The sequence below is a fragment of the Polyergus mexicanus genome, unplaced genomic scaffold, assembly GCF_030449975.1.
Source record: "Polyergus mexicanus isolate NDT 795.1 unplaced genomic scaffold, iyPolMexi1.0 SCAF_13, whole genome shotgun sequence".
Taxonomy (NCBI): Eukaryota; Metazoa; Arthropoda; class Insecta; order Hymenoptera; family Formicidae; genus Polyergus; species Polyergus mexicanus.
The window spans coordinates 4,226,501-4,295,975 of record NW_027223333.1 but is presented as its reverse complement, the minus strand read 5'-3'; the positions used below and the strand labels follow the sequence as shown (position 1 = coordinate 4,295,975).

General features: G+C 44.3%; 6 protein-coding genes across 6 annotated transcripts; 2 read left to right on the top strand and 4 right to left on the bottom strand.

The window, feature by feature from the left end:
- Window positions 1–11,858: 11,858 nt before the first annotated feature.
- Window positions 11,859–12,396, bottom strand: LOC138938978 (uncharacterized). Its single transcript, XM_070306404.1, has 2 exons — window positions 12,257–12,396; window positions 11,859–12,132 (listed from the first exon to the last, which is right to left on the bottom strand). Exons 1-2 carry the CDS (start codon window positions 12,394–12,396, stop codon window positions 11,859–11,861), a joined length of 414 nt encoding a protein of 137 aa, XP_070162505.1.
- A 6,843-nt stretch (window positions 12,397–19,239) lies between these two features.
- Window positions 19,240–21,007, bottom strand: LOC138938977 (uncharacterized). Its single transcript, XM_070306403.1, has 2 exons — window positions 20,032–21,007; window positions 19,240–19,982 (listed from the first exon to the last, which is right to left on the bottom strand). Exons 1-2 carry the CDS (start codon window positions 21,005–21,007, stop codon window positions 19,240–19,242), a joined length of 1,719 nt encoding a protein of 572 aa, XP_070162504.1.
- Window positions 21,008–32,730: 11,723 nt separating this feature from the next.
- LOC138938976 (uncharacterized) lies at window positions 32,731–33,837 on the top strand. Its single transcript, XM_070306401.1, has one exon. The coding sequence runs from the start codon at window positions 32,731–32,733 to the stop codon at window positions 33,835–33,837; it is 1,107 nt and encodes a 368-aa protein (XP_070162502.1).
- Window positions 33,838–35,293: 1,456 nt separating this feature from the next.
- LOC138938975 (uncharacterized) lies at window positions 35,294–36,481 on the top strand. Its single transcript, XM_070306400.1, has one exon. The coding sequence runs from the start codon at window positions 35,294–35,296 to the stop codon at window positions 36,479–36,481; it is 1,188 nt and encodes a 395-aa protein (XP_070162501.1).
- A 1,573-nt stretch (window positions 36,482–38,054) lies between these two features.
- On the bottom strand, window positions 38,055–40,799 carry LOC138938973 (uncharacterized). Its single transcript, XM_070306399.1, has 4 exons — window positions 40,155–40,799; window positions 38,790–39,677; window positions 38,185–38,547; window positions 38,055–38,069 (listed from the first exon to the last, which is right to left on the bottom strand). Exons 1-4 carry the CDS (start codon window positions 40,797–40,799, stop codon window positions 38,055–38,057), a joined length of 1,911 nt encoding a protein of 636 aa, XP_070162500.1.
- Window positions 40,800–65,808: 25,009 nt separating this feature from the next.
- On the bottom strand, window positions 65,809–67,170 carry LOC138938972 (uncharacterized). The gene is made up of 4 exons (XM_070306398.1): window positions 66,974–67,170; window positions 66,608–66,889; window positions 66,301–66,517; window positions 65,809–66,150 (listed from the first exon to the last, which is right to left on the bottom strand). Exons 1-4 carry the CDS (start codon window positions 67,168–67,170, stop codon window positions 65,809–65,811), a joined length of 1,038 nt encoding a protein of 345 aa, XP_070162499.1.
- Between the last annotated feature and the right edge of the window lie 2,305 nt (window positions 67,171–69,475).

The window sequence follows — 69,475 nt, the reverse complement described above, 5'->3', positions numbered from 1 at the left end:
GCACGCGTCGAGATCGCTGGCACACGATCCCCCAAAATGTTCGTCCTACCAATTTCCGATCGAACACCGATTAATTAAACGATGCGTGCCTCTATAGTTACTTTGTCGAGAGAGTAGAATCTCTATCTATAATATTTTTAAGCTAATTCTTTCTTATTCGTGGAATGCGCGTGTTGAGAAAGAGAGAAAAACAATATAACGACAACCCTACATCCGTTTTCTTCACCGGTATATTTTACATCCGTTATATGCCTTGCAATTATGTGAATTGTTTTGACTCTATATAACCGATAGTGAAATATTTTAAATAATTATGACAAAACGAAAGATGTCCATTGAAATAAATGTAATGTTGAATGCAGAACATATTTCGACCATTGACCGCAACAAATATCTTGGTTCTTCGTCGCATATCCTGACCGATAGTCGCTTCTTTTTTTTATTTTTTGTGTATGTTATAATGGTGTATGTTATAATTGTGTATGTCAGTGATGAAATTTAGTTGCAACTTTCGGCCGGATTTCTTGACTCACGCCTACGGTTCCCTCTCTTACTACTCGCTCCTTAGCAACGCAGCGCCAAAACTGCTCATTAAAATTTTCTATTTAATTACTTTATTTCGTATTAATAATTGCGCGTCGCGGCGAATTCCGCGGCGAAATCCGAGATGAAGATACGAGAATTCGGAAATTCAACGTCGCGATTGAAGAGAGACGCGGACGAGCTATCGGGAAGAGTGAGGAAACTGGCGAAGATTAGCGGGAGCGGCGAGCCGCTCGAGAGAGAGATCCCACCCAGCGTTATTCTCGAGAGAAAGAGGAGAGAATTATGAGCGTCGAAAAACGAAGACTAGTCGAGGAATTGCACGCGCCCGCGAGAAGAAACTTCCCGCGTCGCCGCGTCGCGATGCGCGGGTACGACAACCTATGGCAGGCGGATGTGGTCGAGATGCGTCCTTACGCGAGACTCAACAAAGTCCGCTTTTGCATTAAAGTCGCCGCAGATAATTGTTTTGTCCATTCTAATTAATAATGGACGCGATAGTTCGTTCAAAAGATCGTTAAACTGTCTTAAGCCCAAGTTAGGCGAAAAGTAGATTGATATCAGTAGGAAAGAGCCACAAAGTACAGCTACAAAGCCAGGGCCAGCGCAGGCTAGTTGGCATCTATATTTCATCAAATTAGTGTTAATAAAGATGGCAGCAGCATCATCTAGGCTCCTGAACCAATTAGCCGATCTGGGAATGTAACTAGATTCGGAAATTAACAGTACACTAGCCAAAAATTCCCTAGCCTGATGTAAAAGCAAGTCCATAGCACCATAGACTCCTATTTACATTCGCCTGAATGAATTTAATGGACATCCCTGTTTATTGTTTTACCTCCTTGTGTAGGATGGGAGCCAAAACCTTTTGTATTATTAAAATTGGTCCTAAGCCTGCTAATTATGCTGTCCGCTTTACAGAAGTTGGAACCGAGTCTGTGGTTCGGATCCTTACCTTCTTCGACGCAAAGTTTGCATACTGGAGGGGAATTGCAGTCCCGAGCTAAATGGTCAGGTTCTCCGCATCTGAAGCACAGCCTGCCGAAATCCATCTTAGATGTACAGGCCAGTCTTACATGCCCAAATTTCCAGCACCTGAAGCATTGCACGGGCCTAGACTCTAAGAGGTTCGCTCTAGCCAGGGTTCAGCCAATCTTGATCCTCTTCTTGTTGGATATCTCAATTGCCACCGAAAGAGGGCATTGTGCCCAGACTGTAAACAGCCCATTTCTCATGGGCCTGATAGGGCCAGTCTTGATGTCTTCCGTTCTACATCCCCCGTTTTTAGCTATAACATCCAGCACTTCGTCTATAGTAACTGAATCATCCAATCCTATTAGTCGGATCTCCCCCTTAATAGTCGGTCTTGCTATCTTAGTTTGATCTTGGAAAATATCTCTTAATTTCTCCGCCAGAACGTCTGCATTGGCGGATCTCTCAGGTTCAAGGATCGATAATCATGCCACCATTGGCTGCTTTCCTAATTTTAGTCGAGTCGATTTTCAGATCTTCTAATGATACTCCCACTCTTGCTTTGTTTAAGACCCCTGCGTAGGTAAGACCTTCTTTTTTGGTGGTTACGAGAATTGCAACCGTTTTAGATTCCAGAGATTTCCCTTTTCCAAAGCTTCTATTTAGCTCTTGCTGATGCATTATAATTCCCATAGGAGGAGAGGAGCAATCAACAAAAGTCGTTATTTCCAGCGGATCTTCAGATATCTCGACGGTAGCATATTTATCATCCACTCCCGTCGGCAGTTGTGGAGAGAGCCTTTCACTTGATGAAGACGAACGAGCCTCAGGGACCGTCCGGGTACGTAGGGCTCGTCCGCCTGTCGCTGAAGGTCCGACTCTCCTGCGGCGGTAACTTTTCTATTCCGTTTGACTCCATATCCATATTGATTAATTCTTGGTTTGCTATTCGGGGTGACCTTCCCCTAGGACGACTAGCTTCACTGCGCCTGCGAGCTCGTCCTGCCCGTTCCAATGTCAAAAAGCCGTCCGTAAGAAAATCATCCGAATTATCCAATAGCACAGCCAAGGTCGTCGTAATGTTTAGTTTAGAGGAGGGTGATGGCAACACAGACCATCTACCGGAGTCCTCAAACCTCTCATCTTTTAAGACAGTGCTCGGATTTAGTGGCACATTTCGGCCCGATTCCGTGGCTCACGCCTATTGCCCCCCACTCACCGCTCGTACGTTAGCGACGAGTCGCCAGACATGCGTAACTAAGGACCGCGACGCTTTGTCTCAGGAGCGTCCGTATATAAGAATGCCCAAATATAATAATAAAACAATACTTCTCTATAATTAAAAGTTTTTCTTCAATATTTTATATCAATGAAATATAAAATATTAAAGAAAACTTTTAGAATTTTGATAATTTTCGCGGTGCATTTAAAAAGATATTGTCTTATTTATTATATTTGGGCATTCTTACATATGAACGCTCTTGAGACAAAGCTTCGCGCTTTTTAGTTACGCGTATCTGGCGTCTCGTCGCTAACGCACGAACGGTGAGTGGGGGGCAATAGGCGTGAGCCACGGAATCGGGCCGAAATGTGCAACTAAATCCGAGCACTGTTTTAAGACATCCTTCATCCATGTAAAGTCTCTTCGGTTAAAGTGTTCTAAGGAAGCGAGCAGCTCCCTAGATTCTTTGAGATCCGTAGCGGGTTCCTTTCTTGATATTACAGATTTTAGGTTATCAATCTCCTCTTGTAATTTTTTGATTTGCTCATCTTGTCTGTTCACTTTAGACATAATATACTTCCGAGCTAGATTTAGTTTATCTATAGTTGCAGATAAATCGTTAACGTAAGTGAGAACTGTATCGATCACCAAGTGAATCCTCCTCCTGTTAGAAAAGGTGTTATCACTACCCAAATCTAGTAATATTTCTAGTATTTTAGTAATTTTTCCGGTATGTTCTTATTGGTTGAGAAGAACTCTTGATTCTCTCGATGATAAGGGTTATTTCTCAATATCCTTGTGTCCGCAGAAATTTCTAAAGTTTCCACCTTAAATAGATCAATATTCTCCTCCTCTTCCTTGGTTAGCCCTACGCATGATAACGACGGGAGAGGGCCAGGGTCAAGAACCCTCCTCTCGCCGAGACCTGGGGGTTCCGAATTCCCCTGGTTTAGTAAGTTTAATTTATTTAGCTTGCTGTTCATTTTGTTTTTAATCCATGACTGCTTATTCTAAACGACCGTAATCTACCCAGGGAATATCCCCAGAAAAACTCCAGACATAGAACACAGTCACTCGCCTAAACTCTACATAATCATAAGGTATTAATTCAACTAATCAACCTAATGCTCAATCATAGAGCCATGCTATCGTCATTCCGATGCGGTTAGTCTGTGTCAGATTATAAGATCGAAATACATAAATCATTTTATTTGTAACCTATTCAATTTCTTATAAGTACGCATTAGACGGCAGGGTAACTCAACTCTAGGCGAGAGTGGTTTCGTCAAGCGTCATTATTTACCTCTAAGCCATCTCAGCAACCGTACATCAACGTGTAACCACCATTTTAGGTCGAACGGATCCCAACCAATCAGCGTACCGCATCTAACTACCAGATTGAATCTAACCAATCAGACGTTTCCAATTATGCTCCGTATTGCAAACATTGACGCCAACCAGAATTTACCACAGTCTCACCCGAGATATCACACCCCAGGCGTGGGATACAACTATCATCCTGACCAGATAGGTCCGACCAATCAGCTTGCTGTATTAAGCTTAAAACTAGGCTTAAAACTAACCTATTATGCACATTTTGTCCGGCAGGTCAGATTCACCCTATATAACTCTCTTTCATAATTTTATATAGGATAGGACAATTATTTCATCATTCAAAGTTCTATTTCTTAGTCCCGGATTCATAAGTGATGCAATTGTTCGACCGTCATTACTCAAACACATCGGTCAAAAGCAAACAAGATACATAGAAGTGAAGTATGATAATCATTTCATTATTTACTTGATTCTATTAAATTTTAGAAGCTCGTGATCAATATGACTTTACCATTATACAAGAGGCAAACAAGGGTCAGTCTCAATCTGTTCATAGTCACGGTCATTATAGTTCAATAATTCTTATTTAGTGTTACTATCACCATATCCTAGATATGCACATATTACTTTGTATATATATATAGAAAAATATACCTTAACTTTGTGTACGTACCGTGCAGACCTTGATGTCACTGTCGAAGCGCTCCATCCGATCAATTTTAATGGGGAAATAAATTCAACTCCATCATATGTATTCTTTATTTACAGTTTTATCAGTAGAGATCAGCATTATGGCGTAATTATGCAAAAGTTGAACAACACAAGGGGTACATAGTTATTACCTCCCATCACTGTCATACTTGATTACATATCCACATACAACAACAATTCAAACTCTAATTCAAGGTGTGAAGACAGAATTCCACCCAGCTTGTACCTAAATTGTTCAATCAGTATAGAGCAACAAAATATTCCACCTAGAATCTTATTGTTCCTTAGTTAGCATTGACAGGCTTTCTAATGTAATTTCATTTATTTATTTTAAGTACTTTTTGTATTAAAAGTAGTTAAATATTATTTCATATCGAATAACAGCGCCTAAATAATTTATCAAATCAAATTAAATTATTTATTCTATCTTATATCCTTCCTTATCCTGATTTCATTAAATGATACTTAGTTTAAAGCTGGGGTTAATTTCAGAACATCTATTACCTATTAAATCTCATAAATGTTATAAATATTAAGCAATTAATACTTCAACAGTCCATCCCTCAGCTCAAGCGGCTTAAATTAAATTAGACTCACTAATTTTACAATTTTACATCCAATTGCTTAATTGGATTAATTTAATCCAATCCAGTAAATAGCTTATAATTCTTTAAATTAATTAATTCCTTTAAACTGCCAACGCCATAAATGTTGTACCTAAATATTATATTCAATGCAGTACAACTCGGGTTGACTCAAAATTGACTCGGGTTGACTCGAAATCTGCATGCGCGAGTAGTGCGCCCGAGGGCACGTCACACTCCAGAAGTGCAACATCCCGCATGCAGCCCTGGAACCTCCTTACACTCCACCTTCTCGTTTATATTATCGCAGTTGCTTATATTTTAATCGCGCTTTCTAAATCCCTACTCTGTAAATTATATACCATGTCACAACATTATTATCTCTACTTAGATTCCTTTAGTTTTATTTACTTTATCCCCCTTTTAATAATAAATTTTCACTAATAGCAAAACCTAATAATCTTATTTAATAATAGTCTATATATTGTATCAGTGATATTTAACTCATTTGTATCAACATCATTAATTATTATTAATTATCAATTCCATGTTATCTAATATCAGTAATTTCTTACAACATCAAAAATAATTTGGGGACGTATATCCCACTCAGTAGATTTTCATATCTCAACATCCTTGGAGTATTAGTTAATTTAGTTAAATATCAGATTATTAGTCAAACTCCACTTAGTATTATTTCTAATTCTATCAATAATTAATTTAGGATACTTATTCCTTTTAAATCTCAGAGGTGTTAAATAATTAATTAACACTTCAGCAATCTATCTGCTCAACTTAAGTAGCCTTCCAGCTAAATCAATTAATAACTCATTATATCCATGTTGGACTCTAATCTACAATATATTATATTCACATTTTAACTAATAGAATCTATAGTTCTTTAGTCATCTAGTATATAGACTCAAGAGTTTAATATAATCAACTGAGTGAGTGAGAACTATCCGTCTACATATCATCAGTAATTAATTTTAGGATACCTATTTCTTTTAATTCTCAAGGTGTTAAATAATTAATTAACATTTCAGCAATCCATACTCAACTCAATTAGCCTTCCAGTTAAATCAATTAATAAGTTATTATATCCATATTTGGACTCCAATCTATATTATAATCGCATTTAACCATCAAAGGTCAAAGTCTATGATTCTTAGTCATCTAATGTATACATTTAAGAATTTAATATAATCAACTGAGTGAATGAAACTATTCATTTACATGTATATGTTTTCTTTAGCTTACTTTATCACCCTTTTAAATTCTCTTTAACAATTAACATCATTCAAAGATGTCTAATACACAATTCATCCATCTACACAAAACATGGACGCAACGCAGTTTTTTAAGTGACACTGTACATTGAGTTCCAGTGTCCGAATCACATTCACATTTCTCCAAACACAGCCAAGATTCCTGAACCGTCAGATGTGCAGACCTAGAAGTTCAATACAATCACCTGAGTGGGTAAAGATTATCCATCTATGTATAATAATAACAAATTTCATTTTTTATTAGCGTCGACATCACTAATCTCATGATATCAAGTAAACTAGAAATGTAATGTCCCACTCAGAAGACTTCACATCTCAACATCCGTGTCGCACAGTCTGCGTTCCCAGTAAACACGCACGCTCACTACAAAATCTTCCACTTCCCCCAGTAGGACGATGATCCTAAGATGGATTCATATCCCTTGTGTCCATCTCGTCACGTTACATATATCATCTCAGCACCACACAGATGTTATCACAATTCTTTTAAGAGGGACACGATGTATGTCCTTGCATCTTCGCAATGCTTAACATGTATATAGACCCGATCAAGGGTTCCTCCACCTCTTTTAAGGAGATGATTCTCGGATATGTTTTTATGGCCTGTTGTGCCTCCGGAGAGGCACGGTAGTTGGGATCGTTTGCCGGAAGGAATTTAGGAATTCGGGCTCCGCCTGAGAACTTCACTGTCTTTATTTGATTAGAAATGACACCTTTGCATTTAAATAAATATATTAATATCGATTTCTAGAATAATATATTTAATAATTTGTGTATAGCCTATTTGGGCTATAACAGGCCTTTCTTGCTTGCCATGTTGTAAATTTCAATTTACAGCATAATGCCTAAAACATAAATACATCCATTACACAAGTACACAATACATACTCAGCCCAAAAGTATATAATACGTAGGACATCTAGGAGTGTCAGCAGAATGCAAACAGCATTCGCCCACACCCTACCCTGCGTCCTGAGACCAACCGTCAAAGTTATAATCATAATCATCTAATGCAGGGTAATTACTACATCAACATACATTAAGAGACATTGTTGTAAACCGTATAATCCGTGTAATCCTCAAATCTTAATGGATAATCAATCAATCAATGCGACCTTATGCACTCCCTTTGTATGCACTTCCGGCCATCCAGCAACTGCCAGCTTCACTCTTTTGCTAGCAATAAGGCTCGAGCCCTCGTCGAGATCGACTAACCTCTCCGCTCAACACACGTCACATGCCGACAGAATCCAACATGGCGGCGTCAAGTAAAAGGAATAACTCCCCAAACTAAACGCTCGCAGAGTGTATCAGCCAATCCCGTGCGCCCATCAGTCTCCGTTTTATTATATGAGCAGTATAAAGTATTTAACATATTTTGCTTCGTGAAATAGCCTCATGGGCAATATGACCAGCGGATTTATATGTATATGATTTATAATAACTATTGTTTTCATTAGCTTTACTTTATTTAAGTCTATGAATGTCCAAAATAGGACTGATCATTAAGTCAAATTAGTAGAACGTATCTCATATCTCAATGCTGTCTGAATTAAGCAAAATCATTACCTCAGAATAATAATTATATTCTATGCCATCATAGTAAATCAGTAATAATATCACGTCGTATAAAAACTTCAGGAGACAAAAGTCTCCTGCTAAACGTTGCAATAAATAATTAACCATTATGCAATCAAAATGACCACAGGTTATTCCAACTGATATCCGTAAAACGGTACGACGTGGCTCCAAAGGTCTTCCGACATATTGAATTTTATACACACCTACAAGATCAATATAATAATTAATTATAATCATGAACACAACACACGAGACAAAAGCACTATTAAATATCAACTATTATATACATAATCACGAACTTGGGAGTGCTCCGGGGCTCAGAATACGACCGCCATTACGCGCACACCTCGTGGCACAATTAATATATAGCTTTATAATGACAAGTTAAAAATCGGAGCAAAAATTATTATTATATCAATCGACGCGCAATCCTTTGAAACGCATTTCGGCACACTTTTTTCCTTGATTGGAGCCCTTTATATCCACTTTCCTAAATATCGGAGCACTGAGCTGTCAGTGGACTTAGTCTCAGATCCATTCCGGAGCGATTCCAACCCCCATGCAACCTTTTTTTTTTGCGAGGAGGGAGAAAATGCCTTCGCACATCCGGCCACCCGTATGACCGGATAGTGTGGGGCTTGCACCCATTAAAAACTCCCCCCTTTCCGCGATCTCCTCGGACCTTCCTCTGTCAGATCCCGAGGGCCTACTTCCGCATGACTTCTACAGGATCCGACAGCCCTCGCATGACTCCTCCGTAATCCACCTCCTCTTTCCAGCCCCCCCGCACCCCCCGTGGCTCCTGCTCTACCCCCCACCCTCCAGTAACCCCAAATGTTATGTGTACATGTTGTTAAGTATATTGTGTGTGTGTGTAAAAATGTTTCGTGTAACCCGTCCCAGGTATGTATCTATCTCCCGATAGGCCACCCTACGACAACGAACTGTGTTAAATGTCCCCGGTGTCTCTCACCCCAGTTACGCCCCCCCCCCGCCCCGCCCTTTACCCACCCCCCTCATCCCCCCATGCTGAAGATCCCCTCTTCATCGCGTAACGATGAAAAACGGAACCCCACAGGCCGAAAAGAGAACTTGTTGCCTCGGGCGACAGCCAGCCAACGACTAAACGATCTAATGTGACCCGACTAACACCTCCCCATTTAGTTACGTTCACACTGACCCTTCACCTCCCGACTACACAGAACTTACGTGCATGGAGACAATGAGTGAATGAATAGATGAGTGAGTGAATTGATGAGTGAGTGAAATAATGAGTGAGTGATGGGTGATGCATAAGTGAGTGAATAAATGCGGAAAAATGAAAGTGGTAGTATGCGGTATGTAGTGTGTATCACGAGTCGAAGAGGAAAACCTACTACTTATCCTAGTCCAACTCGTCATCCCTGAGTGGTGGAAGCTGAGCGCGCCCTAATCGTTCTCGACGTCTCTCCTCCTCCTCCTTCTCTCTCATTACTTTTTCGGCGAATGCCGAGAAAGTTCTTTTGACCCCACGATGGCTTCGACAATGTCGCCAAGCGTGAAGTCCCTATTTAAATTAAGCTTTCGTTTGAGCCTAATTCTGTCCGTATCCCAGTTCGGGCAATCCCTAATTGCGCAATAGACATCGTCTTCTTCACCACAGAAGTCGCAACTCGAATCGTTCCTCCTACCGATTCTATAGAGATACTTCGAGAAGCAACCGTGTCCAGTAAATATTTGTGTCACGTGGAAGGTCATTCCGTCAGCCTCGCGAGATATCCACGCTTCCATCCTAGGGACTATGGCCATTTTCGTTAACTCCCCGGGTGTATTCGGCCTTTCCAGCTGGGTTCGCCATTCGTTCAACATACTTAGATGCTCCTCCTCTTTAATCTCATTCCTGGTTTCCCTAGAGAAATCCCCATTATCCCTAGATTCCCTAGTGCATTCGTAAATCGTTTCCGCATTGACTCTAAAAAACGTAAAGGCGGCAAGCGAGCCAACAACAAAGCTGCGTTGCTCGAAACCGTCCGGTATGCAAAAATGACACGCTGCGCTACTGTGCGCTCTAAACCAACCAGCATGGGTGATAGTTTGCTGGAGATCAGTGTATCTCCCCACACCAGAGTCCTGTACGACATAACCGACATAACTACATTGGCGAATAATCTGCGACGCTTTTCATCGGGACCTCTGAGATTCGGCATTAGTTGATTGAGAGCTTGAGTTACTCGATTTGTTTTTTCAGCGATGTACCTAAAGTGGTCGTTAAACGACCAATTCACATCTATAAAAACTCCTAGATATTTAATGCTAGGTGAGAAATTGATCAAAGCTTCTCCTATCATGATAGATTCCGGTAATTCTTCTATACCTTTTTTATGGAATAGAATGATCTCTGTTTTTTCTCTAGCCACCGTTAGCCCTAAACTATTAATACGATTGATCACTCTAGTGGCGAATACACTGGCTCTCAAACACACATCTCCAACGTGCGTACCGGAGACAATGATAAGCGTGTCATCCGCGTAACAAAGGATCTCGCAATTCTCCTCCCCATCTGCGAGCCCAATCACATTATCGAACGTGATGTTCCAAAGGATTGGGCCCAACACAGAGCCCTGGGGCACTCCAGCTTCCATGTCTCTCACGTGGAGTTTCCTTCAATCCCGATATAATGGATAGTTCTTTCCGATAGATAAGAATCCATGATTCTCTGTATGTACGTCAGATAGTATTTGTGCCTCAAGGCCCTGCGAATGACCCTCCAGGATATGCTATTGAAGACGTTACGAATGTCTAGAGAGACCACGATCGCGAAGCCTCCCTCCCTAACACAGGAGGAAGTTATATCCTTCACCATAAGAAGGGCATCACAGGTGGACCGTCTCTTTCGGAAACCAAATTGGTTGTCCGAAAGCCCGGACCCCTCGCGCTCCGCCTGCCACCCCCATGCAACCTTTTTTTTGCGATAGGAAAAGAAAATGCCTTCCGCACACCTGACCACCCGGTGTGGTCAGGTAGTGTGGGACTTGCACCCACTAAAAACTCCCCCTTGTCGTGATCACAATTGGACCGCACCCTTGTCGAGGAATTTGAGATCTACTTGCGTATGAACAATCAGACGCCTCGACAGTCCTTGAACACCATCAACGTAATCAGCGATACCTTCCTCCTAGATTCCTCCCCCTTTTCCCCTTTTTTTTGTAACGGAGGGGAAATGCCTTTACGCATACCCCGCCTCGATGGGGTTCGAGGCGGGGTTATGTGGGACGGGAGTGGTGCACTTGGACACGGTGCAAATGGACACGTTACAAATGGACACGAGATTTTGCACACGGTTCAATTGGACACAGTGCATTTGGACACAGTAATTTTGGATACAGTAGCTTTTGGACACGTAAGAAAATACGCATCGTTTACTTGGACACCGCTCACTTGAACACTGTTCATTTGGACATCGTTCGTTTGGACACAGACAGATGCGCACCGTTCATTTGGACACCGTTCGTTTGGACACCGTTATTTGCCCACCGTTCGTTTGGACACCGTTCATTTGCCCATCGTTCGTTTGGACACCGTTCATTTCAGATTGCGGCCCCCCGGGTGTTCTCCGGGAAGCCGCTCTCGCTCCCTTTCGGCCTACTCCTTCTGGAGCATAACTGCTTCACAGAAGGTGACCGCCCTCCAGGACTCCTCGCTCTCGAGCATAGCCGCTACGATGCTCGAGAGCGAGAAGTCAATATCCCCTATTACGTTGACGAGAACATGGCGCTCTTCTGCCCACGCTGGGCACACCTCCAGCGTGTGCTGCGCCGTGTCCTCGTCCCCCCCTCGTACAATGGTGGCAGCGTGCGCTGTCCTCTTTACCGATGCGACACAGGTACGAGCCGAAACACCCGTGGCCCGTAAATATCTGTGTCGCACGGTACGACATCTCGCCACCCGCCCGTGTGACCCACTTGATCAAATGAGGGCGGATGGCCTCGACGACGCGCCTCCCCGATGTATCTTAGGGGTTGGAGAGGTGTTCGTCCCACCTCTCCAGAGCGCGTCGCCTAGCCTGGAGTCTCACGGCGGCCTTGACCTTAGGGGTCAAAACCACGCCGAGCCCGCCGAGCTCTCGCGTACGCGCGTAAACGTGCGCGTACATGTCTGCGTAGAGCTCGACGGGCGGCATCCCCGCCAATAATGAGGCCGCCGTGTGCGACACCGTCCTATAATCTCAGACTACCCTGATGGCCACCCTCCTAAATACTCTGCGCAGCAGCATGCTGCCGCGCCGATTGGCCACCAGGGCGTCCGCCCACACCGGTGACCCGTAAAGGGCCACCGCCCGGACGGTGTTCGCGTGTAGGCGCCGCACCCGGCCATCCGGACCCCCGAGATTGGGCAAGAGTCGGCCGAGGCTAAGTGCCACCGACTCCGCCCTGGAGGCCAGAAGCTCAAAGTGCGCGCCAAAACTTCAGTCCGCGTCCAGGTAGAGACAAAGGTATTTTAACCTGTCTCCCACCCGGACGGAGACGTCACCCACCACGACATGGCCCTCGGCGGGGGGAGCCCCATGCTCCCCCCTATGCATGAATAGCGCCTCGGTCTTATGAGGAGCTACCTGCAGGCCCATGCCACGGATCGCGCGGACAGCGCACGCTACCCCGACGTTGGCGATATGAACCGCAGCCCCCCAGCTCTCTCCCCCGGCCAACAGCAAAATGTCGTCGGCGTAACAGACGACACTGCAGCCGGGGGGAAGGGCAATACCCAGCACCCTATTATAGGCGAGGTTCCACAGGATGGGGCCCAACACGGACCCCTGTGGAACCCCGCAATATACGCCCCTTCTGCTTAGGAGTACCCGGTTGTTGGGGTACTCCAGCCACCTGTCCCGGAAATAGCTTCAGAACCTCCACCATGTAGGGGATAAGGCCGAAGGTGTTTACGGCCTTCCCCACCATAGACCAAGTGAGCCTACATTTGTAGCACCCATTATTCTTAAGTCCTGGGGGGCAAAATTCTTTTCAGCCTCATCTTCGTCAGATGAAATAACTATTTTAACATTGGACTTACTTTTTCTTTTCTTAGACGTTTTACTTTCATTGATTTGCGACCCAGATTCTGATCCATCATCTATATCAGCCGATTTCTCCAACAGGGACTCATCAGACGACGCAAGTTGCACTCGTTTTCTCCTTGATTTACGCTTTCCTTTAGGAGTTGCAACAACCTTACACTCCTTGAAACTTCCACTCCTCTCGTCATTGCTCGGTGTAATGACAACGGGGGACACCTTGGTTTTCCTTTTAGAGCTTCTAGGAGCGGTGGTGTCTTTATCCAGAGACGACTGGCAGTCCACAAATGTATGAGGGGGAGAAGTCAGGTCCAAAGGATCCTTATCATTCTCACTATAATTCTCGATGGTAGCCATTTCATACTCCTTGCCCGTCGGCGACAAAGGGGTAGGCCCTACGCTGGATGAAGACAGATTAGCCTCAGGGACCATAGGGCTCAAATGCCTGTCGCTGGGGGAAATGTGACCCCCCTGCGACGGTAACTTTTTACTTTTAATGTATTGCATAGTCATAGTAGTGTTTGCGGGTTGGTTTCTTATTCGGGGTGTCCTTCCCCTAGGACGGCTGGCTTCGCTACGCCTGCGAGTCCGTCCTGCCGTACCGTATCATTGAACTCAATATTCCATAAATCATTGTCGTTGTCCGGAGGTTTTGCAGTAGTCATCATAAATTTAATTTGACGCCCTGGTCCTATGGGCGACAGTAACGACGCTGCGTTTTTAAGCAACACCAATTCAGCGGAGCCAAAGGCCCCAAAAGAAGTATCTCTCAAACTTTTCTGTTCACAATAATCTTCCTCTGGATAGTGAGAGGCTCGCGTAATTGTGGAAAAGCTTGCGAAATCGGAAGAACCCCGTGCACCGAGATTTCCAATCTCCATATCGTTTGAGTGATCCAACCATTCCTTTTCCAGAAATAACTCACGAAGGACATCTAGTTCTTGTTGCAGATCTCGGATCCTAGCTTCCTGTACGTTGGCTTTACTTAGGATATATTTTTTGTCATTCTCCAGTTTGGCCACAGAGCGGCAAAGCTCACCAGAAAAGTTAAGGATCACATCCACAACCGATTGCAATTTGACCCTAAATGAAGGAGGGATTTCCCTTAAGAGTTCCATGAGCACCTCGATCAGTTCTTCATACTCCGTCACTTCACTACTGTTGAATGTTAGCGTCAAACTTTTATTGTTCGATTCAAAGGTCTTGGTACTTTCCTCCAGAGGCCCTTTTCTTGTTGACGACGAGGGGAGTCCAGGGATCATAGGCCCCCACCCGCCGAGCCCTGAGAGATCCGAGCATCCCTGCGCTGGTACTTTTTTATTATCCTTTACGTATTTTAGATCCATATTTATTATAAGTTTAATTTCGCCCTTCTACTAACACCCAGATTATATTATAGGGTAATGTAAGTTTACATGTAAATACATCCGGCCCATACCGGGCTACATGGGATCCATACATGTATATAATAGTTACACCGTATGTATTATTTAATAAATTATAAGCTCTATTTAATAAATTATAAGCTCTAGATCTATTATTGTCACATTATTGTACATTAATATTAACGTTAAATTAATCAATTAGGATTATCTACATCAATGCGCAGACCAGAATGCGCAGTCATGACTGTCCGGATGCCGCCATTTTTGGACGGTTGGTGACACCAACCGTCCACAGAAAATCAATCACAAGGCTTCAGATTCTACCTGCCCGCAGTAGCTCTGGATCTCTCATTATCACACTACTGTGCATCAATATTCACATTAAATTGGTCAGTTAGGATTATCCACATCAATACGCAGACCAGAATACGTTGTCATGACTGTCCGAATGCCGCCATTTTTGGTCGGTTGGTGACCCTGACCAACCGTTCGCAGACAGCCAATCATAAAGCTTCAGATTCTACATGCCCACAGCAACTCTAAGTCTCTTATCACACTACTGATCATCAGTTTTAACATTAAATTGGTCGGTTAGGTTTATCCACATCAATGCGCAGATCAGAATTCTTTGTCGCCGCCATCTTAGTTGTCCGCACTACATCGGCCAATCATAGCGATCAGCCAGGCATCGCCGCCATCCTGGTCGACCACATTCGATCAGCCAATCAGAAGAGATTATTCATAAACGACTTTCATACCGTATCCATCTATACATAGTTTTTTTCATGGCGGTATAAATGTCACCATCACATTAGGTCGTTTTCGTTGAAAAACCTAATCATAAGTCGCCTTTAGTACGAAAAACAATTAAACTATTAAGCTACTAGAACTGTTGCGCATGCGCTCAAAAGCTCGATTTGTAGATATTATATATCGAGCCATCGATCAGTATAATTTTAAATACTTATTTATATTCGTAGATTATTTCCAACAGTTTACATAGTTCAGAGAAATTCCAAGATCTAGAAGTTATCTCAGCCAATTACAGGTAAGTATTCGCAAAATTCATTATATTCATTATATGCCGGCCGTCTACTACCAAGCATGTACGTGGTTCATGCCTCAAGGCCTCAGACAGCGTGGCGACTCGCAGATCAACGCAGAGAACGATCAACAACATACATCGCGCTCCCAATATATCAAGATAATAATAATTTTAGCAATTAATATTGTACGCACTCTGTTACGCTCTCCTCGATGTCCATCGGTATGAATTCCGGCAATCTTGTCGAACTATGTCATCATCAAGCAGGAATGTAAGATAGTGCAATGTAAGTTTACAGTTTGATACATAGCATTGCCATGGTATACTATCATCTCTCTTACATATTAATAATCTTAAAATCTTAAGCATTTTCGTCCCGAATATTAATTAGTAACAGTTTATACACACGCGCATGAGGTTCGAATTTTAATCTTTTAAGCTCCAGTTCATATTATTTCACATGTTTCACGGCATATACAACTATACATGCACGCACACATCCTCCTGTTCCTTTCCTGCGCTGCTACAGGACTCTCATGGGTAAACTCCGCAGCGACATATACACTCAAGAAGTTACAGCACAGCTACGATTGTATGACCACGAGACCTCCCATAAACTAGGAGTTACTACCTAATATAACCACAAGGTAATGTCATATTTCAGTCCGTTTCTACTGGTTACTATGTTATTATCCGTATATGTTTAAGTTAATCTCGGACAGGCAGTGTGTGCGTGCATATATGTTCCTATTTTATTTTGCCACAGTACTCTATTGTCTTCGCCATTTCATGTAGAGAGCCCGTCACCGAGGTATGTGCAACCATCTCTAATCCGCAATGTCCCCCATTCAACCTAACCTAACCTTTTTTTTGTGATGGAAGGAGAAAATGCGTTATGCACCATACCCCGGACCGGTCCGGGACGTGTGCGGGACTCGCACCCGCTAAAAACTCCCCCCCTTCGCAGCCACACTGACCGCTTACAAGGTCGGACACCGTGTACCTGATTCCACATTACATCCCGGTGCCCAACTGGTCCTTCTGAAAACTACCTCCGTAATCAGTGATCCCGTCCTGATATCCCCCCCTTCCCCCCTGCGGCTCCTGCCCTTCTCAACCTCTCTCCTTAATCCTCTTCCCCAAACGTATTTAAATATATAAGCTTGTGTGGGCGCGTGAGTATGTGTGTGTGTGTGTGTGTGTGTGTGTGTGTGTGTATGTGTGTATGTACGTATGTTCTTAGTTGTGTGAGGTTAAATAATTCCCTATTGTTATTGTAATTTGAATATTGACTCCAAGTACGGACTTAACCTAATCAAGCCCATCCTGAGTTCCCGAAAAACGTAAATAAGTAGGTAAGTATGCCCTGTGCTTGTGTATCCTGTACTGTGTACCCTGTGCTGTGCGTCTATATATATGTATAGCCCCCATTTTCCCTTCCCACCCCCAACCCCGAAGTTAACGGACAAGAACTCCTTAGTGTTACACTGATATAACACCAGAGTTCCGCCAGGGAGGACACAGGCAAGGATCTTCATCGATCACACCCTGCTAGGTGATCGTCTAAAATGGACGTGCGTGACCACCACCACACTCGTTACCCTGACGAATAAAGATTGGTGGGAAATTGACCATGAACGTCACTACTCGGAAACACCCACGCAAGCAGACGTGCATAGGTCAACTGACCATACGCGCATGCGCACATAGGTATGACCAACGGGAGTGGTGCACTTGGACACAGTATAATTGGACACGGTGCAAATGGACACGTTACAAATGGACACGAGATTTTGCACACGGTTCAATTGGACACAGTGCATTTGGACACAGTAATTTTGGATACAGTAGCTTTTGGACACATAAAATACGCATCGTTTACTTGGACACCGCTCACTTGGACACCGTTCGTTTGGACACAGAAAGATGCGTACCGTTCATTTGGACACCGTTCGTTTGGACACCGTTCATTTGCCCACTGTTCGTTTGGACACCGTTCATTTGCCCACCGTTCGTTTGGACACCGTTCATTTGCCCACCGTTCGTTTGGACACCGTTTGTTTGGACACCAAAATTTGATTTAAGTTATACGACGTAATCCACACCAAATTTTTGTTTTAAATAAGAAATAGGTTTGGGTTAGGTTATATCTTCCGGAAGTGGAGCCCCCCCGCAGGGGGGGGGCGGAACCCACTGTATCCATGCATGACATCCAAATATGCGAAAGGCTAAACAAAGTGCTAAAAGCAATGTAAAATTAATGACATCAGTATCAGAGATATATAAGTATGAATATATTTTATTTTGACAGATATTATAACCTTCAAATGTATCTCCTTTTCACGATTTCATATTTTACATAGATTTACCAGTATAAAGTGTTATAAGAATACTGATTATATTTTCCCAAAATGATTTTTATTTCTCTCCATCTGTTACATATTCAAACAAACAGTGCGCATGTTTCTGTGTACAAATGAACGGTGTCCAAACGAACGGTGGGCAAGTGAACGGTGTCCAAACGAACGGTGGGCAAATGAACGGTGTCCAAACGAACAGTGGGCAAATGAACGGTGTCCAAACGAACGGTGGGCAAATGAACGGTGTCCAAACGAACGGTGGGCAAATAACGATGTCCAAACGAACGGTGTCCAAATGAACAGTGCGCGTCTTTCTGTGTCCAAACGAACGGTGTCCAAATGAACAGTGTCCAAGTGAGCGGTGTCCAAGTAAACGATGCGTATTTTCTTACGTGTCCAGAAGCTACTGTATCCAAAATTACTGTGCCCAAATGCACTGTGTCCAATTGAACCGTGTGCACAATCTCGTGTCCATTTGTAACGTGTCCATTTGCACCGTGTCCAATTGTACTGTGTTCAAGTGAAGGCCACTCATGACCAACCACCCGTCATCGCAAATTTACGGCCGATGACTGATGGAAGCCAACCATGGACATCGACACTCGAAAGACTCCCACACACACACGTGCCCATGCGAGACGGTTACAGAGAATGTGATAAAATGAATAAATGAATATGTGATTGAATGAATGAGTGAAATGAATGAATGAAGGGTAGAGTGAGTGGGTGAGTAAGTGAGTAAATGAATGTATGGATGAATAACCGGATATGAGTGAATGAATAATGATTAATCGTCGCGCATGTGCGGGATAAGCCCAGCTCTGATCACTTTCACCAATCCAAGTTAGTTCCTCGGAGGCAAGTGAACGCCGCGTTATATCGACACCGATTTCCCTAGCATAGCGCTGTCTCCATTCTGTGAGACTGCCTAAAATTGTTCCTAGTTTTTACAACCTTACTTTCCGCTGTGCATAAGTATGATCCTATTCTATGATTGAAGTTCTTTCCTTCCGAAGCACAAATCTTACAAAAGGGAGGTTGATCGCATTCTCGGGCTAGATGTCCCGTCCCTCCGCATTTGAAGCATAACCCATTGTGGTCTTCAGTTGATATACAGGCGAGCCTAACATGTCCGAATCTCCAGCACTTAAAGCACTGGACAGGTCTATTCTCTAATAGGTCTATTCTCTAATACTCTTGCCAGTATCCAACCTATCCTGACTTTTTTCCTATTAGCCATCTTGATGGCCGCGCTCAGAGGGCATTGTACCCAAACTGTGAACAGACCATTATTCATTTTCCTAATGGGTCCAGCCTTAGTTTCCTCTTCTTTACACTCTCCATTCTGTGCGACCACATGTTTTACTTCTTCCACGGAAACTGAGTCGTCAAAACCAACCAACCGGATTTCACCCCTGACCATGGGCCTAACTACTTTCACCTGGTTTTGAAAAATTGTTTTAAGTTTTTCTGCCAATGCGTCAGCTCTATCACGGCTATCCGATCCCAATACCTCGATTATCATACCGCCATTGGCTGCCCTTCTAATTAATGTGGACTGAATCCTTAACTCGTCTAGGGAGATTTTTTCCCTAGCCATTTTTATAACCTCTGCATAGGTGAGCTCTTCCTTATAGCTAGTGATCATAACAGCTGCATTCTTTAGAGGTTTCCGTTTTAGTCCAATTGTCTTACCAGTCCTAACATTATTGTTTTCAGGTTCCCTATTTGCTGTGTAACCAGGGTTTTGGCGTGCAGGTAGGTCACCTCTCACTTGTTCCCTTCTCCTTTCCGATCCCTTCCATCTCCTATTTACATTCACCCAGACCTCTTTACTCTCGGATCTATTACCAGAGTTATCCCTAATTTGGGTGTTATTATCTCTGATATCTTCTGTCCTACATTCAACTGAGGTCGGGGGAATCAGTCTAATGTTTGAGATAACCCTGGGTCTCACTTTGGGTACACGTTGTGGAAGGGGGGGGGGAATAGGCCCCATCTTCAGTTTTCCCAGGCTCCCCTCCTGTTTCATTGTCCTCCACCTTGCCTTTCTTTCTCAATTCTCCTAACTTATATCCCTTATTTCTCCACTTCCAGTCTGTGATCCTGAGGGACTCTCTCGCTTTCCTCCTGTCTTCTTCAGCCTCGTCTCTCCTATCTTCAGTCTTTTCCAGCCTACGTTTGAGCTCGGCAATTTCATTGCGGAGTTCATCAAATTGACCTTTTATCTCGTCCATTTCCCTCTTCCTAAAGACTTCATCGAGTTTCATCCTATCCATTTCAACCGACAGCTCTTTATTTTTTATCTTGAGGAAGTTAGGGTCCCCCGTAGATTCCGCCTTATAGATAAGGGTGTTGATGACTTCCCTAGCTCGTTTCAGGTCCCCTCTCATTTTCCCGCTGATTCCTCCTTGCAGGTTCTTACTCCTAGAGCGCATGCGATCCACGTTGGCCAAGCAGTCCAGGCCAAGTGAACCCACGTTAATGGCCTCCATAATTCGTAGGTCTTGCGGTGCAAAATCCTTCCCAGTTTCTTCATCCTCCGATGAGATTATAATACTATCTTCTTTTTTACGGCCTTTAGATCTAGTGAATTTCCCAGACTCCCCGGGTTTGGGTTTGGAAATTTCCCCAGATGTTTTCTTCTGTTTCATGGAGTTTGTTCCCGAGCTCCTCTCCGTATCTGATGACCTAACAGAGAACGGATCCACAGACTCCCTAGTGACAGCAGCCTGCGTCCTTTTCTTCTTGGGCCTTGTTTTCCTTAACGCCACAGGCGTGTTCCTAGGAAAAGCAGATTCCTTGCCTATATCCTCGTCACTGGGGGTAATAACGTCCGGCGAGGCCATGGCTTTCCTCTTAATTTTCCCAGCAAGTTCCCGCTTTTCATCCTGTTTAGGGGTTATCCTCAAGTCCCCACTATCCGTTTTCATCCTTTACGTTTCAGTTCCTCCGGGTGATGAAGAAGAACAGTCCACAAAAGTAAGATCCAGAGGGTCCCTATTATCCTCGATTCTATGACCTTCTTCGGCGGTATCTATTTCATTCTCCACGCCCGTCGCCGACGTGGAAGAAAGCTCTGCGTATGATGAAGACGAGCAGGCTCCAGGGACCATAGAGCTCGCCCGCCTGTCACTGGGGCTCTGAAACCCCTGTGGCGGTAACTTTTTAACCTTGTCCGTGTCCGTATTCATATTTGTAGCCGTTTCATGGTTTGTTGTTCGGGGTGACCGTCCCCTAGGACGGCTGGTTTCTCCACACCTACGAGCCCGTCCCGCCCGATCGTTCTCCCAGTCACCGCCAAGGTCTTCCGACGGTACAAGACTGGAGAGAGCTGCTTCGGCGGCAATGTCCAGCTCCAGAAGATTTACAGCTTTCTCCATGATTTTCCCCTGCGTAAGATCATTCGACTCCTGTATCCGATTTATTTCAGCCGTCAAAGTTCGGCTGTAGCTCCGGCATCCTCTTAAAGTGTCTTGATCCACTTCATGTTCCCCTTTAGATTGAGTAACAGGCGATGGACCGATCATACAGGACAGGTCAGGATCCAGTTCCCCATCAACCATGTCCTCTCCACGAATCGCATCGGGAGATCCGGTGACATGGACTCTACATTTTTCCTGCTGTTCGCCGTCATAGGATTTTTGATTAATCAAAAAAGGTCTGAGCGTGTCTAGTTCCAAAAGCCGGTTCACCAATTCCGATTGCAGGACGTGTATTTGACCCCTCTGACTATTCATCTTGGCCCAGAGATGTCTACAGACACGTTCTAATTTGGCCCTTTTTAGAAGGAGCTCCCTGGTATAGTCAGTGATACCTCCCACCACGAGTCGAACTCTCTTCCTACAATTTAAAGGTAGTTCGTGTTCTAGAGCCGTTATCTCCTTCAAAGCTTTAACAATTCCCTCCTCAGGGTTCCAGTCTTCCGCAGGTAAATTCTTCAATGCTGATCCGTTGTTATTCTTCGTTAGTTCCTGATCATCAACCAAGGAACCACCTAACGCTGTTTTATACGGCCCTGCGCATGATGACGACGGGAGAGGGTCAAGGACCAAAATCCTTCTCCCGCCGAAACCTGGGGATTCCGATTTCCCCTGGTTTGGTACGTCATTATCGTCCAACTTACTATTCATAATTTATTTTAAGTACTTAATCTAGATAGTTAGCTAATTAAATCTTTCAGTTTAGTTTAGTTTATAATTCTGGGACCTACAAATTTCCCCAGGTTTTAGATGAAAATCCCCAGTTCTAGGAGATGACTCCATTCGTTTCCCCGAGTCCGCATGTAACCTTGCATGAGTTTACGATCTATATATTACAAGTTCAAGGCCCTCTCAATTGCTAGTGACTGTGACTTCCCCTAGTGTGGCCCGCCGCCATAGTCATTTTCCCATCTACTAAAATTTTACCCGTGGCGCACGAGGATCAGCCGTAAACTTCGAGGTGCCCGATCTATTATAAGCGTTAAAAGTCAAGTGGAATTAATTGAAAGTTTGTGAAATTAGAGTTTGACCTCTCAGCACGGACACCAATACGGCCACAGCACTAATCCGGGAATTCTTGGTGGAATGCCATCTTACTCGAGTGCTATCATAACCCTGTTTAACTACAAGATTCAGTTTAACCTATAACTTGTATCTAACAGTAATCTTCTTTTCCAGGTATCGCCTTTTAGGCTTATCAGGATCGCATTTAAAACTAGTTTTGAGCATTAAAGCACAATCAGATCTTTTACGTACTGTTAGCTGTCGGCGGCACCCCAGCATCCCTCGATGTGTCCTCAGCAATGATTTAGGATTCAGGGTTCAGGGTTCGTGTTTGTACTTTATTTACATTAAACACCTCATTTCAACCTTTGATACTCCTGCATGATGCTCGGATAAACCGTATTCTTTGGTAACACAGTATTAGCTATATATATATATATATATATATATATATATATATGCCTCCATATCATAATATTACGCCACAGTGGTATCAACGCAGAGTACTGAATGCACCCCGCATCAAGTGTGAATGTACGCATAGCCTCCACATGTCGAAGACAGCCCACAATACACAATGTAGTCATGGAGAGACAATGCGTTAAGTACATAGTCGCGCATTCGTACAATTATCATTCAAACACGCACTCATAGGTCCAATTTACAGGATCATCGCGTCTCTGCACCGATTCTCAGCAGCATCACCACTACAGACCGCATTCCATCGTCTAGCTATTGGGTTGAGTAAAAAGTCATTGTGTATTTTTGCAACAGATGGCATTAGTTCAATTTTGGCAGTACTAGAGTCATTCACAGATATTTTTATCATATATCGTTTAACAGCTGACGATTTAGGGAGTGGTGCACTTGGACACAGTATAATTGGACACGGTGCAAATGGACACGTTACAAATGGACACGAGATTTTGCACACGGTTCAATTGGACACAGGGCATTTGGACACAGTAATTTTGGATACAGTAGCTTTTGGACACATAAGAAAATACGCATCGTTTACTTGGACACCGCTCAATTGGACACTGTTCATTTGGACACCGTTTGTTTGGACACAGAAAGATGCGCACCGTTCATTTGGACACCATTCGTTTGGACATCGTTATTTGCCCACCGTTCGTTTGGACACCGTTCATTTGCCCACCGTTCGTTTGGACACCGTTCATTTGCCCACTGTTCGTTTGGACACCGTTCATTTGCCCACCGTTCATTTGCCCACCGTTCGTTTGGACACCGTTCGTTTGGACACCAAAATTTGATTTAAATTATACGACGTAATCCACACCAAATTTTTGTTTTAAATAAGAAATAGGTTTGGGTTAGGTTATATCTTCCGGAAGTGGAGCCCCCCCGCAGGGGGGGCGGAACCCACTGTATCCATGCATGACATCCAAATATGCGAAAGGCTAAACAAAGTGCTAAAAGCAATGTAAAATTAATGACATCAGTATCAGAGATATATAAGTATGAATATATTTTATTTTGACAGATATTATAACCTTCAAATGTATCTCCTTTTCACGATTTCATATTTTACATAGATTTACCAGTATAAAGTGTTATAAGAATACTGATTATATTTTCCCAAAATGATTTTTATTTCTCTCCATCTGTTACATATTCAAACAAACAGTGCGCATGTTTCTGTGTACAAATGAACGGTGTCCAAACGAACGGTGGGCAAATGAACGGTGTCCAAACGAACGGTGGGCAAATGAACGGTGTCCAAACGAACAGTGGGCAAATGAACGGTATCCAAACGAACGGTGGGCAAATGAACGGTGTCCAAACGAACGGTGGGCAAATAACGGTGTCCAAACGAACGGTGTCCAAATGAACGGTGCGCATCTTTCTGTGTCCAAACGAACGGTGTCCAAATAAACAGTGTCCAATTGAGCGGTGTCCAAGTAAACGATGCGTATTTTCTTATGTGTCCAAAAGCTACAGTATCCAAAATTACTGTGTCCAAATGCACTGTGTCCAATTGAACCGTGTGCACAATCTCGTGTCCATTTGTAACGTGTCCATTTGCACCGTGTCCAATTGTACTGTGTCCAAGTGAAGGCCACTCGACGATTTAAGCTTCATTCTAAAAAAAATTGAGCGATTTGGTTGAATTTTGAAGATTTTACAAGTTGAAGATGGAAGACCAAACTGCATTTTCGCCATATTTTACTGTCTTACTTCCGTAAAGGGAAGAACGCGCATCAAGCTTGTGAAAAATTGCGTAAAGTTTATGGTGACGATGCTCTACAAGAACGTCAGTGCCAAAACTGGTTCAAGAAATTCCACGCTGGTGATTTTGATCTCAAAAATGCTCCTTGGTCAGGAAGGCCCACCGAGGTTGATGACGACAAAATAAAGGCATTGATCAAGTCAAACTCACGTTACACGACACAAGAGATTGCAGAAACATTGAAGATCAGTCAAAAAAGTATTCACGTCCACCTAAAGAAGCTGGGATACGTAAGCAAGTTTGATATTTGGATTCTTCGTGAACTCAAAGAAGTTCATTTGACGGCGCATATAAACATTTGCGATATGCTCATGAAACGTGAAGAAAACGATCCTTTTTTGAAACGAATGATAACTGGTGATGAGAAGTGGATTGTTTACAACAATGTGGAACGCAAACGGTCTTGGTTCCGACGTGATGATTCGCCTCAAACGACTTTAAAAGCAGAACTTCATCAGAGGAAGGTTATGCTCTCAGTGTGGTGGGATTGGAAGGGTGTGGTGTTTTTTGAGCTCCTATCAAGGAACCGAACAATCAATTCGGATGTGTACTGTCGACAATTGAACAGTTTGAACGAATCTGTTATCCAGAAACGTCCGGAGCTCGTCAATCGTAAAGGAATTGTGTTCCATCACGACAACGCGAGACCACACACATCTTTGACGACCCGTCAAAAATTATTGGAGCTTGGATGGGATGTGTTGCCCCACCCAGCATACTCGCCTGACCTTGCGCCGTCAGACTTCCACTTGTTTCGCTCTCTTCAAAACTCTTTGCGTGGAATAACGTTAAATTCAAATGAGACGGTAAATCAACACCTTGTTCAGTTTTTCGCCAATAAAGACAAGTCCTTCTACGAACGGGGAATTATGAAGCTCACCGAAAGATGGCAAAAGGTCATCGAACAAAACGGAAAATATATCATTGATTGATCTTTGTTCTTTATATAAATAAATGACTTTGAAAAACATACAAAAAATACGCAATGACTCAACCTAATATATATTTCCGAGGTTATCTAGCACCATGCATCCTTATCTCAGTGAGTATGCAATTCATATGCATCAGTGCGCATCTATTAGTAAACCAACAATTGTTTTGTTTTTCTTTTATACATTAATAGGTTAGATCTTTTGACGCAGCTAAATTGATTAGATGTTTAACTCTTGCTCAATCTCGTGTCATCGCAGGTTTGAATTCATATTTGTAAGTCTGTCCAGTGATTAATCACAGTACAATATCAAATCTCGATACATAACTCCAGGAGTTCAACTTTAGTTTACCGATAATGCCTCATCATAAATGATAGATTATTTATTTCCTATTACTAATACTTAACAATTACTTTAACTTTAAAAGTTTCAGCTAATATCTTCCATCTCCATTTACAATTCCAGTCAGAAATAAACACAGACCAATCAAGCCATAGTAGCAAAGACACACCTTTCAATTGCGAAGCATCGAGAAGCTGTCAGTATCCGCCTTCGTACTTTAGGGAGACAAGCAACCTTCCGCAACCCAGACTATGGACAATGCACATCCCAAATTAAATCAGATTTGAAATTGAGTTTAACTTTAAAATGCCGGTTCCATGTCCTCACGTATTCAAGGATATTTCTCTTAGCACGTATATACCTTATACAAATTATCCTATCAAATTCAATGTAAATGTAAATAGAACGCAAACGAAATAAGCATGATTTAGTTTCTTAGCGTATCTCCGTGCACATATACAGGGTGATTCAAAACAACCTTCTGTCCTTACAATGTCATATACTTGATACTATTCTAAGACGATTTTTTCTTTGCCAAAATTTTTTCCGAGGCTTAGTTTTTAAATTATAAGCCAAAATAGTTAACGAATTACGGGCCGCGTACACAAGGCAGGCAGGAGCGGAGCAACTCACCGTCCCATACGGGTGATTACGTGAGGCGCTCGCTGCGATTAACTGTTTGCTACATGGGGTGTATGTGTGAGAGAGAACGTATACGCCTATACACACAAATACACATTCTCTCTTTCTCACTCACTGACTCTTACCTTGTATGTAGAGATTCGTTGCCCTTATACGACTCAATAAATAATATTTCCGTGTGATACAACGAGTAACTAGCAAACTTTTTTTCACTCACAAATTGTACCACTTATCGAACTTTTACGTATTAATCCACGCACTTTATCGATAAACTGAATTTATTAAAAAAAACGATGTTATTATACGTCATTATATTTTCATATTTTATAGTTTTATGTTTTCGAAACTATCGAATTTACAATGTCGAAGGCTTTAGCCGATCACGGGACACATGATAGCGTCCGCGTCGATAATAAATCGTAATATTCTCCATCAGTTCTGCAATATTCGTTCCACTTTATACAAATATCCAAGATCAAACATGTTTATTTATTCCATTAATTTAGACAATTTGAACAATTTAAATATTGTAAGCTCCATGAAATTTTAGGCATTATAATGTCATCACAAATGATAAACCCTGCATTACATATTAGATCTTAGAGTCTGTTGCAGGTGTTTCTCTACTCCTCTGCAAGCACTTGCCACCATCGATCCAACTAACACACAAACTTATCACATATATTGTTCGCCATGTGTCGCCAGTTCCAGAAATCATTTAGGATTAAAATCACAGGGATCCAGTGACACGAGGAAATGTTCCGTTGACACATATAATAACATCTAGTCAGTGAGCCTCCATCACATTTCCCCCTTCCAACAAAGCCATAGGCGTTCCAGGTGATAATCCAATTATATAATATTCCTCCTGTTTATACATTCACATATCTCGTATCACATCAAGTCTTACATGGAGTCTTAGAATTCTCATCCTTAATTACTTGCAGAATAAAATCTCATTAAAATCCAGTACGCAATACAACATAATAATAGACTATTAACAGCTTGTGGTATAACTAATGTATCCGTTACAATTACAACACTCTCAAGTTTATTGTAAGACTTACAAGACAAACAATGTAAATCTCAATAACACACATTTAGTGTCGGAATTCTCAGATCAATATTCAATCGCTATAATATCTGGTTAAAAGATACTTTATCAGATCATTAACATAGAATTAAAACACGTAGATTTAGACGTTTGAACTGAATCATATTTAATGCATCATTTGATCACTCAATTTAACTAAGAGAGGGAGATCTCATTTCCATTTCTCAAGCTTTATACACAATCAAATACAGCAGACCACATAAATTATGCATATGGTTCACCCAATGACTAAGTCCTTCCAAGCGGCACAATAAGCACGGTATCTAGACTCTTGCCATATAATTCATCAATCATAGACTTCAGATTGATGACAGAATCCAAAGCTTAATCAAATAAATTTATTCAAATAACCCTCCAAAGACATCCTTAATCCGTGCCGTCTTCACTACACTTTAGCAATTTATTCAGCATAGAGAGAAATTAATATCAATTTCAAAACTTACCTTTCACGGTAGATTGTTTAAATTCCAGATATCTTTGCTTACGTCAATTATTGTATCTCCACTTCCTTCAAGTATCAGCAGTAATAATATTGCTTAAGGAAGGCAGCATGAATGTTGGCATAGATCCATGCATTATTGCGATCACTTAAAGATATCCGTCCAGTCTCATTTGCACTATTCTCGCACTCATCATTATTAAGCATCCAAATCCAGTCAACCTCAGTTTAGAATTTATTAATTTAGCAAATTATGGTTATGAGTCGACCACTCGCGCCAAGGTCCGCCGGCCATTTTATGCTGACGTGATCATCCGGCATGAACGTGGCTCCGTGATTTCCCAACATCTTATATTTTATGCACGCCACATGAATTAACAAATTGACTTTACCTATAGATTACAGCAATACAGAAAAATACTACCATAAAATTACAGTTATTACAAACAATCACGAACTCCGGGGGTCGCTCCAGGGCCACAGTATATTAATCACTGCTTTTGCTACGTCACCGACATGCTGGAAAGGCTCCCTATGTCTGCCATTAGCACAGCTCCATACCCGATACTTTTCAGCCTTATAATTAATAATCAAAAATCGGAGCAAAAAATTTTAATGTCTTATTCGACGCGCAATCACTCGAAACACATTTCGGCACACTTTGTTTCCGCTTTAAAGTACTGTAAACGGGAGTTACTCCAACATTTCGGAGCACTCAAACGTCAGTGGATTTAGTCTTAGCTCAGCCCCGGCGAACCTCCCAATCTTTTTTTCTTTTGTTTTGCGATGGGAGGAGAAAATGCGTTATGCACCATACCCCGAACCGGTCCGGGGTGTGTGCGGGACTCGCACCTGCTAAAAACTCCCCCCCGTACGCGGCCACCAAATTGACTGCTTTCGAAAGTCGAGACACCGGGTTACTGTTTTCACCTAGCGCCCGATATCCCGATCGACCAATATATACAACTACCTCCGTAATCAACCATTACCTTCCCCTCCATTTCACCCCCCCCCCCACTCCCAACCCCACTCCCCCCCGGGCTCCAGCCCCACCCTCCACCCTCCATTTACCCCCGCTGTAAAGTGTATGTGTAGTTATGTTTGGTATGTTTTATGTAACGTGTATATCTGTATGTGTGTGTATGTGTGCTCTCGTGTCTGACTAACTTAACCCCCTTGATCCCCAGAAAATAAAATTTAACTTAATCAAATTCATTCTGAAGATTACCCTGTAAGTGTGTTCCCCCCCGTGTGTACCGGTCCACTCTCCCTCATCCCCACCCCACCCATCCATCCCCAGACTTCCTGTCTCAGAGAAAGCACGATGATATCGCAACCAGCGATATCAGGGCTCCCATAATAATGAAAGGGGAAGAACTACGACCATGTCGAGTCCATGGTTCTACCTAGCCGTAGTGTTCATGTGCAGACCAAACACCATGTGCCAAAACCGCCAATGCTGTCCATACATATATCGCTCACAGACACCGTGTCCGAGTCACGGTCTTTCGTATCAGAGCGTTCCTGCTTAAGCGTCTACTGCACGTGACCCGTCAGTAGTTTCCGCGCATGTCTACTCACCCACAGTCGCTCACTCGCTCACACGCGTAAACAACTCGCCACCGTACAAGGTGCCTTAACGCTACAAATATACATTTATTTAACAGTTACCATCAATAGAGTACTACCAGTACTAACAGACAAACAAACAAACAAACAAAGGAAAAAAAGGGTAGGTAATAAATAGAGAAAGAAAGGGAAAGAAAGGGAAAGTGAAGTGGAGTGAAGAAAAGGAGAGGAAAGGGAAAGAAAAGGAAGAAAAAGGAACGGGAGACCAGTAATATCGGATGGATTAAACCCTATTCACCAATCTGAATCTCCGTCTCCCCGAGGGCACCCGGTGTGGACCGCCCTCTCACGGCGTCTCTCTTCAACCTCCTTCTCCCTCATCACTTTTTCCACAAAAGCGGAGAAAGCAACCCATTTCTCCTGAGATTCCAATATGGCGTCCACAATATCCCCCAAGGAAAAATCTCTAGCTAGCCCTAAAGCCCGTTTCAGACGAATTCTCTCAGGATCCCATGCTGGGCAGTCTTTTAGCGTGTGTCGAGCGTCATCCGGTTCTTCACCACACAAGTCACAACTTGCGTCCCCCTTCCTACCAATCCGGTGAAGGAATTTCGCGAAATAGCCATGACCTGTAAGGATTTGAGTCATATGGAATGTCATACTACCAAAATTTCGAGACAACCACGCGTCCAGTCTAGACATAACAGCCAGTTTGGTCCATTCTCCCGGGAATTCGGTTTTTCCAGCTGTGCCCTCTATTCCTCATTCATTCTAGTCATTTCACTCTCTCTAATTGTGTCTCTAATTTCCCTAGAATAGCTCCCATCTTCCCTATGCGTCCGAGTGCGTTCATAAATACGAACCCGCATCAACGCCACCAAACATATTGGAGGTATACGCGCTAACAGAGAAGCAGCGCAGCAGGAGACCGTCCGGTAGGCCGAAATAACCCTCTAAGCGACCGATCGTTCAAGACTGGTAAAAACGCTTAGCAGTTTGCTAGTAACGAGCGCATTGCCCCACACTGGTGCGCCGTACAGCACAACTGAAGAAACTACATTGGCATAGAGCCTGCGCCGTCTCTCATCGGGACTCCTAAGGTTCGGCATCAACCTATTAAGAGCACAGATAACTTTATTGGCTTTCTGTTTTATGTACCTAAAGTGATCGCTGAAAGTCCACTTGCTGTCTACGATAATACCCAGATATTTCATGCTAGATTTAAAATTGATCGCGGTATCCCCAACTGTTATTGTTCTCGGGAGATCGCTAAGGTCTTTTGGGTGAAACATTACTGCCTCTGTTTTGTCTGCGGCAACCTCAAGGCCTAGACTATTTATGAAATTCATTACCTTAGTAACAAATACACCCGCCCTTAAATTAACATGTACAGCATTTAAGCTAGTGACGATAATAAGTGTGTCGTCCGCGTAGCATATAATATGACAGTCTTCCTCCTCATTTGCCAGATCCAGTACACTATCAAAAGCCACATTCCAAAGCACAGGACCCAGCACCGAGCCTTGTGGGACGCCAGCTTCCATAGCTCTTGAATATCTTGAATATCTATAACCGTCCTTTTCAACATATTGAATCTCTCAGTAGGATAGTAAGGCCGGTTCTGGATCAGTTTTGTGTGAGTGTGAGAAAGAGGGTATCGTTGGGGAGTAAGAGAGAGATAGTTTCGGAGCAGTTTGTGGGCGCCCGAGGGATGGAGAGCGGGCTGGGCGGATGCATGGGGGGGTAAGTAGGGTGAGAGGGGAAGCGCGGTCGGGGGGAAGCGGTGGGTACGAGTCGCCGAGAGCGCTCGAGAGATGGCGTTCGGGAGTGGCGGTTCCTCCCGATTCGCGACCTTGACGCGACTCGCGCTTCTAGCGCGCGGTCCGCCGTCGCGATTCTTTAGGGGGGCGCGCCGCTTCTAGCGCGCGATCCGTCGTCGCGATTCTTTAGGGGGGCGCTTCTAGCGCGCGATCCGCGAGCGGGCGCCCGGCGTCGAGGGGCGGGGGATCGTCCGTGGGCGGTCGAGCGGACGGAGGGGCGTCCCTCGTCGCTCTCCTCCTCTCGAGGCGCGCGTTAGCGCGAGCGCGCTCGTCGCGTTTCGGGGACGAGTTTTTTTCCATTTTTCGGCGACGTCGCGCGTCCGGCGACGAGAGCGAGTATCCGGTTCGGTTAATCGGGGGCGCGTCCTCGATATTTTCCCCGTTATAAAAGGACGCCGCGATGGTCTCGAGGTATTAGTACGTTCGAGAATATTTCGCGGCGCGATGAAGCGCGCGCCGAGCGCTTTAACGAGATTAGCCGAAAGAGCGGTGAACGTTCGAATCGGAAGTATCGAGGATATATGGAATTTGGAGATACCGAATTGTTTGAAGAAAGAACTACGCGAACGTTATATAGAGGATCGTTTGTACTGTATAGAAGAGATCGACTTCGCGGAAGAGTTCGTGCGAGGGGCGAGCGAGACGCGATTCGACGAACCTTTCGCGAACGTCGGAGCCGATGGCTATTTGCTCTATCGCAATTGGAAACAGCGATACGGAATTCCGAAATTTTCGTGGGAGATGAATCACGTCGTGCATTGTTTCTTTAAGTTCGGTTGCCGATTCGAGAACGGAGAGTATTTCGAGGAGAACGAGAGATATTGCGCGTATTGCGCGCGTAGCTCGAGTTTCGCGAAAAGCGTATCGACGCACGTGAAGAAAACGGTGTATAGCGAGATGGTGCCCGCTTGCGATCTCGTCGATGAGGTTTTCGACGTGTCGAATAATTGGTGCGCCGGCTGCGAAACGAGAGCTTTGTTCTACATCGAGAATTACGACGAGGAGGAGACGTGGTTTATTTGTAAAAAATCTTGGCGTTCGTTAGACGACGAGTAACGAGATGGAGGCGCGCGATCTTCTCGATAGCGCGCGGGACGTCGCGACGGGGGACGCGTATCGCGCGTGGGCGCGACGGTGCGACGAGTGTCTCGAGTCTCTGCGGGAGAGATGTCGAGGAGAGCGCCGAGGGAGATCGACCGGAGCGATCAATTCTCTTATCGCTAGAATCGTTCGATTAACGGGCGCGAGAGACGATCTGCGTCGACGTTTCGAACGCGTGGGAGGCGGTGTAGAGGAACGCGAGGGATTCTCGTGGTCCGAGATCGAGACGGCTTTCTCTAGACGCGTTTTAACCGGCGCGGTTATTAATTTCGATTATATCGAACCTCGACGATTTCTCGAGGATGCTAGAGATACCGTGCTCGATCGAATACGCGATGTTATGAATAAATATAACGGTATTAAGGTCAATACCGTGTTTATTGGCGAGTTCGTTTCGGGCGACAAGATCGATGTTAAGACTATTGTCACGAAGAATTATTCGCTTCTACCTCTTTCCGACTTGCGAGAGTGGTACGAGAAGCGAGTGGTCGACGCTACTCTAGCCTCGTTGGAAGAATTTCAGGAGCGCGATAGCGGATGGGCGTTATCGCGAATATTCAATTTAACTGTGAACGTGAACAGATACAATCCTATGCACGCGGGATGTCACGTCAAATTGCCGCGAGAGATCGTGTTAAAGAGAGCGGTGATAAACGTGCAATCTAATGACAATGCGTGTTTCGCATGGGCGGTGGTCGCCGCTCTGTATCCAGCTGAAAAAAACGCGGGTCGGGAATCTTCGTATCCGCATTACACGACGGTGCTGAATCTGAAGGGCGTTAAATTTCCTATGAGTTTGAACAAAATTACTAGATTCGAACGTATTAACGACATATCTATTAATGTGTATACCGTTCGAAGTAAAAAGGAGGGAAAAGGCGGTTGTCGCGTTGTTCCTTTGCGTCTCACTGACGATAAAAAGGACAGACACGTTAATCTGCTGTATTTTAACGATACGACGCGACGAGATGACGCGACGCATTTCGCGTGGATCAAGAATCTGTCGCGACTCGTCGGCTCGCAACTGAGCGGTAGACGACATAAATCGCATATATGCGATCGGTGAGTATTAATTAAAAAAATCGTCACGCGATGTTGATAATGCGCGAGATTTAAAATGTGCGTTATGTCGCAGATGCATGCACTATTTTCGAACGAGCCATAAGTTATCGGCTCACAGCGTGGACTGCGGAAGGATGAACGAGTGCGCTATAGTCCTTCCTACCAAAGACGACAAATGGTTAGAGTTTCGCAACTATAGTAGAAAGGAGCGACTTCCATTCGTGGTGTACGCTGATCTCGAATGCGTACTGAAGAAGAAAAAGGAGAGGAGAACGTCGAATACATCTATCGTTCAGCATCACGAAGTCTATAGCGCCGGATATTACGCGCGATGCGCGCTGGATGGCGTTAGCTCTACTTACAGAGCTTATCGCGGTGAAAATTGCGTATTGTGGTTCGTTAAAGAACTGCACGATCTAGCGCTTCGCGCGAAGACTATTCTCGATATCGATGCTCCTATGACGAATCTTACATCGGATGAATGGGAGAGATTCGTAAACGCGACGCGCTGCAGCATATGCGAGAAACCGTTCGAATTGGGAGACGCTCGCGTGCGCGATCACTGTCATCTGACTGGACGGTACAGAGGTCCGGCGCATTCGAATTGTAATTTAAATTATAAGGATACTTACGTAATTCCCGTATTTTTTCACAATTTATCGGGTTACGACGCGCATTTTATCATTAAAGATGTAGCTAACGCTTTTCCCGGCAGCGTGGAAATATTGCCGATAACGAAAGAAACGTATATCTCTTTCACGAAGAACGTCGAAGATGCGTGGGACGAGGGAAGGTTCGGAAAACGCTTGAAATTGCGTTTCGTGGATTCTTTCAAATTTCTAAGCGCGAGTCTCGAGAAATTGGCGTCGTATCTAGACAAAAGCGAATTGAGGATCGCGCGTTCGGAATTTTCCGATCTTAGCGACGCCGATTTCGAGCTTCTCGCGCGAAAGGGTGTATTTCCGTACGAGTATGTCGACGATGTAGATAAATTGTTAGAGACTCGTCTACCGCCGCGCGAGGCTTTTTACAGTTCGCTAACCGGTGATGCGATATCTGAGAGTGATTACGCGCGCGCGATAAGAGTCTGGGAGCGATTTCGCGTCGAAACGTTAGGCGATTATAGCGATTTGTATTTAAAGACCGACGTTCTTCTATTGGCCGATGTTTTCGAAAATTTTCGTGACGCGTGTATGAGAAGTTATAATTTAGATACCGCGTATTATTACACGTTACCGGGATACACGTGGGACGCTATGTTAAAGTATACGAGTGTGCGATTCGAATTATTAACCGACATTGATATGGTGATGTTCGTGGAACGCGGAATACGCGGCGGGCTAAGTCAATGTTCCAACAGATACGCGCGCGCTAATAACAAATATTTACAGTCATACGATCCTTCGGAACCATCGTCGCATCTCATGTATTTCGATGTAAATAATTTGTATGGATGGGCGATGTGTCAATCGTTGCCTTACGAAAATTTTCGATGGGTCGATAACGTTACGAGCGTTGACTTAATGTCCGTGACATCGGACTCGCCTATCGGTTATATTCTAGAGGTCGACCTTGCATATCCGTCCAACCTTCACGATTCTCACGCTGACTTGCCATTCTGCCCGACGCGCGATAAGCCGCCCGGAAAACGAGACGAGAAGCTTCTCGCCACACTGTACGATAAGAACCGTTACGTAATATATTATCGCAATTTGCAGCAATGCGTTAGACACGGATTACGCATTACGAAAATACACAGAATATTGCGATTCGCGCAATCTTCATGGTTGCGCGAATACATCGAACTGAATACACGATTACGAATTAACGCGAAAAACGAGTTTGAGAAAAATCTATACAAATTAATGAATAATGCCGTGTTTGGCAAAACTATGGAGAACGTACGCAATCATTCGAATGTTCGACTCGTGACTCGATGGGACGGGCGATACGGCGCGGAAGCGATGATCGCGAAGCCGAATTTTCACAGTAGAAGCGTTTTCGCGGAGGATCTCGTAGCTGTAGAATTGCGTAAACTCGAGGTTAAGTTTAATAAACCGATTTATGTAGGTATGTGTATTCTCGATATATCTAAGATTCGTTTATACGAATTTCACTACGAGTATATGTTACCATTGTATCGAGATAAGTGTAAAATAATGTACACCGATACGGATAGTCTCATTTATCGCGTCGAATGCGAGGACATATACGAGAATATGAAACGCGATATCGACAAATTCGATACGAGCGATTACGCAATGGGTAATGCGTATGGAATGCCTCTCGCTAATAAAAAAATACCCGGTGCGATGAAGGATGAGAACGCTGGCGCGATTATGACCGAATTTATTGGACTCAGAGCGAAAATGTACGCGTTGCGAGTCGCCGGTAAAAGCGATACGAAAAGAATCAAGGGTGTTAAGAGCGGCGTTGTCGCGAGAACGATAACGTTTGACGATTACGCGCGCTGTCTTCGACAGGGGATCGAGATGAAGCGCGAGCAGTTTTGTATAAGATCCGAGTTACATGAGATGTATACAGTATCGGAATTGAAGATCGCGCTCAGTCCGCACGATGACAAACGATACACGATATCGGGAACTACGGATACGTTACCGTGGGGACATTATAAAATACCGTTGTAGGGAGCGAAAAAATACTATACGTTTCTTAAAACATTTAAACTTTAGTTAGTAGTTTATTGTTAGTATAAACATATTTTATAAATAATATATTACCATTGTATTTTCGATATAATTCACGGTTGCGTCGAAAAAACATCGGTAGACATTCTACGAATCGTTTCGAAGAACAAATTTGCGCGAATAATATAATTTGAATATAATTTGAATATAATTTATTGTAATAGATTTTAATAAAATAATAAAAATAAATCGGTTTTATTTATAATAGATTTTAATAAAAAATCGTGAAAATGTTCGATCAGTCTTATATATAATAGATATTGTAATAGATATTGTATAAAATCTATTATAAATAAGACTGATCGTACATTTTCACGATCTTTCTATTATGCTCTCGGAAGTGTTTTATATAGAATAATGTGAAAAAGATGTTAATGCGAGTTTTAGTATTATCATAGTGACGTAATAAAGAATGTATACAAAGCGCGAGAAAGAGTGCGTATAAAGTGTGAAAGAGAGAACGCAGGATACGGCGGCCGCGTAGCGGTGCGAGAGAGAACTCGTATAGAACGCGAAAAAATTCGTATATAACGCCAAAAAACGAATTTTTTGTGTTTTTGCGATGTAAAAGTCGTGGAAACCACCATTCTGTCCAAGTCTTGGCAAATCTCGACTCGATTTGGCAAATTCGCGTTCTATTTCATTGGCATCGAACATATATTATGCTACATGCAAACGAGACAGAATGCGAGAATTTGCCATAAATCGAGTCGAGATTTGCCGCGAATTGGGCAGATCGATGATTTCCATGACTCTTTATTATATTCTTGAAAGCGTTATATATAGAGCAACGCGAGAATAAAGCCACCGCGAGAATAAAATTACCGCGAGATACGACGTTCGCTTAAGAATGCGATGAAGAATATATATAAAATATAAAAAAGAGTTCGCATAAAGCGCAAAAGAGAGAACGCAGGATGTGGCGGCCGCGTAGCGGCGCGAGAAAGAATTTATATGGAGCGCAAGAGAGAACTCGTACAAAATTACGATTGTTTTATAATTATACGATTTAAAGATTAATAATGGTAATCACTCTAATCGATTATTTAAACGGTTAATCGATTTTCGCAAGTCTTAATTTTAATTGTATTGTGTTATTATTTTTTTCTTTGTTTTATAATTATACGATTATTTTAGTTTTAACGTCTACAATTTTTTCTAAGATTTTCTTTGTTATAATTATACGATTATTTTAGTTTTAACATGTCTACAATTTTGCATAATATGTATAATATGTATAATATGTATAATATGTATAATATGTAGTTTTATTTAATAAAAATACATTTTTATCATAATACAGCTGTTTTATTTATCCAAGAATTGTGCGATTCGTCCATTCCTAACCATTTCACGTAAATCTTGTCACCCTTTCGACGCAGCACCTTTTCTACGAGATACACGTCGGGATCGCCAACGCGCAACAATTCGTGCTCGTAGAATCCTCCAGCGATCGGCTCGCCGCGCGAATCCTTTAATAGATACGTTACGGGATTAGTCCGTTGTATCTTAGTTATTCGAAAAATCTCTGTAGTCCAGTTGGGTGTGAAGCCTTTCTCGAAAATCGTCTTAAATTTACTGATGCGTACCGGATCGGCTACTTTGAATTTCGCCGGAGCCGCGATTTTTATATTGCTGTATACAGTATTTAAAAGTTTATCGGCAATTTTTGGAGTTACGTCGACAGGTCTCATATTTATAGTGCGATGTTTTCGCGTGTTATATTCCTCGACGAGTCGTGGTAATTCGTCGATCCACTTGTACGTTCCATTTAGCGTGAAGTACTTCCACATAGAATTTTTGAGCGTACGATTGAATCGTTCGACTATCGACGCTTTCATCACCGAATATGTCGAATAATGATTTACTTCGTGCTTCTTCGCGAAATTTCGCATATCGGCATTGTAAAATTCTTTTCCTTTATCGGTTTGTAGATTTTTCGGACATCTCTTAGAGTCTCGTATTATTTTAGATAACGTTCGAGTAACCTCGTTCGCGCTTTTACTCTTAAGCGGTACAGCCCATGCGTATTTGCTTAATACGTCGATAACGGTGAGTATATAGTTGTGGCCTTTATTGAGTCTCGCGTAAGGACGCATCTCGACCACATCCGCTTGCCATAGGTCGTCGTACCCGCGCACCGCAACGCGACGACGCGAGAAGTTTCTTCTCGCGGGCGCGTGCAATTCCTCGACTAGTCTTCGTTTTTTAACGCTCATAATTCTTTTTTCTTTCTCTCGAGAATAACGTTGAATTGAATCTCTTTTTCAAGCGGTTCGCCGCTCCCGCTAATCTTTCTTTCGAGCGGATCGTCGTTCCCGCTAATCTCTCTTTCGAGCGGTTCGCCGCTCCCGCTAATCTTTCTTTCGAGCGGTTCGCCGCTCCCGCTAATTCTTGCTAGTTCTCTCACTTTTCTTGATAGCTCGTCCGCGTCTCTCTTCAATCGTGACGTTGAATTTTCCAATTCTCGTATCTTCGTCTCGGATTTCACTGCAGAATTCGCCGCGATACGCGATTTTTGACTTAGTTCCCGTATTGCTTTACCTTGATTTAACATTACTTTATAATCACTCGCGTTTCTCGTCGAGGACTCCGCCGCGTTGAGTGATATATTTTTTTTCGCAATCTCGATTTGATCGTTTAAACCTTTGATTTGTTTATCTAAAACATCGATTCGTTTATCTAGAGCGTTAGCGCTCGTTTCTATTCTCGAAATGGAATTTTCTACAGCGTCTATTCGTTTACTTAGAACGTCATCGCGCGTTTTTATCTCGGAAACGAAACTCTCCGCGACGTCTATTCGTTTACCTAAAGCGCTATCGAGCTGAGCGAGTCTCGTAAACAGTAGAATGACGCCTTGTCCCGCCTCGTTCGCGTCTTTTCTCAATTGCGATGTGATTCCCTCGATGTAGCTTTTGCTTGTCGCATCGGCGTCCTCCTCAGGTTGAGCCAAGCGTTTTATCTTACGCTCTCTCGCGTCGTATTCAATGGAAGAGCTTAGACACAGCGCGTTATCGCGTACGTAATTTCGCAGAGACTCGATAGCCGGACGTAGTCTTCCGGTTCTCGCGTCGTAGCCTCGATTTTTTAAAGGCGAGCCAAATTTGCTCACGGACATCGCGAATTCCGCGTACGACTGTGACGGTCATTCACGCGACAGTTCAATTTATACGATCGCTCCTGTTTCGCGAAGCTCCTTTATCGATAGAATCTCGTTTTCGTGAGCGTTGTTGCCGGCTCGACGCGAAGCGTCTAACAATCGCAGACGATCCACTAATTCGTTTGGATCGTCCCAATGGACGTAATCGATTTTATTGTTCGTGACACGCATAGTCGACGATACGCGACCCGCGCCTGTTTTTTTCGCGCCGCTGTTGTGAATAAGCGGAGCGATAATAAATTTGTATTTATATCCTTTATTTCCTAAGACAGATTTTTTAGCGTCATGATCACGTCTATGAGCGTTCGTTGTTAACAATATACTTCTGTATGTTAATTTATCTTTTTCTGTATATATGAGACTATTAGGAATTTTCATAAAAATTAATTCATACAAACCGGGAGTACCGACATATTTAATCTCATCTATAAATATGGAATCATTCGCGTCTACGTCAAATCGCTTATCGCCGAGCATCGCACTTTTCTCGCCGATGTAAACTCCGTAAACGTGATCAATCTCGTTCGGCGCTTCTCCGCCGAGAAGAGTTCCCATATATTTTCGCCCTAACGGTCCTAGTCGACCGTGCGATATTTCGCGATCTTGAGAAATTCGCGAAATTTGTTTAACGGGTATTTCGAGCATCGAGGGCGATTCGAGACTCTCGGATTCGAACGTTTCATATTCTTCGGTTTCGTTTCGCGCGAATGGATCTCTTTCGACGGAAGATTCGTTTAATGGAGTAGAAACGGCGTTCAATCGTCGTCGAGCGCGTATTTGTTTCGCTTTAGGTTTTTTCCAAACGGGGGTTAATGCTTCGTCCTTCCATTTTTCCTCGATACTCGTCGAAGGTGAAACGTCGATCGCGTCTTGTTTTATCGTTTCGCGCTTAATTTCGTTTCGCTCTATCTCGTCTCGCTCGGCGCGATTAGCGATGCGCCGCAGCGGTTCGACGATTGGTTTGAAACGACTCTCTATCGCGATCTCGCTTTCCATTTTTCCGGTCTTCAATGCTCTGTGTTTTTTACGAATCGATGCGCGCGTTTTAGCTATCTCTTTTGCTGTCTTTTCGCGTTCACCAATATTTGTCGAGGCCATTGCAACTTCTTCTAACTCGCGAGAGAGCGATCGATGCGTTCGACGTATTCGCGACAACTGATCGCTCTACGGTACAATGAAGTCGTTAAATCCTCGTCTGTATCTACCAGCGCGGAGCGCGCTATCTTTGTCGGTCACTAAGAAACCATATTTATATCGCCAACACGCGCAACATAGCGCGTGAAAATTTTCGTACGACATATCCGTGTTCACGTGATCGTTGTATGCGTGACGTAAATTAGTACCATCATGTTTAAAGAGAATTAACAGATTAGCGTTATCTCGAATCAAATGTTTCGGTATTTTAGCATACGTTTGGCACAGATAGAAGCAATCGACGTTCGAATGTCGACCCATAGCGAAATATTCCCTGATAGTATTTTGTTTGTCACATGCTACATCGTCGAACACGAATATCGAATTTGGGAGAGCTTCGCTGGGTGAAATAACGTCAAAGTTATTAGAAAATGTGAAATAACCTATATCTTCCATTGGTGTTAATAAATTTTCTAAATATTGATATTTAGGCTGTTGCAACGACTTTGAGTAAACATAAACGTTCTCGAAGCGTACACCATGCGGACTCTCCAACAAACTTATTAATGCGTTTGTTTTGCCGCAACTAGAAGGCCCGCAAATGACGCAGCGAATAGCGCTCGGTAATAGACGACCGTGTCTACGCGTTTTTTTCGATGGTCGCGTTTTATTATCGAGGTTCGTCACCTTTATCGCGATCGGTTGCCGCACGAAGCGCATTCCTCTTGCTGCGCGCGTGCGCGGTACACTCGCGTAAGGCAGGGCGAGACCTTTTTATTTATATACGAATAGATCGCCATCAATCGCGCAGTAGCGAATTGCGCGCGGTGAATCGAGATGTTTATTTTACTAATAGATGGCGACGATATTCTCGATTTCACCACCGATCAATTGCGTTATATTCCGAAAATAATTTTACTAAAGCATTTCGGTCGTTACGTAGAACGATTGTGGGAGAAATTGCCTGAATATATAAAAGTGGATCCGGAGGTGCGGCGCAACCGTCGATGTCTAGAGCATTATAATCGCCCTTGGCAACGAACACACATCGACGGTCCAGCACCGCTTGTTAAAGATTGCAGCGAATGCAATTCGCGAAACAGCAGTACGGTGTGAGTCATGGCGCTGGCTTATTGAATAGAGCGATAAACGCGCTCCCTTTCGAACTACATATACCTGGATATCAATTTTGCGGGCCGGCTACTCGTCTTGCGAAACGACTTGCGCGAGGCGATCGAGGTGTCAATCCTCTGGATGCAGCTTGCCGCGAGCACGATATCGCGTACTCGCAGAGCGGCGAACTCGCTGATCGACACGTCGCTGACCACGCGCTCGCCAAAAAAGCGCGCGAACGCGTCGCGGCTAAAGATTCGACTCTCGGCGAGAAAGCTGCCGCAGCGGCTGTATGGATGGCTATGAAATCGAAGACCAAACTTGGAATGGGTACAACGAAAATCAAAAGAAAAAAGAACAAAAGGAAAATAATCGCTACGAGAAAAAGAACGCTTCCGATAGCGAAACGCGGCGGCTTTTTACCCCTACTACCGTTATTGGGAGCTCTCGGTTCTTTGGCCGGGGGAGCGGCGGGAATCGCGAAAGCGGTGAACGATCGCAAAGCAGCGCGACGACAACTGGAAGAGTTGCAGCGCCATGATCGCGCAATGGAAGGTCGCGGTTTATATCTCGCACCATACAAACGTGGGAGTGGCGTGTCTTCAACAAGAAGAAGAGCTAAAAAAAAACTTCGCGTAAACAGACGCTAGAAATTCTCCCATCCATCGGAGCAACGACGAACGAACAATTAAATCGCGCGGCAATACTCTCGCGCGTACCTCATTTTAGAGGTGTGTTTATGCGCAACGCACTTCCGTCGCAAGCGCGCCGCGATGAGAGCGGCATTGTGCATTTAGACGACGCATCCGGACCGGGTACTCATTGGGTGGCGTACGCGAAAAAGGGGGACGACGCAATTTACTACGACGGTTTCGGCGATCTTCGTCCTCCGCGCGAACTCGCGCATTATCTCGGACGCGACGCGAACATTCGATACAATCGTCGCTCTGAGCAGACGCGCGATCAAAATATTTGCGGACAATTGAGTCTTCGATTTCTCCGAGAAGTCGATTGGAGGAAGCGTCGACTATAATATCAACCGTTATTCGTCAATTGAACGCAGTTTGATCGCTCTCGCCAATCATGTCGCTGACTCTCACTCTTTCCGGACGAAGCAGTATTCTCGCGGCGAGTTATTTTCCGCCTCTCGATTTAAACGACGACGATTACGAATTAGGTTTAACCAATTTTGAAACTTATAATACAATACCGAATATAAATTCCACGAATAATAAATTTTACTTCGATAATAATGACGAGATTATCGCGATTCCAATAGGATCTTACGAATTAAGCGCTATAAACGCGTATCTAAGAGCGGCGATTCGTCATAAACGACGAGCGAGAGAGGAGGAACGAGAACGCGAAAATGAAAAACCGGAAACGAACGATGACGATTACATATACGATGTTGATGACGATTATTTCGAAGACAATGAGAATGGCGATAAAAGTGAAAATTCTATAACGCTTCGCGGTAACGATAACACTATGAGAAGCGAAATTAAATGCGCATATCGAGTAAATTTCACAAAACCCGATAATATCGGTTCGCTCCTAGGTTTCTCGTCTCGTGTATTACAACCGAATAAATGGTATGCATCCGATAAACCAATAAATATTATGGCCATTAACCTTATTCGAATAGAGTGCAACGTTACAACAGGAGCGTATCATAACGACAAATCCGCGCATACTATACACGAATTCGCGCCTAACGTTCCACCTGGATATAAAGTGTCGGAGATTCCAACGCAGATCATTTACCTTCCGATCATCGCACGGACCATTACCGATATAAATGTGCGTGTTGTGGATCAAAACGGAAAATTGATCGATTTTCGCGGCGAAGAAATTACGATTCGTCTACACGTGCGACGAAAACGGTAGAGAAGCGCGCGATGCTCGTAGTGAACAGATCAAACGCGAGAAACGCACCTATTATCACTGTCGCGTCACCTCTAAACGCGGAAAAGAGAAGAAAAAAGAGAGGAAGACTAACCGTCGCCAACGAGACTTTTCTGCGCTCTTTGGGTTTTGTCGTGCCGAGAACCGCTTCTTCGTAAAAAGCGGAATGTGCGACATTCTAAGTATCAGCGGGGAGCCGATCTTCGACGATCGCATCGTTAAGATCGAAACTCACACGTACAACCCTTACGCCAATACTACGTTCGGAAATAGCGATGAGATACGAATTCCTATACAACAGCAAGATTTGTATACGTTACCTTGCGACAGTTTTATCTACATTGAGGGCAGACTCGAGTCGAAGGAAGCATCGAGCGCGCAAGAGGAAATTGCATCGGTAACGAGATTAGTAAACAATTGCGCGGCGTTTATGTTCGAGGAAATTCGCTACGAGCTCGATGGTGTAGAGATCGATCGAAACAGAAACGTTGGAATAACGAGTACGATTAAAAATTACGCGTCGCTGACAGTCGAAAGAAGTAAAATATTAAAAAACGCTGGATGGGACTTATTAGCAACAACTCATTCGTCAATTGGTGATTTTAATTTTTGCGTACCTCTTAACGTGCTATTAGGTTTTTGCGAAGATTACAAGCGCGTTGTGATCAACGCGCGACACGAGCTTATTTTAATACGAGCGCGCAACGATAACAATTGCGTTATATCGCGCGAAACACAAGAACCTAAAATCGTTTTGTTAAAAATACAATGGCGAATGCCTCATATAGTATTGAATAATGTTAATAAATTAAGATTATTGCGCACGTTAGATAGTGGACGATATTTGAGCGTCGCTTTTCGCTCATGGGATCTTTACGAGTTTCCGCTTTTACAGAGCACGACCAAACACTCGTGGGCCGTCAAAGCGGCAACACAACTCGAGAAACCGCGATACATTATCTTCGCGCTACAATCTGTAAAGAAGAACGTTCTGTCTGAGGAGCCTTCTTTATTCGACAATTGTAAACTAACTAATGTCAAACTATATCTTAATTCCGATTTTTATCCTTACGATGACATGAATTTAGATTTCGATAAACATAAAATCGCCGTATTATACGATATGTATTCGAAATTTCGAAAAACGTACTACGGATACGAAAACGACGAAACGCTCTTAAATCTAGATAAATTTTTAATTCACGGCCCACTCGTAGTCATCGACTGTTCTCGACAGAACGAGTCGATTAAGAGCGCCACTGTGGACGTTCGCATAGAGTTCGACTGCAAGGAAAACATCCCCTCTAATACCACAGCTTACTGTCTTATTATTCACGATCGAGTGGTAGAATACAATCCGCTCACTAACGTCGTGCGCAGAATCGTGTAAGCGCAATGATACTCGAAAAAATATAAAGACAGAATAAAACGCTTAGAAAAATCTAGAAAGAAACACTTCGAGTATCGCTAACAACGACGATGGACACACCGATTTTTGTCGATCTTCAAGGTTTCGTAGTTAACGAAAAATTCGTCGTGAAAGAAGTAGCCGTATTAAAAAATGGTGTAGAATTGACGCATCACATCTTTCGCTCGCCGATGTCGTGGGATTTGCTCACGAGAGCGGAAAAATCGCGAGCGTGTTGGTTGATATCGAATCATCATCAGCTAAAGTGGAACGATGGACACACAAATTATGGGTCGATGAAAAAACTCATTCGAGATGCCATATGTCGAGGATCCAGCCCTGATTCGACGGTGCAGATCTATGTCAAAGGTCACGAGAAGAAGAAATGGTTAGTCGAGATCTTAGGAAACGTCGCTGACGATCGCGACATAGCCGTTTCTGTTGAGACTATCGACGCCGATTACGAAGACATCGAACGTCTGGAGACTCTGAACGCTTCGCGGGCCTTTCATTGCGGATATCACGCGAAAAATTGCGCGTTAGAAAACGCGTGTAAATTACACGATTGGTGGTTTGAACGACGCGATCGTTTGCGCAATATGAGCGATTGATTTTATATTATATAAATTTAAGTTATATAAATTTAAGTTATATATAATATATCAAATTAATTATATAAATTTAAGTTATATAAATTTAAGTTATATAAATTTAAATTATATAAATTTAAGTTATATATAATGTATCAAATTAATTATATATTTTAAATTTTAAATATAATTATAATGTATTAAGTCAATTATATAATCTTTTTTCTTTATCGCGGTCGCATCCTTTTGTTATATATAATGTATCAAATTAATTATATATTTTAAATTTTAAATATAATTATAATGTATTGAGTCAATTATATAATCTAAGTTTAATCATGAATATGTTATATTATTGCAAAATATACGTTACACGAACAAACCGCGTTTTTTCTTTATCGCGGTCGCATCCTTTATCGCGGTCGCGTAACAAACTTAATTATAAATTTATAACTGTCCATAGATATTATTTTATCGCGATCGCATAATAAACTTAATTATAGAGATTTTAAATCTATTTAAATATACTTAATGCGGACACAGATGAAGAGGATACGGAAGAAGAAAAGAAAAGCGTAAAGAATCAACGTTTCGCTTAATGTATAACATTTATTCATAAAAATTATATCTTACAAATGCGTTTTATTAACGCGGAAAATTACTCCGTGTCGAACGGTTGCGATTCGGGCATATAGTTCGCTAATTGTACATTCGCCCGCGATTTACCCTCGTTGACCGTCGCCGGTTCGGTCTCGTCCTCCATTGATCGTAATTCGAGTTCGCCGATCGGTCGCGATTCGGGCTCTTCATTGATCTGTGATGCGACGACTCGCCTAACTTCGGGAACGGCGAAGGGCTCCTCATCGATCTGTGATGCGACGACTCGCCTAACTTCGGGAACGGCGAAGGTCTCCTCATCGATCTGTGATGCGACGACTCGCCTAACTTCAGGAACGGCGAAATCGCGCTCGCCGCGTCGACGAGCGTCGCGCAATGCGCTATGAACGCTTTGCGCTTGTGCGAGCATAGTTTTCGTTCTATTTATTAAATCATAGAGCGATTCTCGCGCTGTTTTTACACAGCTCTCTATTTCTTGTCTAAAATACAAAAGTAAAAATTAATAAAAGTAAAAATTAATAAAAGTAAAAATTAATAAAAGTAAAAATTAATAAAAGTAAAAATTAATAAAATTTATTATAATTTATAAAATTTATTATAATTTGTTATAATTTATTATAATTTATTATAATTTATTATAATTTATTATAATTTCAATTAGATACTTACATTAAATGTGCGATATCTACATCTTCGTTTAACTGAAAAGCGAGTCTAAACGAATCCGGACTATTATCGATAACACCTTGCGCTTCCACACGCAAATCCGTAGCGAGGTCTCCCAAAACATAGGATTTTATCGCGATTAAGTCCCCGTTTACATTAATATAATCGGCCGCGTTAATGATCTGTTCGATTCATTCCATATCGAACAGTTCACGACCGATTTTAATTCTCGTCACTTCACGTTCCGTCGTTTTGCGCTTCGTTATCTCGCGAGCGAGAATACTTTAACGCTTCTCGAAACGATCTCGCGTTTTATAAAGATCGACGCGCGGGATGTTGCGGTACAATTTATCGATCGTGCCGCATCTTCCTTCCGCGACCGTTTCGTTGCCGGAAAGGAGATATCTCTACTCGCTCATCGAGTGTCCTTTTTAGAGGACAAACGAATAATAAAAATAGAAATAACAAAAAAACATCCGTTAGATAATGCGCATTCCGAATACCTTGCGAACAATGAGATCATCATCGCCGGAAAAAAGTATCTAGGGAAATTTAAAGGTATCTCTAATTTATCGTTACCGGAAGGAGATATCTCTATCTCTAATTTATCATTACCGGAAGGAGATATCTCTAATCGCTCATCGAGTGACCTTTTTAGAAGACAAACGAATAATAAAAATAACAGAAAACATCCGTTAGATAACGCGCATCGTTGAAAGAGATATTTTTAATCGCTCATCGAACGTCGAAAACATCCGTTAGATAACGCGCATCGTTGGAAGAGATATCTTTAATCGCTCATCGAATGTCCTTCTTAGAGGACAAACGAATAATAAAAAAGAAAAAACAAAAGAGGAACTCGAGCGCGTCCGCTAGATAACGCGCATTCCAAACGTTCGACGTTTTTTAGAAGACAAACGAATAATACGAATAACAGAAAACATCCGTTAGATAACGCGCATCGTTAGAAGAGATATCTTTAATCGCTCATCGAACGTCGAAAACATCCGTTAGATAACGCGCATCGTTGAAAGGGATATCTTTAATCGCTCATCGAATGTCCTTCTTAGAGGACAAACGAATAATAAAATAGAAAAAACAAAAGAGGAACTCGAGCGCGTCCGTTAGATAACGCGCATTCCAAACGTTCGACGCCGAAAGAAACGCGTTTCCCTCTCCCTCTCTCTCTCCCCATCCACCCATATTATTCGTCACCGATAAAAATAGGCGTCTCGCGGAACGCGCGAATCAATCGCGCTCGGCGTCTCTCAACAGTTTACCGCGTTTTTCCCGTTTCGCGCGATGACTAACACGAGGATGGTTCTCACTCTAGCGACGATGCTCGTCGCTACGACGGTCGCCGCGCCCTTCGACTCGGAAAGAATCGAAGCGCTTCGTTTTCTGCGCGTATACGGTTTTCTAAAAGACGATGGAGAATCACTGTCGTCCGATAACGCGACATCTCTGCGTCGCGCGCTATCGCTGTTTCAAGAATATTATCAATTATCGGGAAACGGCGCGTTAAATGCCGTTACGCTTCATCTTATGCGTAAACCGAGATGCGGTCTCGCAGATATTCCCGATCGCGCTTATAGCCCGATCGCGCGAAAATGGCCGAAGACGCGTCTCGCATGGAATTTTCAGATGGCTAGCGAAGAAATCTCGCGAACGGCCGAAACTGCATTCGCGTTATGGGCGGCGAACTCATCGCTAACTTTCGCACGCGACCCGTTACACCCCGATATATTAATATCGTATCGAACGGGCGCGCACACTTACGCGAATCGCCGAAACGTCGGTATTTGCCCGGCGGCCTTCGACGGTCCGGGAGAAGCCCTAGCTCACGCGTTTTTTCCCTCTGGAACAACCGACTTCACATCGGAGATACACGTCGACGATTCCGAACCATGGCACGTGTATCTAAACAAAAATCCTCCCGACACGCATCATCTGCTACAAACGCTAACGCACGAGATCGGCCACGCATTGGGTCTACAGCATAGTATGCGCAATGACTCTATAATGTTCCCGTATATACCCGATATCGAGAATCAATTTCCAGTTAAGTTGAGCATAGAAGACATTCTCGCTATACAGAATCTGTACGGATCTCACGACGACGGAAACTATCCAACGGCGATTCCCGCGACTACCGCGGCGCCCGCGACGACGAGCGTCGCGCCGACCGACCCAGCGCGCGCGGATCTCTGCGCATTACGACGCGTGGACGCCGCGCTAATAATGAATCATCGATTATATATAGCTAATCGCCGCAACATATGGTCGGTCGACATGACCGAAAAGCGTTACGGTAGACCCATGACGCTCACGGATTACGCGACGTTTCTACCGGCGAATTTCACGCGTCTATCCGCCGCGTATCGAAGACCCTCGGGCGATCTCGCGCTATTCGCGAACGATTCGATCTACCTCGCGGAATATCCCAGTCTTAAACTAAAATCGGGTTGGCCGAGATATCTCCACGATATCGGACTTCCCCGAAACGTTAAAATCAACGCGGCGATAAATACGCACACGGGACGAACCTACGCTATATACGACGATGATAAAGTCGCGGAAATCGACGAGTGTCACATGATAGTCATTAGACACGCTCCATTAAAAGATATATTTCCCGGAATTCCGACCGCGATAACGTCGGCCTTCCGATACATCGATGGCAATCTATATTTCTTCGCCAAACGTCAGTTCTACGCCTTCAACGAATTTACAAATACCGTAACCTCGGCGGGTCCTTTCGATCTACACGCGCTCGGCATCGAATGTCCTACGGATGGACTGCTAAGGCAATTGCGCGATCTACTTAGTCGCGTCTATCGTCTCAGCGACACGATCGAGAAAGAGAGAATCGACGATGAGAACGACTAGAGCGACCCTACCGTTATTTTTTTAAAATAGAATATATAAGAGAAAACGCGCGAAAGGGGAAGAAGCGATCTCTACGCGAGTATATAAAGACCGTTCATCCATTAAGCGCTTCATTATTGACGGAGAACACCGAAACTAACGCGCGAAAAAGAACAAACGAGAAAAAACGAGCGACGATGTACGCGACAATGGGGGGGCAACCGCAACAGCAACACTCATTCGACGATCGATCGAGACTAACCGAACGAGACCGCGAAGATAGCGCGGAATACGCTAAAAAAGCTAAAATGGACAATGGGTAAGACTATCGAACATTTATTCGAACTAATAATTCGCTAACACCGTTTCTCTCATCGCTTATATCTATTTTTTTAGACGAGATCGCGATCGAACGCCAAAACACGACGCGGACGTCTCGATCGCGCGACCGCTCAGAATCTTAGGAAGACGCTATCCATTGACCAAAACCGCATATAAACATCTGGAAATTAGCGTTAACGTCAGCCGACCCTCTTTCGTAGAAATCGTCCTCGGAGATTGTCACGGCAAAGAGATCTCGCTAACGCCGGATACGTGGAAGGAACTGCTCGATCTACGACCCACGCTCCTGTCGCACTTTCGCTCCGACGAGCGCGACGAGGCGCGCCCGACGCCAATATACATCGGACAATTGACGCTACGATTCGGCAAACTCAACAATCTCCGAATACTTCGTCTCGAAACGCCTAAAATTCGCCTAGCCATATCGAAGAACACCGTCGTAAATATATTAAATCTGGAACTTTGCGTCAACCGCATCGTTGCATCTTTAAGCGGTTTAACCGCGCGCGTGGGCAACAAGCTAATTCGTTTCCTCGACATCGCGGCAGGCGCTCGCGATAAGGCGCTTATTCCCGCGATGATACGCGAGAGCGATAACTTCGACCGCAACGATATAATCGATTGCGAACTGCAGGCTCTGCTCTTCGGAGAATCGTGATACGCTCGCTCGCGTACTCGTATCGTCGTATTATTAATATATTGATATATTAAAAAATTTGTAAAAGAAAACAATAAAAACATCTCTCCTCTTTCGCTAGAACGACGATATCTCTTTATTTCACGACCTCTCGAAGATTCGCCATCTCGCTAAAGCGACGAGCGCGCTCGCGCTAACGCGCGCCTCGAGAGGAGGAGAGCGACGAGGGACGCCCCTCCGTCCGCTCGACCGCCCACGGACGATCCCCCGCCCCTCGACGCCGGGCGCCCGCCGCCCGCTCGCGGATCGCGCGCTAGAAGCGCCCCCCTAAAGAATCGCGACGACGGATCGCGCGCTAGAAGCGGCGCGCCCCCCTAAAGAATCGCGACGGCGGACCGCGCGCTAGAAGCGCGAGTCGCGTCAAGGTCGCGAATCGGGAGGAACCGCCACCCCCGAACGCCATCTCTCGAGCGCTCTCGGCGACTCGTACCCACCGCTTCCCCCGACCGCGCTTCCCCTCTCACCCTACTTACCCCCCCATGCATCCGCCCAGCCCGCTCTCCATCCCTCGGGCGCCCACAAACTGCTCCGAAACTATCTCTCTCTCTTACTCCCCAACGATACCCTCTCTCTCACACTCACACAAAACTGATCCAGAACCGGCCTTACTATCCTACTTCTCTCTATTGGAGAGATAAGAATCTATAATCCTACGGATATAGGGGGGAAACCCTTTCTGACCTAATGCTCTTCTCACAATCCTCCAAGGAATGCTGTTAAATGCATTCTTGATATCAAGTGATACCGCGATTGCGTATCCACCTCTAGCTACCGCAGATATCGTGACAGCCTTTATTCTAAGGAGCGCGTCGCATGTCGAACGGTTCTTCCTGAATCCAAACTAGTTATCGGACAGGTCAGATTCTGGATGTTCCATCTGCCATAAATCAATTTTTTCAGCGAGAACGCGTTCAAAGGCTTTATCGATTTCGTCTATAAGACAGATCGGTTTCACTTTGGGTAGCTCTACCGCATCTATCAACTGATTACCCCCCTTCGGAATCAAAACTAAATTAGCGCGTTTCCATGCTACTGGGAATTCCCCTTTCTTAAGACATATATTAAAAAGATGCTCGATCCAGTCCAAAATCTCCCCCGTAACCCCTTTCCACATAATCAGTCGAAATCCATCAGGGTCCGGAGCCTTTGTAGACGATGTAGAATTCTTCCTAATTACCGTATCTGTCTCGGCCGGGGAGATTGTCCATTCATCCGACCAGACGAGGTTGGACCAATCCTTAAGCCTATCTGCTAGTGGGTTTTTAGGAAATAGGGAGCCTAGTAATTTCCCTAAACTTTCAGTATCCATTAGCTCCGTCAGACTGGGCGACGCAGATCTTAACTTTTCTAACACTAGTCTATACGGTAAACCCCAAGGGTCGTCGCTAATAGAGTCAATAAATTCCTGCCATGCTAGTGACTTTAACCTATTAATTTCACATCGCAGATCTTTGCGTTTCTGTTTGTAGTGCGCAACCAATTCATCCAACGTCGTTTGTGGCCGCTTTCTTTTCCTAGCCCTCTGAAGGAGACGTCTAATTCGCAGGCAGGTCCAACGAAGGGCCGCAACCGTGTCCTGTCACCAGTAGGCGCTCCGTTTGGGTCTTCGCGGGCCAATCCTTAAGGTAGCCGCGTCGCATGCCTCCTCCATGACCTGATCCAACCAGGCTACGAGTTATTCCACATCCTCTTGTGCGTCCACGACGGGACCTTCCCCTCTCCAAATCATCACCGCATGAAAAAAGTCTCTATTGATCTTTTTAGCACTACACTTACGTTGGACTGCGCGAGTTACAGGCAGTTCAGGATAGTCCGTATATAGGCAAAAGGATATATAGTGGTGGTCCGAAAGAGATTCCAGGTCCTCCCTGACCTCCCAGTCTCTAATTAACTGCTCCAGATCAGGCGAAGACCAGGTAAGATCTATAATGGAGGATCCTTATGGGCGGACACAGGTCGGCCTCTCTCCTACATTAGCAATGCGCAAATCCCTTTCCGCTGCCCATCTCATGAGTAAACGGCCCTTAGCATCTTTGACTTGTGATCCTCACAGATTGGCTTTTGCGTTAAAATCCTCAGCAATGACAATTTTGTCTGTCCGGTCCGCAAGCACAGCTGATAGTTTCACCAGGTGATCATTAAATTCCCTCAAACCAATTCTTGGGGAAACATAGATTGAGTAAATGAGATATGAGATGAGCCCACAGTGTATTATGACAAAGCTAGAGCCAGTTTTAGTCAGTTGACACCTCAGTCTGATGAGATTAAGATCTACGAATATCGCGGCATGCCCATCTCTACTCGCAAACCAACTTTCAGAGTTAGGGATATAGCTTGGTTCCGTGACCAATAGCCCAGACCATATAACCCAGAACCGGACTCCCTAGCCTGATGTATCAAGAGATCCAATGATGGCTTACTTCTATTTACGTTCGCCTGCAACGTTTTAATGCGCATCTGTATCCATAAGTTGCGACTGCGCGAGAATAGTTGGATTTCTTACTTTAAAGTTAGTTCTTATCCTACTAATTTTATTCTCTGCTGCACACAGTTTAGAGCTTAGCCTATGTTTCGGGTCTCTTTCTTCTGCCAAGCACAATTTACAAGAAGGGGGCAGTTTACAGTTACGAGCTAAATGACCCTCTCCGCCGCACTTGAAACACAAGCCGCTGTAATCATCCTTGGTTGTGCAGGCTAGTCTAACATGCCCGAATTTTTAACATTTAAAACATTGGACAGGTCTGGTTTCCAAAAGGTCCACACGAGCTAATGTCCATCCTATCCTGACCTTTCTTCTATTCGCCATCTTGATTGCTGCGCCCAAGGGACACTGTATCCAGACCGTGTGGAGGCCATTGTTCATGGGACGAATAGCCCCCACCTTTATTTCGTCCTCGCTACATTCCTCATTTTGGGCGACAATACAGATGACTTCTTCCGCAATAACAGAGTCATCCAAACCCACCAGTCGAAGTTCCCCCTTGATCATGGGTCTGACCACCCTGGCCCGATCAAGAAGAATGCCCTTCAGCTTTTCAGCCAGTGCGTTCGCTCCATTAGTGCCATTTGGCCCTCTCACCTCAATGATCATCCCGCCATTAGCGGCCTTCCTAATCTTAGTGGTTTCAATTTTCAGCTCACCTAGGGAAATCTTTTCTCTGGCCAATTTAAGAACATCTGCATAAGTAAGTTCATCCTTTAATTTTGTTACCATGACAGCCGCTGTTTTTGGGGATCTTCGGGTTCCGATGACGTTGTTTTTGTCCCTATTTCCAGCTCCGAGTTGTTGCTGGTGCTCCTACGTTCTACTATCCGTGGGGTATCTACTCTTCCTCTTTCCGGAAACCCGGGTCCATTCCTCTTTTTTGGTATTTTTTACTCCAGAGCCCTCTTCGACAGGGATTTCCATCCTTTTCCCAATCTTACCACTCGCACCTCTATCCGACCCTGGGGGGACTATTTGTACGTCGCTAAGGATTCTGGGTCTAGTCCTTGGTTGTCGCTTAGGCAGGGGTTTCCCTTTGAGTTGTTTATTTTCACTCCCTATCTCGCTATCCTCCTATTCGTCTATGTTTCCTCACTTCCACTCTCCTCCTGACAAGTTCATTAATTTGTCTCTGAATATCCTTCTCTTCTTCAGTAATTAATTCCTCTTTTTTTTCAGGTTCAATGTCCAGCGTGGCTCCAGGTCTTCGTATAGGGTTCTCGGGCTCAACAGCATCTGCCAGGATTACTCCGTAGGACGCTCCGACTACAGGTAAGTCAATCATTTCCGTTTCGTTAATTTGTCCATTTTTTCCAGACTTGTTACTCATCGTGTAAGGTTCTTCTTCCAATGCCTTGTTTCTTCATTTTCCACTCGGTAATTCTGAGGTTTTCCCTCGCCTTTCTTCTATCCTCCTCCGCGTCATCCAATTTATCCTTCAGTTCCGAAACTTCTTTTTTCAAATCTTGGATCATACCTCTTATTTCCTCGATTTCTCTGTTCTTATGAATTTCATCCAGCTTGCTTTTCTCAATCTGAGCTGTGAGTTCCCTGTTTTTTATTCTCAAAAAAGCAGGGTCTCCCACGGATTCCGCTTTATAGATAAGGGCATTGATAACCTCTCCCGCTCTTGCCAGTTCCTTCCTCATTTTTCCATTAATACCGCCCTGTAGGTTTTTATTCCTAGCGCGCATGCGCTCCACATTAGCCAGGCAATCAAGGCCCAGTGAGCCCACAATAGTGGCTCCCATAATGCGCAGGTCCTGGGGTGCAAAATCCATCCCGGCTTTCTCGTCCTCTGAAGAGATAATGAATTCCCCTTTGCGATTTCTAGATTTGGATTCTATAGATGATCCTTTTCCCGCTCCGAACTCCGAGTCCGAGCTCTTCTCCACATCCATGGACATTAACACAGGTGACGAGTCTCCATCTGATTCCGCTGTCAATATGGCAGAGGATTGCGCTCTTTTCTTCTTAGATCTCGTCTTCCTCAGAGAGACCCTTTTTGGGGCAGCCATAGGAGTCTCAGAATACTCCTCCCTTTCGTCTTCGCTCGGAGTAATAACATCCGGCGAGACTTTAGCCTTTCTTTTGGGCTTTGCCTCAGTTCTATCGGCGGATTTCCGAGTTGCCTCTATGTCCTCTTCCGTTGTTCGCCCCTTCCCGGCGAAGAAGCACAGTCCACGAAGGTAAGTTCCAACGGGTCCGCTTCCTCTGCTCTATCCTCCTTGTGCTGTTCGGCGGTAGTTCCTTTATCCTTCACGCCCGTCGTCAACGATGGAGAGAGCCCTGCGCTTGATAAAGACGGGCGAGCTCCAGGGACTATAGAGCTCACTCGCTTGCCACTGGGGGTCCGAATCCCCTGCGGCGATAACTTTTTCCCTTTTTTTTTGTCCATGTCCATAGCGTTATCAATTTGGTTTATTGTTCGGGGTGACCTTCCCCTAGGACGGCTGGTTTCATTCCACCTACGAGTCCGTCCGATCAGAACTCTTCCTTTCCTCCTCACATATCTCACACGAGAGACTGGAGAGGACCGTTTAAGCAGCGACATCTAATTTTCTCAAATCCACGGATTTCTCCCGGATTTCATCATTTATGTGATCTATTGATTCCTGCATACGATTAATTTCCTCAATTATAGTATCCTGGACTTCCGATTGCTCCCCTCTGGACTGGATGTTTTGTTGGGTGTTCTCCAGCCTGGATAGATTTAAATTTAATTCCCTGTCAGTCGGGCTGTCACCCCGCGGAATACTAGGGGATCTTATGGTCCAGTTGACCTCATCCTCGGGCTTGTCATGCTTCCATCGCTTTTGGTTTTCTAGCAGCGATCTAAGCGCCTCCAATTCTGAACTCGGCGCCTGTATTTGATCCTCCTGTCTGCCCATCTTGGCTAAAATGTAACTACGGGCACAGCCTAATTTGTTAACCGTCACCAAGAGTTCATTTATATAGTCCATGACTATCTCTACTGCGATCCGAATCCTCCTCTTATTTGAGAATGGAGCTGTATCCTCTAAGGCCATAATGGTCTCTAAGACTCTAGAATACTCCTTGCTAGGGTTTTTGGGGTTAACTAGGGTTCTTCCGAATCCTTCCTCGAGTGATGAGTTGGCATTCGCAGGTTCTTCGCGCTTGAGTTCCTCACTCACGGAGTTGACTTCCTTATTTCTATCTCTAAATAGCCCTACGCATGATGACGACACGTGAAAGCCAGGGACCATGATTTTACTCGCGCCGAGCTTTGGGGTATCTGACTCTCCCTGAGCTGGTAACTTTATTTCGTGCTTTTTGTTCATCATATTATAGTATTTGGCCGTGGAAAATCCCTAACGGATCGGCTAGGCCCGAGGGGGAGGCAGTGATAAGGCGGAATGCCAATGGCATGGCCTATATCCTTACATTAACCTAATTATCCTAATACTATCTAGTTAGATATAAAGTCCTTATTTCAACAGTTTACATAGTTCAGAGAAATTTCCAGATCTAGGAGTTATCTCAGCCAATTACGGGTAAGTATTCGCAAAATTCATGATATTCATTATATGCCGGCCGTCTACTACCAAGTATGTACGTGGTTCATGCCTCCAGGCCTCAGACAGCGCGGCGACTCGCAGATCAACGCAGAGAACGATCAACAAGTCACATACCTCACGCTCCGCAATGCAATAAGAAAGTCAGAATAATTTTATGATTATTCCCGCTTTATCGCTTCTATGTCATTGACTCGTTGAAATACCACTTCAGCAATTTAGACAATTCAAATTCTAAAATATTAACATTAGATATTCGAATCTCAATCAACACTTCCTCATCATAGATACTAGACTATTTCTTTCCTATTACTAGTAATTAAAAGTTACTTAGTAGTTTGCAGCTAATATCCTATATTTCTATTTACAGGTGCCAGAATTATAAATTCCAGCCAGAAGGGAGCGACGGACCAATCATCTCCCAACACAGAGACACACCTCTCAATTGCAAGGCATCGAGAAGCCGTCAGTGTCCGCCTTCACATTCTGGGAAAACAAGCAACCTTCCACTACTCAGATTTAAGGACAACTAGCATCCCTCCGTCTTCAGTGTATGAACTGCACTCACATTTACAAGACATATCTATGCATGTGATCCATCATACGTCCACACATTCTGCTAATTTAACCTTGAGAGTTCACATACAACATCCAAGTGAGTTTCCGATCTATATATTACGAGTTCTAGACCTTCTCATTGCTAGTGACTACCCCTAGTATAAGCCCGCCGCCATAGTCACTTTTCCATCTACTAGAACTTAACCCGTGGCGCACGAGTGTCAACCGCAAATTTCAAGGTGCTGAGTTATTATAAGCAACAAATAAATAATAAAAGGGAGTGTCGGCGCGGAGACAGGTCTCGGGTGTTGCGCTCGCACGAGCTATCTATCGTTCTTGGATTTATTCGATGTGAGACAAGATTCCGAATTGTTGGGTGATCGAAGAGTGCTGCATGTTGTGTTGCTCGAATCTGACTGTGAACTATCATCTTTAACTTTATCTATTTATTATTTACGTGCTTTTGCGCTTTTGTGGTGCGTGGTAACCCGCCATTGCGGCCGGCCGGTTTTCCGGCCAGGCGATTCTTCCTGCTATTATGCCGACCCAGGACCCTAAGGAGGGTACTTCGCTTAAACCAAAGCTTTTAGCAACTGCTTTTTTAGTAATTAATGACTTGCAATCTGCTAATGACGAAGACAGACTTGACTCTATTGCGTCTTCCCTTCTCCCCTTCCCTCCCGAATCTGACGATGTTATGGAAACTGGATCCGAATCTGCTAACAATGTTGCATCTAATTCTCAGTCCGACTCTCATGTTTTGACGGGGGGATTCTTTCCGCCCAAGGAAGCCTGTGATATTTTAAATTATAAGTCCATTAAATCTAATATTCCTAATAAGCGCAAGAAAATGGAAAGAAATTTGCCTTCTACAGTAGGTGGTTGCGACGGGACGGGGGGGGGCGGATGACTCGAGCTCAGGTAAACATGTTTGTGACTCTCTCGCTAATGGAAGTGAGTATGACCTTTCGTCTCTTTCGTATACAAATAAATATGATAGAACCTCGCAGGGCCCCTTCGATGTTATTATCCAATCTGCGGAAAATTCCACGTCTTCAATCGACCCTATCGCGGTTGGTCGCCTTCTCTATTCTATTTCGAAAAAAGACATTCTAGAGATTAAAAAGATTGGTTTTTCTAAGATAAGCATACAATTTAAGTCTCGAGAGGCGGCAAACAGCCTGATTTCTAATCCCATCCTTAAAACAAAAAGATACAATGCTTATATTCCTCTTTTCAGAACAACAAGGAAGGGCATTATTCGTAATGTTCCCCTCGATTTGCCCGACGAGGAGATTCGCAAGAGCATTGACAGTGGTGTTGTGGTCATCTCCGTAAAGAGGCTCAACAGAAGGCGGAGGAGCACGGACGTCTCGCAGTCCTCCTCCTCTGATGGTCAGGAGCCTACATTGATACCTTGTAAGACCGTTTTAATTACTTTCAAGGGCCAATCGCTCCCTGGACATATATATTTGTTTATGGTTAGACATTCTGTCGAGCCTTTCGTTACAACAACTTCGCTCTGCTTCACACGTCTTCGTTATGGGCACTTAAAGGCCCAATGTAAGGGACATCCCCGTTGTCAGCATTGCGGGGCGAGGGCGCATGAGGACCCTACATCATGCCCTAAAAAGGACGGGCCGCCCTTCTGTATAAACTGCAAGGGTCCTCACAGAACCACTAGTTTGAGCTGTCCGGAATACAATATTCAGAGAAGGATTAGAGAACTTGCGGCGTACGACAATATTCCTCTTGCGGAGGCTAGAGGTCATATTCGGGGTTGCTCAGCAAGCAAAACTCTTGGCCCTTCATTTAATATCGGCGAATTTCCGTCTTTGTACAATCCTCCTTTCCCTCCCTCGTCCTCTCACCCTCACCCTTCCTCTTCCTCGTTGCCCTCCCCCTCCTTTCCGTTATCATTCTCGAGCGTCCTTCACTCAAAAGTTCCATCTAAAAGAAATGCTTCCGCGGCGCCTCCTTCTCTCCCTCCTCCCCCCTTCTCCTTTCTCAGCTCCGTCTCTATCCCATCCAAATCCAAAATGTTGCACTAAAGACTATAATAATAACAACGACAGCGCCTCTTCCCACCCTCGCTCCTTCCAAAAAAATAAATCTCAACGAATATTTAGCTTTCCCCCTAATCACAACTCCCTCCTCATATCCCCCCATGGAAGGCTCCCTTCCTCTACGGATGAGAAGGCGGATTTTCACAGTCTTCATTTTTCTGCCCCGTATACTCCTTCCTCTCATCCCTCTAATTTTGATTTTAATCTCAATCCAGAACTGTGTGACCAGCTCTTTGGTCTTTTTAATGTCCTAATGGAAAAATTCGCTCCCATCCTTAGGCTGTTGGGCCTGTATGACTCCGTTGCCGAGTTTCTTAGCTCACTCCTCCAATCATTGAATTCGCGAGGTCCAGCTTCTAATCCCGTGCCCTTAAATGTCTAGTTCGGCACGAGGTCGTCTTTCTTAGCATCATCCTCTAAGGATCCTTCAATGGAATTGTCACTTTCTGATGAATAAGATTGATCCTTCCTACACCCTGTTCCAGGAGTTTGATGTTTTAGCCCTGTCCGAGACCTGGCTCTGCCCCGACTCCTACTTGAACATTTCTAATTTTAATGTATTCCGGACGGACTCTTTAACACGAAAAGCGGAGGTTTGCTCCTGGCCGTCCGCAGGTCTGTTCCGTATAATCTTGTGGAGATTGGTGTCCGGTTTAGCGGAGGTTTGGAGTGCATGGCGGTCACCATTCATTTTGATAACCTTGATTTGACTGTCGTCTCCATTTATAGGCACCCCCATGAGCCCCTCTCTGACCGTGAGTACGACTCACTTTTTGCCTTCTGTGACATTTTTCCTCATACTATTCTTGTGGGAGACTTTAATGCCCATCACCGAGAGTGGGGATGTGGACGGTCTGATAGGGAGGGCAATGCTCTTCTCTCTTCGGCCCTGTCCGCGTCCTTTACTTGCATAAATAATGGGGACCCCACTTTTTTGATTCGGTCGAATCAGGCAAGGTCGGCGATAGACCTTGCTTTTGTGTCCTCCTTTGTCATCGACTTGTGCGAGTGGAGTGTGCTCGACAATACTCATCTTAGTGACCACTTTCCGACGGAAACTAGATTTAACTGCCACGTTATAAAGAGGAAATTTTTCTACCATAGAATTAGACTGACTGCGGCTGGAAGGGAGCAATTCACCGAGAGCTTGAGTGATGGCCTGTGCGTCCTTAATGAATCTTTAAGCAACCCTGCGTTAAACGCAGAAAATAGATATGAGATTTTTACCCGCCACTTGAGGAGCTGTCTGCTTCGGAAAGCGGGCAGAGGTTCCTCTGAGGAACCCTCTCGTCACCACAAAAAACGGACTACCTTGCCGGCCCCCTGGTGGAATGACTCTTGCCAGGCGGCGGTTGACCTTAGACGTGAGCTTCTCTCTACTTTCAAGAGGTCTCCCTCATATTCTAATTTTCTTGCTTTTAAAAAACAGGAAGCTATTTCTAGACGCATTTTAAAATCTGAAAAAAGAAAAGGATGGAGAGACTTTTGTCAAAACCTTAATCCTAACACCCCTGTCACCTACATCTGAAAAGTTATCAAGCGATTTAAAAATCGTCACTTGGGCATTGTTACTCCTTCCCCTAGTTCTAACTGCCGCATTTTAGAGGAGATTCGACTCTCCATCAACCCCTTATGTCCTCCATCCGCTCTTCATAGGGTCTACTCTTCTCTTGGTGACTTCCCTCCTGGTTACTTCTGCAGGATGTTTGACAATCCCTTCACCCTCGGGGAACTTCTGTCAGTGATTCGAAATGCAGAAATACGCTCCTCTCCGGGTCTCGACCAAATTGACTACAATATGATTTCAGCTCTTCCGATGGAATACTTGCGGATTCTTCTTGACATCTACAATGAACTCCTGGAGGATGGTCTCTTCCCGGCTTCGTGGCATCACTCCTTGGTCTTTCTCATCCCAAAATCCACCCCGGGAAAATATCGGCCTATTTCTCTCACCTCTTGCCTTTTGAAGGTTCTGGAGAAGCTTATTTTGACTCGTTTGGACTGGTGGGTGGAATCCTCGGGGATTCTCCCCCCTTTTCAATTCGGATTCCATAGAGGGAGGTCGTGTTCGGACAACTTGGGTGTCTGATGTTTGTGACTGATGTTTATGGTAGGTTTGTCTCGGGATGATCAACGGCGTGTCTGTTTCTGAATGTCCGGGGGGCGTTTGATAATGTCGTCCGTAATATTTTGGTCAGGGATCTCGTTGACTTGGGACTCCCCCCGAAAATTTACTGGTTCATATGTCAACTAGTGAATTATAGAAATATCCAATTTGTCTTTAACGGCGAAATTTCCCCTCACTTTGTTTCGGATAAGGGAGTTCCACAGGGCTCCATATTGAGCCCTCTTTTATTTAACTTGTACGTCTCTGGCTGTAAACAGTATCCCCCTTGCGACTGTCGGATCGTTCAGTTCGCGGACGACATTGCGCTCTATACTGGATCCTTTGATTCCGGGATCGCCCTCAGATCCTTGGAAGGATCGGTTGATGGCCTGTTGCGGTTCTTGTTTGCTAGGGGTTTGTCTGTCTCCCCGTCTAAGTCAGCCCTCATGGTATTTACCAAGAAAAGAGTCAACCCCTTGAGTTTTTCAATCGAGCTGAACGGTATTGCTATTGGTTCGGTCCAATCGCACAAGTTCCTTGGCATTTATCTTGATCCCGCTCTCAGCGGCAAAATTCACGTCCTTTATCTGGTGAACAAATGCGGGAAACTTTCCAACATCTTGAAGTCGCTGAGGGGAGTGTGGTGGGGAGCGGACCCCAGGACCATGCTCTGCATTTTTAAAGCTCTTGTTCGGGGCTCTATTGAATATGGCTCTTTTATATTTCCCTTACATAATTCTGGTCTAGTGGAACTCTTGGAGAGGACTCAGCATAGGGCCCTTCGTCACTGTATGGGCCTGAGACAGACAACCCCTACTAATGTGGTTTATGCGGAGTCGGGCATTAGCCCAATTAGACATCGTTTTACTTTTTTGACATCGAAATTTATTTTTCGATCTTTTGCACTTAGGAACAATCTTCTTATTGAAAAGCTTTATGACCTTTAGGCCGCTCTTTTTAACAATAACAAATATAACCTGTTCAACAGATTTCTTCTGTATAGAGCCTTTTGCCTGAATAAAGAATACAAGCGTAGAATCGCCTCTTTTTCTAAGGTTCCTATGCATCTTTTCTCTTATGAAACCTTATCTTTCACTCCAACCTCCGAGGTCACCCCTCCCTTTGTGGTGGAGGGGATTCGCCGGGCTCCGTTTCCCCAGCTTACTTTTCAATCGTCCTTGCCCCATCTCATTGATGGTAGACACCTAATCTTCACGGATGCTTCCAAGAAAGAACCTGGGGACTGTGTTGGCATTGGAGTCTTTTCGTCGTCTCTCCACATTCAAAAAATGTTTAGGGCTGACTGTAGCTCCTCTGTATTTTCAGGTGAATGCATGGCCATCATTCATGCGATGGAATACATCCTCGAAAATGATGTCAACAAGGTGACGATATTCTCGGACTCCCGCAGTGTGATAGATGTCATCTCTGGCGGCAGAATCGACAGAGATTACAACTATCTCGTCCTTGTTCTCAAAAATAAGCTGAGGTCGGCCTTCTCCAGGGCATTGATGTTATTTTAACATGGATCCCCGCGCATGTGGGTATCCTGGGTAACGAAACGGCGGATCTCCTTGCTGGGCGGGCTGTGAGGGAGGGTGAGCCTTCGGAGTATCTCCCTCCCCATACGGACTTCTACTCACTTGCTCGAGATAGATATATTAAGACTACAGGGGACTTTCTTGCTTCCCAGGCGGGTCGGAAGGGCTCCCGGTATTTTGGACTGTATCCATCTTTTTCGCCTAATGCATGGTTTTGCAGTCATTCTCTTGATCGCGTTGGGATGGTGACTGTCGCACGAATTCGTTTTAATCATTATAATCTAAACTATAATCTTTTTAGGTGCAACATTGTGGATTCCCCTGCATGCGATTGCGGGGCTCCCCAACAGGATATTGGCCATGTCCTTTGGTCCTGTCCGCTGCTCTCCGTACAGCGTGGCTCGCTCCTTTCTGCCATCGAGCGAAGCCTTGGAATTCCTTCCCCCTATGACATCTTTGAGCTTTTAAAATTTCCGTCCTATAAAATTGTCGCTCCTATTGTTTCCTTCCTGCGCTCGAATAACATTTCAATCTGACTCGACGAATCGGAGCCTTACTTTGGCGCGCATACGCAGTGCTCTCATTCTTGTAAACTAAGTTGAGATGGCTCTCTGGCAGCATGAACGGAGATGTACTCTGTTCCTTGCCAAAAAATAGAAAAAGAAGAAGAAGAAATAATAAAAGTGATAAGGTGAAGTTAAAGCTTGTCCTCTTAGCACAGACGCCAATACGATCACATCACTAAACCGAGAATTCTTAGTAGAAGTACCATCTTACCTGGATGTTATCATAACCCTGTTCAGTCGTTAGTTGCAGAGGTCGGCGATACCTCAACATCCCTCGATGTGTCCTCAGCACAGCAGCATGTATAATTTAGGATTCAAGATTCGTATTTGTACTTTATTTACATACAATAAACATTTTATTTTAACTCTTAAGCTCCTACATGATGCTCAAACAAACCATGTGCCTCAGTAACACAGTATTAGCCACATATATATATATATATATATATGTCTCAATGTCAATACCACACCACTCCATTCATGCCTGTCGCTAAGACTGTGTATCGCATTTCTTTTCTAGTTTATCCTCCCCATTTGCATACGCATGAGAAGTCACGCGCATCCACCAAGCACTGGTCAGTGCGCGCGGCATTCGCATACGCAAAGAAAGATAACATCACTTTTCATTCAAAGTGTCAAATCTACACGACGACGTGGTGCTCCTGCTATACTCCATCATACATAAGAGAACTCAGGAGACCCAGAGACTACAATATATATTATATTGCATTATTTTATACTGCACACTCCATTCTATATCCAACATTCAACGCAGATGTCAGATGTCAATGCACGCACAACCATATATATCATATCATCATATATATCATCATGGGCCAAAGCTGCCCGGCTATTAGGTCAAATTCCTGTACAAACTGCCACCGTCATAAAACTTTGCAGTTATAATTACAATTACAGTTATTTTCAGTCACTTCAAGTTCGGATCTTTAATTTTAATTCCCGTTTCAATTTATTTACAGGTAAATAGCAAATCCGCGTCCAATATTCAAAACAGGAATTGTGCACATCCATACTGCCCCCCCGAGCCCCCTGATGCACCAATCATCCATTAGTGATACAGTAGATTGCGCCTACTACGCATGCGAGTCTCAGCCAGCATAAAGAGTTCACTCAGTTACCCATCCACACAGTCGAGGTATGTCAACCTCAACCAGTCTATTTAAGGAGTTCGAGCCTTTCCCAAGGTAATCTTTAGGTACTTTCACACCATAAATGATAATTCAGCGATCTCATTCTAGATGCCATCAATACACAGGGTCGCGTGGGCCCGCCTTACTTTATGTATCCGCCCGCACTCAGGTGTGTCATCTGCATAGCATAGGATCTCGTTATGTTCCTCTTCCTCGGCAAAGTTCAGAATGCTATCGAAGGCAACATTCCACAAAATGGACCCCAATACCGAGCCCTGAGGCACACCGGCCTCCATGGCCCTACGATGCTGTCTACCATCCGGTCCTAGATACTGTACAACCTTATTGGAGAGGTAGGAATCAATGATTCTTCTAATGTATAAGGGGAAACCCTTACGTCTCAGGGCCCTACGTATTATTTTCCATGGGATACTGTTAAAAGCGTTCTGTATGTCTAAGGAAACCACGATCGCGTACCCTCCAACCCTGACTACTTCAGAAGTGATGTCCTTCAATCGAAGGATCATTCAGCTCCGATTCCGGATGCTCAGCTTGCCAAGAAGAAATCCTATCCGCGAGCACCCTCTCAAAAGCCTTCGCGATCTCATTGATCAAACATATGGGTCTAACCTTTGGAAGCTCGGTTGAGTCTATTTCCTGATTTCCACCTTTGGGTATCAAAACTAAATTCGCGCATTTCCAATGGACTGGGAATTCGTCTTTCTTTAAGCAAAGATCGAACGTATACCTGATTCATTTCAGGATTTCCTCCGTCACACCCTTCCACATAGTGAGCCGGAAACCATCAAGACCCGGGACCTTCGTAGAGGAAGAGGAGACCTTTTTTACAACCCTATGAACTTCCCCCAACAAAATCGACCACTCCTCTGACCAGATAAAGTCCGACCAGTCCCTAATTGGGTCTTCTTCAACGTTCCTAGGGAATAGGGAGTTCAACAATTTCCCCAGGGTATCAGGGTCTAATATCTCGGTCATACCGGGGGATGCCACTTTTAGCTTTTTGAGCACGATTTTGTACGGGAGTCCCCATGGGTCCCGATCAATGGAATCTAAAAGCTCCTGCCAGGCTAGTGACTTTAGCCGATTGATCTCAATGCGCAATTCCTTACGTTTAAGCTTATAAACCCTACCTAACTCCGTAATCCTTTCCTATGAGCGCTTCCTTTTTTTGGCTCTCTGCCAAATCCGTCTGGCCCGAATACAGTTCCGACGAAGTTCAGCTACAGGATCCTGCCACCAATAAGCGTAGTGGCGGGGTTTCCGGGGTCCGATTCTGGAGGCTGCTGCATCGCAGGCTTCCTCCATTACTTGATCAAGCCAGGCAGTCATCTTTCCAACGTCGTCCAGATCTTCCATCCCAGGTCCGGTGCCTCTCCAAATCATCACTGCCGTGAAGAAATCCTTATCGAATCTCTTTGTGTTCCATTTATGAGGTAACATCCTATTTGGTGGCACGTCAGGACGATTCGTGCAGATGTCGTACGAGATATAAAGATGGTCAGAGAGAGACTCAATGTCCTCCCTGACTCACCAGTCCCTAATTAATTGGGTCAAATCAGGTGAGGCCCACGTAATATCCACGATGGAACTTCCCTGGGGACGAACACAAGTTGGTGTATTGCCTATGTTCATAATTCGAAGATCTCTCTCCGCGGCCCACTTGATCAGCAAACGGCCTCTCCCATCCGTTGTTCTTGAACCCCATAGGTCAGCCTTCGCGTTAAAATCACCGCCTAGGATGATCTTGTTCACTTGGTACGACAATAACGCTGAAAGCTCATCCAGCAAGTTATTAAATTCACGGAGGCCCAGTCTGGGGGAGACATAGATTGAGATGATAATATATGGGCCACAATAGATTGCTACGAATCGAGAGCCTTTCCCAGCCAATCTACACCTCATCCCAACATTGCTCAATTCCACAAATATTGCTGCGTTCCTGTCGTCGCTCATAAACCAATTATCAGTATCTGGGATAAAGTTTGGTTCAGAGACTAGTAGCAGTTCAATGTCCATCTCCTTAGCTTGGTGTACAAGCAAATCCAACGAGGGCTTGCTTCTATTTACATTAGCTTGCAAGGTTTTAACAAGCATCCGTATTCATTGGGGTAATCCTGCGAGCCGAATTGGGTCCAATCGGGATGGAAGACCTAAAATTGATTCCAACCCTATTGACCCTGTGCTCCGCCGTGCACAAATTAGAGCCCAATCTAAGACTAGAGTCTTTCCCTTCCGATGAGCATAATTTACAGCAGGTGGGCTGATTACAGGCCCGGGCCATGTGCCCTGCTCCCCCGCAATTAAAACAGAGGCCACTGTAGTCCTCATTAGTTGTGCATGCAAGCCTAACATGCCCATATATCCAACATTTAAAACATTGGACGGACCTACTATCCAGTAAGTCGACCCTGGCCAACGTTTTTAATCATCCTCCGATTGGCCATTTTGATGGCAGCACTTAATGGACATTGAATCCATGCAGTAAACAGCCCATTGTTCATGGGGCGGATGGGTCCACATCTGACTTCATCTTCCTTACATGCACTATTTTGAGCGACTACACACACGACTTCGTCCATGGATACTGAGTCGTCTAGGCCCACGAGGCGAATCTCTCCTTTGACCACAGGCCTCACAACTCTTGCTTGGTCTCTCAAAATGTCCCTGAATTTACTAACCAGAGCATCAGCCCTGTCGGGGCCATCAGGGCCCGATACTTCTATTAGCATTCCACCGTTAGCGGCCCTTCTAATCTTGGTGGATTCAATATTCAAGTCAACTAGGGATATTCTTTCTCTGGCCATTTTCAGTACGTCCGCATAAGTAAAATCATCCTTACGGGTAGTTACCAAGACAGCTGCATTTCTTGGAGGTCTGCGTACTGAGTTAGTCCTCTCCTTAGCACCAGCGTTGTTGTTTCCTTCATTTGATGAATATCCAGAACGTATAGGTAGGTTTTCACGAGTCCGTCTTCCTTTCTACTCCAGCTCCTTCCTCTTCCTAGTACTTTCGTCCATTCCTCTGTCCTTTCCGATTTTGAGCTGTATTCTTTCCTATCCTCTGAGTCAAAGTCCCTGACATTTCCTTTGGTGTTTCCTCTATTGCTACCTCTGTTTTCCGCCCTTGGTGGAGCTATTCTAATGTTCGAAATGACTCTTGGTCTGGTTCTGGGTATACGTTGGGGAAGAGGCTTGCATTCTGCTCCTGTCCCCTCACCTCCCGTCTCACTCTCCTACAGTTTGTCTTGTTTTCCGAATTCAGCCATTTTCCTAGTCAAATCAGTTTATCCTCTAATCTTCCCTTTATTAATTATATCTCTTTTCTTTACAGATACCACAGCCGTTATAGATCCAGGATTTCCAGTCATCAGGTCCTGGCAGCTCATTGTTGGGTTCTTTTTCTGTGAGGTATTCGTCAAAGGTAAGTCCTCGTCAATTATTTCTTTATCAATCATTTCGCAGGGCTCAATTCCCTTTTTTCTCATCTTCCATTCCGTGATCCTCAAACTCTCCCTGGCTTTCCTCCTATCTTCCTCGGCATCGTCCAGCTTATCCCTGAGTTCCGCTACTTCTTTCCTAAGTGCCTCCATCATGCACCTCATCTCCTCCATCTCCCTGTTTCTAAGGACTTCTTCTAATTTGAGCTTCTCCATCTGCGCTGTAAGCTCTTTGTTCCTTATCCTCAAAAACGATCGGTCGCCTGTCGCCTCGGATTTGTATATTAGAGTGTTCATCACTTCCTTGGCCCTTTCCAAATCACGCCTCATTTTTCCGCTTATACCGCCTTGAAAATTTTTACTTTTGGCACGCATGCGCTCTACATTCGCGAGACAGTCCAAGCCCAATGAACCGACATTGATGGTTCCCATGATCCTCAGATCCTGTGATGCAAAGTCCTTACCGACTTCCTCATCCTCCGATGAAATAACCACGCTCTACATTTTCTGGCTCCTCGCTTTGTTATATTCTTTAGGAGTTCTTCTTACCGCCTGGGATTCCAGTCCCGAGCCTCTATCCGTGTCTATGGACATCCGTGAGGAGGATGAACTCTCAGAAAGCACCTTCGTTTCCTCAGTAGTTATTTTTTTAGGGGGTGGGGGTTCCCTATTTTTCCTCCTCTTGTTTTACCTTAGTCTCCTCAGTGTCACAGGTGCAGCCTTGGCAACCGAGGCGTCATCTTCCTCATCATCATCGCTCGGGATAATAACGTCCGGCGAAATCCGAGCCTTCCTCTTCACTTTTTTCCCTGTAGTTGGCCGGATACGGGAGTTGCGGTGATAATATCTTTACTCCCTTTCAGCTTCAGGGAATCTTCTTTCCCGGGAGAAGAGGAGCAGTCAACAAAGGTGAGGTCCAGTATGTTCCTCACATCCTCTCTGCGATTCTCGGCGGTCATTGTT

Excerpts from the sequence above, each read along its gene's own strand:
- LOC138938975 (XM_070306400.1), top strand. The coding sequence starts at position 35,294 with ATGTGTCAATCGTTGCCTTACGAAAATTTTCGATGGGTCGATAACGTT.
- LOC138938976 (XM_070306401.1), top strand. The coding sequence starts at position 32,731 with ATGGAGGCGCGCGATCTTCTCGATAGCGCGCGGGACGTCGCGACGGGG.
- LOC138938973 (XM_070306399.1), bottom strand. The coding sequence starts at position 40,799 with ATGGCCTCGACAAATATTGGTGAACGCGAAAAGACAGCAAAAGAGATA. Across the intron at positions 39,678-40,154 it reads TCGGCGATAAGCGATTTGAC|TCGTACGCGGAATTCGCGAT; the intron begins GTAGACGCGAAT and ends TGACCGTCACAG. Across the intron at positions 38,548-38,789 it reads AAAAAGAGATTCAATTCAAC|AGTAAAAGCGCGAACGAGGT; the intron begins GTTATTCTCGAG and ends GTACCGCTTAAG.
- LOC138938972 (XM_070306398.1), bottom strand. The coding sequence starts at position 67,170 with ATGCTTGTTAAAACCTTGCAAGCTAATGTAAATAGAAGCAAGCCCTCG. Across the intron at positions 66,890-66,973 it reads TTGAGCAATGTTGGGATGAG|ACTGGGCCTCCGTGAATTTA; the intron begins GTGTAGATTGGC and ends TGTCTCCCCCAG. Across the intron at positions 66,151-66,300 it reads CTTATTGGTGGCAGGATCCT|TCACTAGCCTGGCAGGAGCT; the intron begins GTAGCTGAACTT and ends AATCGGCTAAAG.
- LOC138938977 (XM_070306403.1), bottom strand. The coding sequence starts at position 21,007 with ATGAAAACGGATAGTGGGGACTTGAGGATAACCCCTAAACAGGATGAA. Across the intron at positions 19,983-20,031 it reads TTCCACAACGTGTACCCAAA|TTGAATGTAGGACAGAAGAT; the intron begins GTGAGACCCAGG and ends CCCCGACCTCAG.
- LOC138938978 (XM_070306404.1), bottom strand. The coding sequence starts at position 12,396 with ATGCCGCCCGTCGAGCTCTACGCAGACATGTACGCGCACGTTTACGCG. Across the intron at positions 12,133-12,256 it reads AGGCGACGCGCTCTGGAGAG|ATATTTACGGGCCACGGGTG; the intron begins GTGGGACGAACA and ends CGTGCGACACAG.